At 43.4% G+C, this 67,861-nt stretch overlaps 3 protein-coding genes across 3 annotated transcripts; all 3 read right to left on the bottom strand.

Annotated features, from left to right (window-relative positions):
• Positions 1-18,440: 18,440 nt before the first annotated feature.
• On the bottom strand, positions 18,441-38,120 carry LOC310931139 (extracellular calcium-sensing receptor-like; the record flags this gene model as incomplete). The annotated part of the gene is given in 12 exon segments (XM_083894249.1): positions 18,441-19,209; positions 19,211-19,349; positions 19,431-19,554; positions 19,637-19,864; positions 20,337-20,612; positions 20,933-21,139; positions 21,571-21,840; positions 21,981-22,067; positions 35,132-35,426; positions 35,702-35,838; positions 37,840-37,966; positions 38,080-38,120. Coding segments are annotated over 12 exon segments (2,700 nt in total).
• Positions 38,121-38,609: 489 nt separating this feature from the next.
• On the bottom strand, positions 38,610-46,278 carry LOC310931138 (extracellular calcium-sensing receptor-like; the record flags this gene model as incomplete). The annotated part of the gene is made up of 12 exons (XM_083894248.1): positions 38,610-39,520; positions 40,067-40,190; positions 40,273-40,500; positions 41,383-41,658; positions 41,744-41,950; positions 42,645-42,914; positions 43,116-43,202; positions 43,423-43,717; positions 43,993-44,234; positions 45,554-45,661; positions 45,806-46,139; positions 46,226-46,278. 12 exons carry the CDS (start codon positions 46,276-46,278, stop codon positions 38,610-38,612), a joined length of 3,135 nt encoding a protein of 1,044 aa, XP_083750374.1.
• Positions 46,279-47,236: 958 nt separating this feature from the next.
• On the bottom strand, positions 47,237-60,077 carry LOC310931136 (extracellular calcium-sensing receptor-like; the record flags this gene model as incomplete). Its single annotated transcript, XM_083894246.1, has 9 exons — positions 47,237-48,138; positions 48,240-48,363; positions 50,209-50,433; positions 54,162-54,695; positions 56,034-56,225; positions 56,795-56,881; positions 56,964-57,252; positions 57,406-57,606; positions 60,070-60,077. 9 exons carry the CDS (start codon positions 60,075-60,077, stop codon positions 47,237-47,239), a joined length of 2,562 nt encoding a protein of 853 aa, XP_083750372.1.
• Between the last annotated feature and the right edge of the window lie 7,784 nt (positions 60,078-67,861).

Genomic DNA, 67,861 nt, shown 5'->3' with positions numbered 1-67,861 from the left:
GGTCCTCTCTCAACATTACTCATGTGACCAGAAATTACACCCCTGCGCCTTCTTCAGCCGTCGACTGTCTCCTGCTGAGGCCAACTACGACGTGGGCAACCGCAAACTGCTGGCCGTCATCATGGCCTTACAGGAGTGGAGGCACTGGCTGGAGGGGGCTTCTCATCCGTTCATTGTCTGGACTGACCACAAAAACCTCTCTTATCTCCGTAACGCCAAGAGACTCAACTCTCGACAAGCACGCTGGGCCCTTTTCCTGGGCCGCTTCACCTTCACCCTCACCTTCCGTCCTGGTTCCCGGAACATCAAACACGACGCCTTATCACAACAATTCTCACCTGATCCGCCCACCACTTCATCCGACCCTATTGTGCCTCCCTCCTGCATCCTTGGAGCAGCATCTTGGCCTGTGGAGGAAGCGGTTCGACGAGCTCAACTGGAGGAACCTGACCCTGGGAATGGGCCCCCAAATCGGCTGTTTGTTCCCAACTTGGCGAGTTCGGAGGTCCTGCAGTGGGCACATAACAACAAACTCACCTGTCATCCCGGAACAACCCGCACCCTCCGGTTTCTCCGACAACGATTCTGGTGGCCATCCATGCTACAAGATACTTCCACCTTCATCTCCGCCTGTCCCACATGTGCCCGGGGGAAGACTACCAACAAGCCACCGGCGGGACTCCTCAACCCCCTTTCTATCCCTCGTCGCCCCTGGTCACATATCGCCATGGACTTCGTTACCGGCCTGCCACCCTCCTGCCTCAACACTACGGTCCTAACAGTGGTGGACCGTTTCTCCAAGGCGGTGCATTACATCCCCCTCCCGAAACTGCCTACCTCCACCAAGACCGGAGACCTGCTGGTAAACCATGTTTTTCGCCTCCACGGTTTCCCCATTGACATTGTTTCTGACCGTGGTCCCCAATTCACATCCCAGGTGTGGAAAGCATTCTGCTCTGCTCTGGGCGCATCCGTCAGCCTCTCCTCCGGTTACCACCCTCAATCAAACGGCCAGACGGAACGTGCTAACCAGAGCATGGAGAGCGCTCTTCGCTGCGTTGCTGCTCGCCATCCAGCCTCCTGGAGCTCCATGCTGCCCTGGGTTGAATACGCCCACAACTCCCTCACTTCTGCATAAACAGGCATCTCCCCCTTCATGGCGTCACTCGGATACCAACCCCCCCTCTTCGAGTTCCAGGAGGAAGAGATCGCCGTCCCCTCCGTCCAGGCCAACCTTCGTCGCTGCCAAGCTGTCTGGAGACAGGTTCGGGCGGCCCTTGAACGATCTTCCCTTCAGTCTCAGAAGCAAGCGAATCGCCACCGTACACCTGCTCCAGACTATCAACCTGGCCAGAAGGTCTGGCTCTCCTCCAAGGACCTGCCCCTCCAGGTCGAATCCCGGAAGTTGGCCCCCCGCTTCATCGGTCCCTTCCCCATCGACCGCATCATCAACCAGTCGTCTGTCCGCCTGAAGCTCCCCAGTTCCCTCAAGATACACCCGACCTTCCACGTCTAACTTCTCAAACCCATGGTGGAGTCCGAGCTGGTCCCTCCCTCCAACCCTCCTCCTCCACCCAGGTTCATCGACGGGGGAGAAGCCTACACAGCCAGACGTATCCTGGACTCTCGTCGGCGGGGCAGGGGCCACCAATACTTGGTCGACTGGGAGGGGTATGGTCCAGAGGAGAGGTCATGGGTCCCTCGTCACTTCATCCTGGACAAGGACCTACTGAGGGACTTCCACCGGGCCCATCCAGACAAGCCTGGCATAGCGCCAGGATGCGCTCCTTGAGGGGGCGGTACTGTCACGTTCTCACCCGCACATTCCATTATTTATTATTAGTATTATTGTTTTGTCTGCTGCTGCTGCTGCTGTTGCTTTGTGCTCTCCCTTCCTCTCTCTCTGCAGGGGGCGTGGTTGAACTACTTTCACTTAAGACACCGGTGATTGTCTACACCTGCGCGGCCCCACCTCACCTGCTCCTCGTCTGTAATCAGGAGGACTTATAAGCGGAGCCATTCGCCTTCACCGGTGTCAGATCGTTCTCTCAGTTTAGTTGGTAACGTCATGCTCTTGAATTGTCCCTTTAAACTTACCTCCTTGCTGGATACTTACCCGTCTCTCCTCACTCCAGGTCGCCACGTCTCCTGCGTCATTGGAAGCCTCTGGTCCTTGCTGTTTTCCCTATGCTCCTGGGAATCACTGCTGCTCACACCATTTCCTCCGTGAGTCCGTTCCTTGAAGGAACACTGCCAGAGCGCCGAGCCATACCTGTCGCTGCTGCATTCTCTCTCTCACTTGCACTATCCCCTAAATTCACTTCCGCTTTTGTGAAGTCGCTTTTTGTTATTTACCCATTTTTGTGATTGGTTTGAACAGGTAGATTTTGTCACCTGCTGGCTCTAGGCCTGCCGCACCTCCACCGGTGCCCATTATGCTAGCTGCGGGGTCATCAGCCGGGGACCACCATTCACAAATGTTTCGCCCCTTAACCCGGAACATCTCCTGGTGGTGGGGCAGTGAACAGGGACGTCTCCCAGTCACCCCCCGCAGCTAGCCTTTCTCAGGAGTTGCTCACTCCCCACGCCTTGTCCCGCCTCCTTAGCCAAAGCCAGAAACTTGCCTTCTCTGCCTCCTCAGCCAGCTCCTTGGTGGCTTTGTGTAGCTCCTTGCCCCTCAGCCCTAGCTCTTTAAGTAGGCGAGTTGTTGAGCTTCCCACAAATCCCCTGGTGCCCACTTCCACTGGGAAGAGTCGTGTGTTCCAACCATTCTCCCTGCATTCTGCTACTAGGTCGGTATACTTCGCCCTCTTCCTCTCATGGGCTCCCTCCATCCCCTCCTTCCATGGCACGGTCAGCTCTACCAGTAGCACAGACCTCTCCGCCTTGGTCCACAGCACCGTATCGTGCCTTAGTGTGGTGCTGCAGATCTCTCCTGGGAAGTGGAGCTGCCTGCCCAAGTCCACCTCCATTTTCCAAACCATGCCTGGCAACAGGAGGATGGATGCTGGTCTCCTACTTGCAATTTCCCCCACCTCCCTTTCCCTAAGAAACTGGGTCCACTGTTGTATGCCCGGCTGGCTCCCATTGCTCGCCTCTTGCCTTTTCCTCTCTACCACCTCTGCCACTTTCCTCAACACCTGATCGTGCCGCCATCTGTACCTGCCCTGAGAGAGCACTGATGGTCCCACAGAGGTCGCAGGCCTGCTCGGTGCCCAGCCACTGCTGGAGGTTTCGGGGGGAGGGCAGAGTATCATAGGTTGCCCTGAGGAGGAAACTGAGTCGGGCCTGTGGCAGTTTCCAAAAGTCTGCCCAGCTCACCTCCCGACCCACCCCCTCCCACGTTGTCCAGCGTCCCTGCTGCCCCTGCGCCACTGCCTTAACCTTGTACTCTTCCTCAGCCATCTTTGTCACCTCAGAGATCACAAGGTCCTTCCTCTGCTTCCTACTAGCCCTGGACCACATTATAGGCTGGTCTCCCCATCCAAGGCCAGCACGCCCCATCTGGACTCTGCCCCCACCACCTCTTGGTGCTGCAGCCTGCCCACTGCCTTCTGTACCTCCACTTCGGCCCTCCATTTCCTTCCGGTCACCACTCGGGCTTCCATGTCCCTCACCGTCTCATCTGCAGAGCCCCTCAGCTCCATTACCAGCCTCGCCTTCTCCTGTCTGTACCCTGTGGTGATCGACTTCAAGGGAAGCTGGAGTGTGTTGTTCCCATACAGGCTGGCCGATGATTGGCACCTTGGGAGCCCTAGCCACTTGCGAATGAATGAGTTGGCCTTTGCTTCCAGCTTGCTCACAGCCGATGAAGTCACTTCGGACAGCTTCAGCGGCCACATCACCCTTGGATACAGTGTGAAGTTGAAACACCAGACCTTGTACTTTCCGGGTAACTGCCTTGAATCAATTTTAGCCAGGCCTGCTGTAAGCTGCTGCAGTATGGTCTTTCCCATGTCCTTGTCTGAAAGGCTTGATGTATATTGCCTCCCCAGACTCCAAATGGGCTGATCTGCGATGAGTGGAATGTTTTCCCCGCCAATGGTAAAAGTGACCCTGTCGTTCCGCACCCCTTTCCGCAGGGACAGGCTCCTTGACTTCCTTGCTTTGAACTTCATCCTAGCCCAAGCGATCAACTCATCCAGCCTTCGCATGAGTCTGGATGTGCATGGGGCCGTTTGGAGCAAGCATGTGATGTCATCCATGTAACTCCTTATTGGGGGGAGTTTCCGTCCTGTGGGTAGGCGGGCTCCTCCCACCACCTGTCTTGCTCCAATCAGGATGACTTCAAAGGCTGTGATGAAGAGGATGGGGGAGATGGAACATCCCATCGCGATCCCCACTTCCAGCTGCTGCCAGCCAGTGGTGTAGTTTGGCACTGTGAAGCACATGTGCAAGTCCTGGAAGTAGCTCTTCACCATGGCCCTGATGCTTTCTGGGATATAAAAGAAGTCCAAGGCGAACGCAATGAGGCTGTGTGGCACTGACCCGTAGGCGTTTGCTAAATCCAGCCACACAAAGTGCAGGTCTTTCTTTTCCCTTTTGGCAGACTGAATCTGCTCCCAGATCATGGAGGCATGTTCCACACACCCAGGGAAACCTGGGATCCCGGCTTTCTGGCAGCTGGTATCGATGTAGCCATTCTCCATCAAGTAGGAAGTCATTCTTCTCGCCATTACTGAGAAGAAGATCTTCCCCTCAACATTCAGTAAGGCTATGCTTCTGAACTGCTCGATGGTCTTGGAGTTCTGCTCTTTCGGGATGAAAACTGCCACTGCTCTCTGCCACTGTGAGGGGACGGTCTGCTTGGTCCAAGCTGTTCTCATAAGGGTCCATAGAAGCTGCAGCACCCTTGGGCAGTTCTTATACAGCTTGTATGGTATCCCATTTGGCCCTGGAGCAGACGCTGATCTTGCCCGCCGCACTGCCCACTTGACCTCAGAGAGCTTGGGAGGTGAAGCATCGAAGAGCACTGAAGGTTCTTCTGGCTTTGGCACATAACCTGGTGGGCCCAGAGGCTCATCCCTCGCAGGATCACTATATTGAAAATGGATGTGGTCCTCCAGATCTTCCTTGGAGATTTCAAGCGATCCACTGGTCTTCTCCTCGAGGAGCCCCCGTGCAAATCGGAAGGGGTTCTTAAAGAAGTTTGCCCTCTCTTTTTCCTTCCTCTTCCTTCGCCGCCTGATGCGCTCTGCCCTCCTCAGGTTGGCCAGCCTCCTTCTGATGTCATCCCAAAGGACTTTCAGGCCCTCTCTTTCTGCTTCCTCTGCTTTCCTCCAGCGTCTACGAAGCTGCCTTCTGTCTGCTACCATTCTTCAATCTCCTTTTCCCTTCTTCCCTTCCTTCTTTTGCCTGCTTTCTTGGCTGTCACTTCGCCATACCTGCCGCTACACTCTTCATAAAGAATCTCTCCAACCAGGTTAAGCTTGGCCTCCACTGTGCCGCGCAACGCCTTCTGCAGCAGCTCACTGAGTGTGTCATCCAGCCTCCTCCATTCTGCTGTTTCGTTGGTCTTTGGCCACTTGATCCTACTCTTCCGCCTCGGCACGCTCAGGCCTTTGGCCTTTTGGCTTGATTCAGCTCTTGGGCTGCTCGAGGGTGCTTCAGGAGTCACCTCCTGGGGGTCATCCACATCCCTCATCTCCACCTCCTCTGCCTCTGCAACGTTGGGCCCGGTGGCACTGTGGTTTTTGACCCGGCCTTGGATCCCACTTGTCTGACCTGCCTTAGCAGAGCAAGGTTGCTTCTGGCTCCTGCCTCCACACTTCATCTTCCCCATGTGGATGTGCAGTCCCCTGAGAGTTGTTACCTTTTCCCATCCGCACCCGCACTTCCTAAGAATCTTCGTATCGTTGGTCGTCGTCCTTGCAGTCGTTACCGGGTTATCCGTCCTGGTGGGCCCTTCTTCCATCCCGCCTCTCGGAGGGCCCTCGGGCTGTTTTCTCTGTGAAGTCTTCGTAGTATTTTTTGGGTGTTTCCACTTGGGAAACTGGTGGGTAAAGTTACCAGCCTGCCACCCCCCGGTGCAGTCTGTCCTGCAGTCACCAGTCTTCCCTGGTTGCCCTCCAGTCTTCCCTGGACTCCAACTGCTCTATTCATAGTAGCCACTGTCTCCAGAAATGCGATTGGTTTGAACAGGTAGATGTTGTCACCTGCTGGCTCTAGGCCTGCCGCACCTCCACCGGTGCCCATTATGCTAGCTGCGGGGTCATCAGCCGGGGACCACCATTCACAAATGTTTTTGCCCCTTAACCCGGAACATCTCCTGGCGGGGCAGTGAACAGGGACGTCTCCCAGTCACCCCCCGCAGCTAGCCTTTCTCAGGAGTTGCTCACTCCCCACGCCTTGTCCCGCCTCCTTAGCCAAAGCCAGAAACTTGCCTTCTCTGCCTCCTCAGCCAGCTCCTTGATGGCTTTGTGTAGCTCCTTGCCCCTCAGCCCTAGCTCTTTAAGTAGGCGAGTTGTTGAGCTTCCCACAAATCCCCTGGTGCCCACTTCCACTGGGAAGAGTCGTGTGTTCCAACCATTCTCCCTGCATTCTGCTACTAGGTCGGTATACTTCGCCCTCTTCCTGTAAATAAATATTATTGTTTATAATTATACCTACGTCTCCGTCTGCTTTCAGGTCCTCCGCCTTCAATTCCTAACATATAATTTAATTTGATGTTTAATTTGTAGAAGTGATCTAAAATTTCTGAGGAAGTGGGATGCTGGAACATGGGAACAGAGAAGATGCATGAACATTAGAGCTGAAGGGGGAATTTGAGCCCAGATTCTTATGAATCTTTTGTGTATTTTCATTAAAAAAATATCACAAAGAGTTACAGACAGATTTTCGATGATATGAGAGATAAGCATATTTGAGGGACAGCTAAGGCTGAATGTTTTGATTGAGATGGTTTGGTCATGTGCAGAGAAGGGTTAGTGATTATATTGTAGAAGGGAGTTTGAGGATGGAGCTGCACATAGTAGGTCCATTGACTTTGTAAAAGAAGACATGAGGACAGTAGGTGTTACAGAAAAGGATACAAGCGAAGGGATAGGGCAAGATGGAGGTAGATGTTTGCTGTGGCAACCCCTAAAGGGAGAAGCCGAAAGAGGACGAAGAAGTAGGTGACGCTGTGACAATGAATGTTAGTTGGCCCTCTAGATGTCTTCAATAACATACTCTTCAATGTACATGTTCACTATTCCTGACAAATTTGTCAAGGTTTGTAATGTTTTAAGAATGTTTCAGCCCTCAAATAAGAGACATATGCGTCAGTCCACATTTCATTTCAGTATCAGCAATTTCACCCCCCTGTATTTTGTATGTCGTTGCATTCTTTGAGTGAGGGTTGGAGTGAGTTGTGGATACTGACAAACCTCACATAACCGTATGGATACTGTAATGAAAAGTGCTTTTCCACGTGGAACATGCACTATGTGCAAAATGTAGGGTTGAACGCATACATTCACCGACAATATGGGTGGGTGAAAATATTCACATCAGATACACTATAGTGAATCTTTGCAAATTCACAGAGGAAAAGTACAGATCTTGGCTAATATGTGGGTAAAAAAGATGGGGATACAAGAAACTAATAAGTAACCTGTTTGGATTCAAAGTTCCAGAAGATTTTGTCTTCATCCAGTGTGAGTTCTTCGCCTTTGAAGGCTGACCTCTTAACGTCACCCACTGTCTGAACTTTAGTTCTTCCATCAGGGAGCCACACCCAGTTCATGATGTCATATACAGGTAAGGCATCACCATTTTCATCAAATGACACTCGGTCGCCAAATGTTGTGGTGAAGTTGACTTTTTCCAAGTAATGAACAAGCTGTGGATATTAGAATTACACACAGAAAGAAGACCAGAAAGAAAACTACAATTAGCATTTGTGCCAAATTCAACAGTATACCCCAAAGTGATCATGTTTACAAGAATGGGAAAGACAGATGCACTTCCAGACTGACTGATAACTTATATAACAATGCCTCCATCCACAGCTGTTAATGGTGGTGAGCCATGAAAATAAAGACATTTAAGTGATATGACACACTTAATATAATGGTATTTGTGAACACAGCAGTACCAACAACTTAGAAAATAGATTTTTTTATCTTCATAATTTCCCTTGAAACATTGTCTTTGAAGTCACATCCCCATTATAAAATGACTCTGTACTTACTCTCTCCACAAACACCTCGCGATATAGGGACATTTAGTACCATGATTTGAATGTATTCATCTCTTAACTCTTGATATTTCCTTGAATCTAAAACTAATTCAAAGGATTAAGATTAAGAGAATTCTAGAGTTGAGTGTAAACTGATATCTCACCTGCCATGGCTCCAGTCTTTGTAAATAAGCACAGGTGTTGTTGCTGAAAGGTCCTCTCCCTGGCTCACACTGCAGCATGTCATCAAGAGCATATGCCAGAGCGTACACAGCCTTATACACATTATACTCTGGTCTGAGGTCTGAAACATCCACCAATTCATTCTCCACATTCTCTATAACTTCCTGTCCAGTGCATAATTCTCCTCCAGCTTCCACCCAACCTGCTGGAGGTGGTGCAAATCTACACTGAAATGTGTGTTCCCAAAACTCATTCACCTGAAATGTCAACTTTAAATTAATGCCAGTATGTTGCCAGTATATTATTGTAGTACAGTATATTATATAACTCTCACCATGCTGTTTCCATCTGTGTTGTTGTGATGTAGTTCAGGGCGTATTTGTAACAGGAAGTCTCTGAGTCCTGGTATTTCTCCTCGACGGATGGCGATGCCCAGTGTTCCACTCACGTACGGCATGAAGTGAGGAGTCTGGAACACATCGATTGATTGCCAGACTTCACTGCCAAGCCACTGCATGCCTGTCACATTCTGCCTCACCACCTGTACATTGTATTTTAACAAGTAAAATGTAGTTTCCACAGTTGATGTCTTTCACAAACCTGTGTTGTATTACAGTCAAATTTGAATTTTTCCAGGTAAAAAAAATCTTAATCTAAAACCATCCGAACAGCTTTAACTATTTAGAGGTGAAACATTCACGACATCTGTTGTTACAACACATATCTTTAATGACTAACCTCTTTCATGAAGTTAATTGTGCGACTCTGATGTGCAAACACAATCACCACTCGAGCTGTTGATTTCCTCATCACATCCACTATTCTCCTCACTTCAGCAGGGTCATCACCCCAGGGCAAAATCTCTGTGTAAGCCAGACAACCTCCACCAGCTGGACCCAGATCAGAGTGAAAGGATCGGGCAGCGTGGACTCCATAAGCATCATCACTGATGATCAGACCTGCCCAAGTCCAACCAAAGTGTTTTAGAATCTGAATCATAGCATTCACCTATGTGGACACAGAGCAGAGGGATTAGTGCACAGGCTGGAATCATCTTTACTAGAAACCCTGCTAAACAGGTTCATCAAAGACTCATAATCACTGTTTTTGTTGTATATCTGTCACCACACAACATGACAGATGACAAATTTTTTTCTTTTCTTTTTCACCTGAAAAGCATCACTTGGGATCGTCCTAAAGAAAGATGGAAACTTTTGTCGATCACTCAAGCAGGAACATGTGGCATAATAACTCACCTGCAAAGAGAACAGACCACATATTCTAAAAAAAAAAGTGTTTCCTTTTTTTCTTGAAACATTGCAGGTAAATTGATCAAGTCTTAATTTCATGCATTTAATATAATGAATGCAATTATATTTAAATTTATTTTGCAATGACAATAATCATTCAGGAGAAGGACTTTAATACTTACCAGAGGCATTCGGTACAAACCTAAGACTGCAGAAATGGCTATAGAATTTGAAGAGGAAGAATCTCCCACAATCCCTAGGACTGGAGGAGTTCCTACACAGTTCTCCTCTAATGTAACTTGCTCTTCTTGACCACTGACCAAGGTCAGTGCTGCACGAAATCCAATTCCTAGTTGGGCGCAGTTATCATACAGACTGTATCCCAGAGTCACATTAGGCAGCAGGTGTGAGTTTCTGTTGATCTCATCAATAGCAAAGGACATGGTCTGAGCCTGTCTGAATCCTATAACATAAAAACTAACAGAAAAATAAGAGTTATTTTTTGAAAAACCTTACAAAGTGCAACGCTACATATTTAATATCTGTAGATACTGAAAACAATATCTTCAACACCCCCAATCAGACTGCATTGCTAAAACATGTCAGACATTATGTAATCAGTTCACATTACTAAAAAGATGAGATAAATACATCTGATTTCACTGTTTCCCTGTCAGACTCACCCATAGCAGGGAGGCAGCTGTGGCTCTGAGGTAAAAGTCAGGTCAGGATCAACAGAAAATAAGTTCCAATTAAAAATCCCACCTAGAATCACATCTCCAGGTTTGTGCATTCCATTTAGATTAAATTGTCCCTGTAACTGACAAGAGGAGGAATAAAGAGAGGAGGACACAGCAGAGAATAAGCAGCAGTACAGCATTAGTAAGAGAAACTTGTTATCTAAAAATGCCCTCATGACTTTGCTCTGGTTCATCTCTTTACTGAGTTCAGTCCTGTTACTACATCATCTTTTATTAACTTATGATAATGTTTATGCTTGCACATTAACAATCAGGGCAGAATAACAAGCTGTAGGGGCAGGTCCTCAGCAACGTCATGTGTCATACTTCTGTTGTCTCAAAATACTGTTCTGCGAAGGGAGGACTGACCGCAAACACCCAGGATCGTCGCCGCTGGGATTTCCATGAACATAATTCAGCGAAATTCATCTGGTGAGCACTGTTGCTCAAATGTTGACATTTAATTTTTTTTCTTTAAAATGTGGGTTCAAAATTGGCTAAACATTCCTGTTTCTCACATATCCACAACCGATCTGCTTTGTGTTGCTTGTAGCCCTAAACAAAGCAATCTGGGTTATTAAATCAGTTCACCTTCCACTGGCCTATGTGAGGATGACATGTTACAGTATTGCAAAAAACTTACCTTCTACCCTCTCTCAAATCTCTCAGCAAGTGAAATCAGCCCTTCCACTAACAGCTTCCACATCATTTCATGATTTCAAGCCTGGTGGCTGGGTGGTGATAAAGGACCTCAAAAGGAAGCACTGGCACTCCAAACAGTGGCGAGGTCCATTCCAGGTGCTCCTGACAACTCATACTGCTGTGAATATCGCGGAGAGAGCAACGTGGATTTATGCTAGCCATTGCAGGAAGGTCTCTGAACCAACAGAGGGATTCAGCTGCCAGCCTGAACGACGTCAGGACAGACGATGCGAAGACGGACAACGAAAAGACAAGCGCAAGGATAGGACGACACAAGGAATAACTCCATAAATTCAACAACCACTGACAAGACAACAACACAAACAACAAAAACCCCTTTCCCAAAAGACTACACCATGCAACACCTGATTTTGATCCTATCATGTTGAATGATGCTAACAGAGGCCTACACATACAAAACTGCCAAGACCGTCACTCTGACCATATCATAGCCACTACTGATAAAACTTTTGCGAGCAGAGATCCCTGCTTCATAATAACATTCCAATTCCAAAATCCAACGGAGCCAAGATCACCATCTCTGATGTCAAATCCACTGATGCAGGCACATATTGGTGTGGAATTGAATATCCAACCTCTGATATGAACAGACAACTCAGTGTCATGGCGAGTGGGCCACCAGACCCACATGACGCCCCACTTAACATGCTGTCAGATGTTAAGACTGTCTCACCAACCCCTGAGATAGACTATCACCTCGACTTGAATATCGCTGATCACAAAGATGACACGGTGCAACGAGCGCTCAAGCAATGCAGTGACAACAGCGCATGTGCCCTAGCTCTTTTACACAAAAAGAGTTGAAGATTCCTGGCAACGTTTGGGTTTGTCATGCCTTAGCAGCCAGATGGCAAGCGAAACCCCTGATAGCAAATATTGTGTTACAGGGCCACATGAAATCATCTTGGGGCAGAGAAGATCATGGAAAGTGCACTGTTCCTTTGGGAATGATGATGTTACTAATAGCTGGACAACAAATCAGAAACCATATCTCACTGGTTCTACATCCCAATATGACCTGTATTGATTCCCATTCAACCCTAAGTAACTTGGCATTTGAAGTTCCTCTACAACATGCAGAGACTTGTGTTTGTTCAACATCATCATCAGGTACTTACCTAGGCCGGTCAAGCTGTCAAACTATATTATTTGTGAATGCTACAAAAACAACCAACTGTTCTCACAGATGGCCTGACACAATTTTCCTGAATATTTAAACAGCTTTCATCCCAACCAGGAATCATGTGGTCTTGTGGCAGAAAGGCCTATCATCGTGGTCCGGTTGTTGTCACCCATCAATTGTTGTAATTGATACGAAAGTCTTCCATAAGAAAGCTCCTACCAATATTCAATCTACCACACATTTTCGAGACATTACTGGTGTTCCCTCCAAATATGATGGTTATGTGTTAACTGACCCCTGGACCTCTCCAGTGGTGGAATAGCTGCCGCCCTGAACAAAATTAATGGACTAGTTTGGTTTGTTCTTTCATTAGCAAACCAAACTGAAATGGCTCTTACCTTAATTAATACAGCAAATAGAACATCAGTTATACAGCACAGACTTGCTCTAGATATTATTTTAGCTGAAAAAGGGGGCATTTGCAAAATACCCAATGTATCTTGTTGTTTTTATGTCCCTGATGAATACGAGAACATCACCAACATCATCAAACACATGCAAGATGCCATTCAACCCCCACCAGTAGCAGATGACTCATGGTTCTCTTGGCTAACGTCTTGGGGCCAAGGATGGTCATCCTGGTTTTTAACAATGATAATCCCAGTCGTAGTTATTTTCTTTTTCTTCCCTGATTCTGTGTGTGTTAAAATTGCTATCTAATGTACTCACCAAAAGAATAATCCAAGCCTCTGCATATGTTCATGCAAACGTTAAAAATGACAATCAAAATCCGGCCTCATTTCACGTTTCTGATCCCCATCATTACCCCAGCTCAGACCATGACTCTCATGATGACATTGTGTAAATAATGATAATTTTCTTTTTGTTTTGTTTGTCTCTTGTACTTCCTTTTGTTCCTTCCTCTTTGAATCCATGTGAATTAATATACGGGATAGTTAAGTTATGACTATATACTGTCTTCTATTTTATCTTGTTTTATTCGTATTGTTTCTGGTAGTGATTAAACAATAATCAAAAGGGAGAATTGTAATGGCAAATTCATTTTCTTTGCTTCAGAGCTAGAGCTGCTCAACACCCCTTTCCAAACACAAGATACCAGGTCCTTTTGTGTATTCAAATTAGGTGCTGATACCTGCAATAGACAAAAGGGTGTGAAAGCACTCCCTGGAGGGGCCGACACCGGAAACAGACAGGGTGGGATGTGAAAGGGGTGTTTCTCAGGTATAAATGTTTAGGTCTCGCCATGCTCTGGTCTTTCTTCAGCTTCAATCATGATTGACCTTTTCTTTGCAAAGAAAATAAAACCTTGTCGGCCGGCAGAAGTCTCTATTTCATTCTTCACCAGCAGCAGAGAGAATTTGCACAACAGTGCCCAACTAGTCGATCTAATTGTCAGTCAATCAAGAGATTTAGCCTTGACAATGGTAAATTCAACTCTATAATTATTAATAAACTTTTTGGTCAGATTATTGACTTGACTGTGGTGCAGGTTGGGTCACACAGGCACTGAGGCGCCACTCACAGACTGTGTGATTTTACATATACTCGCTTATGTGCAACTACATTTTTGAGTTGTCAGGAGATAAAACAATCCTACAGGCAAACATGCATACATCGAGGTAGAGCTTGACTTCTGTTTAAACACAGAACTGTGTTTTGATGCAAACAATGGAGAGAAGGCAGCGTCGATTGCATTTAAATCTATTTTTTATTTTTTGCTTTGCCTAAATATGTTAAATGGGCAAAATAACCAATTAAAATATTTTTGTAAAAAAAAACAATCAAACAATGGTTGTTTGTTTTAAGAGATGCATTTTATTTTGACTCTGTGAATTTAAAACTACTCCTAGTAGAAGTAGTTATGACATTAACTCATAACATTGGAAAAAACACTGTTTAATTTAAGTTTTTTTTAATCAACAATTGTGTTACCTATGTTGTCATCTCATAATCACTACTCAATTCCGAAATATAGAGGACAGACAGAGAGGCATTAGTGTTCACAGTTTTAGTTTGTGGCACCTTGGCCCATCACAGCATTCTTTGTGTTTCTTTCTGGTCTCAACATGATTATATAATATTTGGGTCAAAACAGCGACACCAAGAGGCCAAAATGAGGCCTGGATGGCAACAACATCTAATGCATCTGCATATTTGCCTGGTGAGAAACCCTGCTTACATCAACTAAACCTAACCCTAACCCTGGGCCCTGCCACCCTGGTCGACACCTTCCTCTATGGCATGCCAGAATCAAAAATGAGCCTGCATCATTGACAAAGAGTTGGCTCACTAGTTAGGGAAGGTTCCTCTGCCTCATCCACTTCACCACAGGCCTTCGATGGCCATTTTCTGGGCAGTCACACACCAGACCAGCCAGGATCCTATGCTCCTGTCTGGCAACAACCACAAGCACATAACCTCCTGTAAAAATACCTCAAACATGCCTCCTCACTGCTCCCCTTATTCACATCTCTGGTGTGCCCCCTGATTCCCACAACTTCTGCCACATTTTTAGAAAAGCCAAGCTTCAGGGGTATTCATCATTCAACACTTCTCATAATTCCCTTTGGCCTCACCAACACCTCTGCTGTCACACTCAGAGACATGGTCAACTCCTTTGTCTTTGTTTATTTGGATGTATGGAGTATGTTCACCATGTCTGTGCTCTAGCACCTTCTAGCAAACTCCTTATTCATGAAAACAGAAAAGTTTGAGTTCCATGCTGAGTCAGTTCCATTCCTGGGGGACTAATTTGGTAGAAGGCAGACTCCAGCTGGACCTGGCTACGGTTTCTGCAGTTCCTGACACCCATAAATAACTGCAACGCTTCCTGGGGTTTGCCAACTTTTATCAATGTTTAACCCTTAACTACATGACAGTGACTGATCTTCTCACACCCCTCACCAGGTCCAAAGTAACCCTCAAGTGGTCCACTGCTCCTGGCAAGGCATTCCAGACCCTGAAGTCCAGGTTTACTTATTATGGAAGCACAGGATAGGTTTTTATTCATTTACACTGTAAGAACAAAAAGCAACAAATGTTGTTTAATTTTGCATACAAACATTTGTAATTATTCACTTGGCCTGGTTTGTCTTGGACAAAAGTAAGGGGGTTTCAAAGAAAACAGTTTGGGGAGTGGACGCAACCTGTCTTGTATAGTCCTGCGGGCTGTGCCATTTAAATAAGCAGGCAATACTCATGACTGGGCATGGGCCACCTACTGATGATGTGTCCAAAATGTACATCCTTCCCATGGCTGAGATACAGTTCCCACGCTACTCTCAAACCTCATCAGGCAAACCTCATATCACTACCATCTATTGGCACAACGGACAGTTTACCATCAAGTCCTGTTTCATGAATCTGGGAAAAACCCTGAATACATCTGCACCACCAAGAGATTGAACTCTCACCAGGTCCACTGGTTCTTCTTCACCTGGTTATGCTTCACCTTTTTCTACCATCTGGGGTCCCACAATGCCAATCCTGATGACCTGTCCTGGAGGATTCTGCTGAGGAGCCAGCTACCATCCCTGTGTAATTGCCACCCTGACCATGATAGCATAACGTGCGTCAGTCTTTGGAGCTGCTGCGATATCAATTGAGAACATGGTGCATAAAAAATCAGCAAGCTCTGTTGTAGGTTGTAATAACCAACACCAGACACTCCACATTCTTCCTGTCGATGAGGACAGAAAAGCGGATTGGATATCTTTTATTTTTGATGGGAATGCCCCTGCTACATTCCCCCCAAAAACGCCATGTGTGTGCCAACCACTTCACAGAGAAGTGTTATTCACTTCAAACATGCTGGACTCAGCACAAGACTTCATCTAAACAAGGGGTCTGAAACTCAAGTTGCCTGGGGGCCACATGAGTTAGAGTCTGGGTGAGGCTGGGCCGCATCAAGTAAGTACTCAAAACTTTCTTTTTTCTCTGCACCGCCCCTGCTGACTCTGCTTTTCTCCCTCCTGGATTGTACACAGCTCCAAGCGGGCTCTGCGTATCCAACGCAGAATGTACAATTTCTCTATGCACAGTTATATCTCCACATCCATATATGACATAAATAATGATCTTTATGAGGAGGATCAAGCACAGTCGCGATGAAATACAGGGGATCCGAATAGATCTTAGTAAAACGTGTTGACAGATTCTCAAGAGCGCACTTTTCATTGTTTTTTACTCTGTGGTCTCAATCTTTGTGTTGAAATGCTTTAGCGCTGTAATTAAGGGAATAACAGATGCATCAGATGAGCTGATCTCTTTAGTTAAGTGCTCAAAGAGAGAGAGAGGAGAGTTCTGTTGCGGGAAGTTCATAATCTGCGCTGTTTGCAGCCAAGTTTCGCTTTTACGCAGAGACTTGCCAGCATTTAATAGATGCTGTTCCAACGTGTACTCACATTTTGTTGGAATCGTTTTATTGGTGTTCCAAACTGATCTTGGACAGACTCTAAACGGGTACAGACAGGCGCGTGCTGGCTGCAGTTTTTACATGCGTCATCACAACATCGTTTCGGTGGTTACCGGGGGAAATGGGAGCAAAAAATAGGGCGTCTTTAGGGCGTCCTGCCTAAAATTTGGCCGTCTAATTTCTTATTATTTTCAGTACAGTACAGACGCCCTGCTGGCTAAAAGCATGCGCTTGGCTCCTGTCTTTGTCACATTACAGCAATTCCAGTGTCAATCTTACCCTCGAACTTCCCACTAACGGGCCATTGACTCTGTTGAACACCGTGGTTATATCCTGGTTGCAGTGAGTGTTGAGTTGACTGACATCTGTGCTGTTTTGAATCTGCAGCTGCTACGGTCTGCAGCTGTTTTTTCTCTCGCTCTTGCGCCGCTCTTCCTTATCGCCACTGTGGGCCGCACTTACATTAAACTTTGATATCAAGTGGGGGGTCACAAAATATTGTCCCTCGGGTCGTGTGTCTGAGACTACTGATCTAAACGAAGGAGCAGTGTCAACAATACCTGGTGGATTGCCTGCAGCTCAAGTTGTAAGTATTTCCAACAATGAAACTGTCTTTGTGTATATGTTTTGTTGTGTAGCATAAGCGATAGGCGGCTAACGGCTAAGCTACATGTGTTTGCCCGTGTTTCATTTGAGTGCATGTGTGTCTCTCATGCTGGTAACGTTCTTCAACAACGAGCTGATTGCAGGCCGTGCAGGAAATGTGTGTTTATTATCCTTCATATGTTGAAACACTTGAGATATGCAGCTAAAGCTAAAGACTTGTATTATGTTCGAGTAGAGAACAACTTATTGTAAATACCGCGAAGATTCAAGTAAGGTAATGTAGGACTAAGCCAGTCTTTTTTGTATGATCCAGAATATTATTTTAACCTTTACTATTTTCCATTCCAGGGTAATTTTAACCACACAGGCACTCAAACTGACGCTAAAACTGTGCTACTCAGCTGCCAATTGGGACCTTGAAAGAACACGTTATCAGCAAAAGTAAGTAGAATTGTAATTTTATAGGATCCAAATACTAAAGAGCATAAAATGTTCACACATTGTATCTACTCCATAGGGACCCAGACACCAAAATGGCAGCCATGGAGGCAAGACTGGCATCGCTGGAGGAAGAAGCTGTGTAATCCAGAGCAACAAACTGTGGCTGTTTCGATATGAAGAGGAAAAGAGGTGTGCACAATCCCAGAATTGCAGTAAATAAGCTCAGAGGGAAAACTAAAATAACTAAGAGAAAAGACAGGCGTTATGACCCCATACAAGGGTAAGATTTTAAGGAAAACATTTTTGTGTAGGATGCGTATATAAGTATGACAGTATACGTAGGAGTATAAGTAAATGTGTCTGACCTGACAGTATTTTTTATTTGCTGACAGACTGAACTCGAGTCACCCCACAATTCCGCTGTGAATTTTAATTTGGTGGAAACTCTCTCTGCAAGCCCGGATATGTGTGGAGTAGACTCTGGAGTCTTTATATGTAAGTAACTTTCATCTAAAAAAAATATTAATGCCTGTTGTCTCTCTTTTTGTCAGCGGCATGTAAGACATACTACGAGACACTCCAGAAGAACTTCAGATACAGTCAGCCAGACCTTGCGGCCCAAGCAGAAGCAGTGAGACCCCCGCCCCCCGTTCGTTTTCAACAATTATCGGCACAGGCGAACTTCACGGTAAACAGCTGATAACTGCCGGGAATTGTGGGCGTTTGCGGCAATTATCAGGCGTTCACGGCGCAACAGGGTGTTTTTTACTACACCATTTTACTTCGTGGTCCCATGACCCATGATGGCTTTCTTTGTGTTTCTTTCTGGTCTCACAAGGATTATATAACATTTAGGTCCAAACAGCGCTACCAAGAGGCCAAAACTGGAGGCCAGGATGGCAAAAACCTCCACTGCATCTGCATATTTGCCTGGTGAGCTGATGTAAGCAGGGACAAAGGCCACCCACACTGCACAGAAGATCAACATGCTGAAAGTGATGAGTTTGGCCTCATTGAAACTGTCTGGAAGATTCCTTGCTAGAAAAGCTAACACACAACTTAGGACAGCCAGTAAACCAATATAACCAAGTAAAACTGCAAAACCAACTGTAGACCCAACTGCACACTCATAGACTATCTTGTCACTGTGATACTGGGTGTTTTTATGAGGCACTGGTGAAGCAGAGACAAGCCAGACAGTGCAGATTGCTGCTTGAACTGAAGTCAGAACCAGAACTGTCCCTCTCTGCTGCACAGCACCAAACCATTTCAGACTGGACTCACCTCCTGGTTTGGAGGCCCTGAACACAGCCAAGACCACCATGGTTTTCACCAGGATACATGAGATACAAAGCACAAAGCTGATGCCAAATGCTGCATGTCTTAGTTGACACGTCCATAATCTGGGTCGTCCAATGAAGAGCAACGAGCAGAGGAAACAGAACTTAAGCGACACCAAGAGAAGAAAACTGAGTTCTGAATTGTTGGCACGAACTATAGGTGTGCTGTGATGATGGATGAAGATGCCCAGAACAACACCACAGACACGTGCCCAACAGTGAGGTTGTTGTCAAGCAGATACCCAGAGGCTCATGGTAGGAGAGGAACTCTGTTTTCTTAGGAACACAGTGGTCACGCTGGGGGCTGGACCAGAAATCTTCTGGACATCTGGTGCACTCCATGGAGTCTGAGAAAGGAGGGTGATGAGATACATGTTTATATAACATCTCTGAAATGTGGTGTTTAATAACTGTGAGTTTACATTCACCAGTTGTATTGCTGATCTTTCCCTCAGAACAAAGGACACAGTCAAAACAACACTCAGGTTGCCCCTTCTTTCTGACCATGCGGGTACCTGGAGGACAACTCTCACTGCACACTGACCGAGGAGGCTGTGTGGAGAAACATCAGTGTGTTAGACTCATCCATAATGAAGAGACAAATCCTTGGTTGTGTAAAAAAGTAAGAATTAACCTGTTTGGATTCAAAGTTCCAGAAGATTTTGTCTTCATCCAGTGTGAGTTCTTCACCTTTGAAGGCTGACCTCTTAACATCACCCACAGTCTGAACTTTAGTTCTTCCATCAGGGAGCCACACCCAGTTCATGATGTCATATACAGGTAAGGCATCACCATTTTCATCAAATGACACTCGATCACCAAATGTTGTGGTGAAGTTGACTTTTTCCAAGTAATGCATAAGCTTTGGATAATAGAATATGATGTATAGAATGATCAGAATTAGAAATTGACAATAAACCATCAAAAGGCCATGGAGGATGGTAAAGCCCACCATACAGCAGCCCCAGACTCTAACCCCTCACCAGTCCAACCAAAATCCCAAAGTGTAAAGGTGGTGTAACAGGCTGAGCGGGGCATCTATAAGGAGCAAGCAGGAGTGACCACCTATTTTGGGTGTCAGCTTCCTGACTGGCAGTGACTCCCATATTCCAGTAGACGATCAGCACAGCACCGAGACTCCAAAATCCCAATCCCACCCATACCCTAGACGAAGCTCAGGCTCATAGCCCCTGCACCCCAACAACCAAAACCTTTGAGTGTTCATCAATATTAGAAAAGTGTGATATATTTACATACCATTTACCATTCATTGAAAAAAAGTATGCAAGGGATTAAGTGAAATGAAGAGTAGTCAGTGTAAACTGATATCTCACCTGCCATGGCTCCAGTCTTTGTAAATGAGCACAGGTGTTGTTGCTGAAAGGTCCTCTCCCTGGCTCACACTGCAGCATGTCATCAAGAGCATACGCCAGAGCGTACACAGCCTTATACACATTATACTCTGGCCTGAGGTTTGAAACATCCAAGAACTCACTCTCCACATTCTCTAGAACTTCCTGTCCAGTGCATAATTCTCCTCCAGCTTCCACCCAACCTGCTGGAGGTGGTGCAAATCTACACTGAAATGTGTGTTCCCAAAACTGATTCACCTGGAGAAAAAAGAAAAGAAAAAGGTTTTCTTGAAATAATTTAATGAATAATGTAATGTTTGGTAGTTCCATGTCAGATTGAAACATTCACTGGTACCTACTGTGACTGCACAGCTGTACAGCTCTTTTACTTTTACTTAAAAATCTGTGTTCTTATATTTATATAGTTATATTTTTAAATTTTAAGTGCTAATAGTTTATATTCAGAGATTGTTGTTTGTCATGCACCAATGACACCAGAACAAATTCCTTGTATGCGTTAAATCGTACTTGGCAATAAAAGCTTTTCTGAATCTGATTCTGAAACATTTATTTCTCACCATGGTGTTTCCACGGGTGTTGTTGTGATGTAGATCAGGGCGTATTTGTAACAGGAAGTCTCTGAGTCCTGGTATTTCTCCTCGACGGATGGAGATGCCCAGTGTTCCACTCAGGTACGGCATGAAGTGAGGAATCTGGAGCACATCAGCTGATGACCAGGCCTCACTGGCAATCCACTGCAGGCCTGTCACATTCTGCCTCACCACCTGTACATTGAATAAGTCAACAAATATATTGACAATTCTTTCTTTTTGTTTAAGATAAAGTATAATTTAGTTTCCACAATCGATGTCATTGTCATGTCATCACCACACCCCATGGACTGCTCCCCACTGCCCCTCCCTATATCTTTTACCAGTCTTGATGAGTGTTTTACACTTGTTGAGTGTTCTCAACCCCAGGGCCAGGACGGGTTCACCAAAACTACCCATTATCCTATGAACAATCCAGAGAAATGTACCAAACACAGTACACAGTAACGCGAGCAGAGTGATGCATAAACATTCTAACTCTAAAATACTCAGAGGTCAGAGGTGTTACGTCACCATTTAAATCTATTTGACAAACACTAAGTAAATGTAAAAATAACAGTCAGATTTACAGAGAAAAGAGTTGTATTTATTGAATCAACACCTACCTCTTTCATGAGGTTGAGCATGCGATTCTCACTTGCAAACGCAATCACCACTCGAGCTGTAGATTTCCTCATCACATCCACTATTCTCTTCACTTCAGCAGGGTCATAAACGCGGGGCACAATCTCTGTGTAAGCCAGACAACCTCCACCAGCTGGACCCAGATCAGAGTGAAAGGATCGGGCAGCGTGGACTCCATAATCATCATCACTGATGAGCAGACCTGCCCAAGTCCAACCAAAGTGTTTTAGAATCTGAATCATAGCATTCACCTACGTGGACACAGAGCAGAGGGATTAGTGCACAGGCTGGAATCATCTTTACTAGAAATTTATATCTGACACCACACAACACATGAGACATATAACATGACTGGTGACACACACTTTTCTATTTGTAGATAGATTTTCACCTGAAAAGCATCACTCGGGATCGTCCTAAAGAAAGATGGAAACTTCTGTCGGTCACTCAGGCAGGAACATGTGGCAAAATAACTTACCTGTAAAACAACAGAGCATGTTTCCTCAAAGCAGTCTAAAGGCTAAAGTTGAGTATTTCATGTTTACACCACAATTCAAAATTCATCAACATTGAATGGAATTTAATTTAGACAAAGGTTGACTTGTGAGACTGATGAACTTACCATAGGCACTGCATACAAACTCACGACCTTGGATATGGCAATAGTGCTTGTGGAGGAAGAATCTCCCACAATCCCTAGGACTGGAGGAGTTCCTGCACAGTTCTCCTCTAATGTAACTTGCTCTTCTTGACCACTGACTAAGGACAGTGCTGCACCAATTCCTACTTGAAGGCAGTTATCATACAGACTGTATCCCAGAGTCACATTAGGCAGCAGGCTGGACTTTCTGTTGATCTCATCAATAGCAAAGGACATGGTCTGAGCCTGTCTGAATCCTATAACTTCAAAACTAACAGAAAAAACACATTTGTGCTATTTGAAACAAAGCTATATATTTTATAAATGTTGTCAGCATCAACTCCCACAACAGACATTAAATGCTTCCAAAATGATGCAGCTGCATTTATTCTTTTCACATGAAATGCAACAATAAGCTAAATGTCATGCTGATCAAATGGAATTATCACATTATCTGTTTCTCTGTCAGACTCACCCATAGCAAGTAGGCAGATGTGGCTCTGAGGTAAAAGTCAGGTCAGGATCAGCAGAAAAGAAGTGGATTGCAAACAGTCCACCGAGAATCACATCTCCAGGTTTGTGCATCTCATACAGATTAAACTGTCCCTGTAACTGACAAGAGGAGGAATGACGAGAGGAGGACACAGAAGAGGAAAAGCAGAAATGCAACATTAGGAAGACGAGACTGCTGTCTAAAAATACATTCATGACTTTGCTCTGTTTCATCCCTTTCCCAAATCAGTTCCATAACTCGATCACCCCTTTTTATTGACTTGCTGTATTGTTTTTTTCTGGTACAATACCCATCAGAAGATATAGGGGCAAGGCCTGAAATGCTATTCATAAATATGTGTGTGTGTGTGTGTGTGTATGTGCGCGTGCACCTTTGATAATACATTGTCTGAATGCTGACAAACTCAATCATCCAAAACAACAATATTGTTTGTTTAAGTTCCACGAACAGGTCAGTCCTTGAAAAGTTCTATTCTCGGCTCCACAGTGCAGCACAGAGTTCTACACAAACTTCCAGCCTCAGAGGATTTATGTGTCCAGTGGATACATGTTATATATGATGGCAATGTGCCTGCTAGAGCCTGCAAATGATCACTTTTCCAAATGCTAACTGCTGTTAGCTCCCCGTAGCCTCTGTGGCTGATGTCATTTCCTGTCCCTTAACTTTCGTTTAATTTTTTTTTTTTTTTAAAGAGATACTACTAAACAGAGCCTTCTGAACAGGGCTGTTTTGGCAGGGTGATTGAACTGCTGTGGTGCTTCATCCTCATGGTATTTTGATCAAAGCATGTCACAGACATGTTCATTAGGACATCAGGGAACTAGGTTGACTTGGAGAGATAGGGTATAATATGGGACCTTTAAGTAATCACTCACACCTGCCCTTGATTCCCTCTTCCCCATATAGTATCCCCAGTTCCTCTGTCATGTGCCAGTGCGTCGTTTATGCTTCCAGAGAAAACCTCGTATCCAAACAGCTTTTTACACTTTTTTTCCCCTGTTCTTCTGGGTGAAGGACACAGACATCAGCTCTTCAACTGACAATCCTTCAGTACAGAGCTAAACAAGCTCCAAGCAGCAAGATAATCCTCTTTGCTGATCTCCAAGCAGAGGCATCTCAAGCCAAGTTAGCTCCAGCTAGCTAACTTTGTAAGCAGAAACCTGAACAAGAGACACCCGAATGACAGTCAATGACAGTCATAGATGGTTTAACGATATAAAATGTTGTATTGACTCGCTTATACACAGTGTTGTTATGTCTAGATTTAGGTTAATATGATGCTAGTGATGACCATACCGCTTAGCTTTCAGCTCTTGATGTGAATTCTAGGAACCTATCATGTAACCTGGCACGTCATCCAACAAAAGAGGCCTTAAAGAAACACAGCAACCATCAAGAAGCCATCTTTGATTCCGCCCTATTGTTGTAGTTTCTTTATCAACTGCCATCTTGTTTTGTAGTCTACCTCTACCTGACATACATATGTATGTGCGTTACCTTGGTTTTGACATCACCTACCATTAAAATTAGGGCTGTCAAAATTAATGCGTTAACGCAGGATGATTAATTTGTGGAATTAACGCGTTAATTTTTTTAACGCATTAACGCACTTTCTCACTTTCATCGCGCTACTGGTAGACGTGCAGTTTATGAACAGGCAAGGCGGCGGGCAACTGCTTGGGGCCCCGAGCCGATAGGGGGGCTCCCGACAGTCGGAGCCTAAATGCATCAGTGACCAGCTGTCCCTGTCTCCATTAAACAACAATGACATCTCAGTAGGAAACCTCCCTAAAGGGGCCCCACGTCTCCTCACGTTAACCTGTGTGAAGCTGAAGGAAAATGAAGAGGAGTCATCAATCAGGAAGTTAGAAGAGGATGAAGAAAAAAGAAAGACAGACACACAGTTGTAAGTGGCGCTACTGGCGCAGATAATGATATAATCATAACATTAACAGTCACTGTCTAACTAACGGGGACACAGACAGCAGCTAACATTAGCGTCAGAATGCTAGCTGACGCTAACGCTAACTAGTAGAAGCAGTGCTTCAAAGGTGCTGATGAGGAATTTCCTGCTGTGGGTTTAGTAAGAAAACTGCAGCAGGGAAAACAACAGAAATCAGTGGAATGTTTATGAACAAGTGGATCATGACAAATCTAAGGCTAAGGATTATTTAGGATTAGATACTTTATTTAATAAAAAACACAGTTCTGTTGTTCAAGTGTCTCGTGTAGTCAAATGCTCTATCAGATGTAATACATTTCATGAGCCCTGGAAAAAGGCACTTAGAACTCCCATTCACAAGTCTGGTTCACTTGACCTTGTCTCTAATTATAGGCCAATTTCCATTTTACCCATGCTTTCAAAGGTTAGGGTTGATTACCTTGAAAATAAACATCTACTGCATCCGAAACAATGTAGGTTGGCAAACTGTTACCTCACAGAAACTATAAAACATTTGCTAGAAAAGGGGAATGGAATGGTGGCAGTGTTCTTGGACTTGAAACAAGCATTTGATACTGTCAACCATGAAATTCTCCTTAATAAGCTCAACATATTTCATTTCTCAGATGAGACCATTGCTTGGTTCCATTCTTATCTTAAACATAGAGAGCAGTGGGTTAGATCCAATCCTACCCTGTCAACTTTCCAGGTTTGTCCAATGGGAATTCCACAAGGTTCAATATTAGGCCCTTTTCTTATTAGTTTATATATCAATGATTTACCTAACAGTTGTAAAAGAGCCAGATGCCAAATGTATGCGGACGACACAGTGGTATTTGTGTCTGCAAAAACTCAGAATAACTGCGTCCATTCTGTCAACTCCAAAAAAGAAGAAAAATAACCCATTTACGTCATCCGTACTCGACCATTACCGTTGACTCACATAGACGCGGCGTGTGTCAACACAAACAAAACAGTGACAATTCCGTCTGCAGCCAGAAATTCTCTTGTCCAGCCGACCACTGTAACATTTACATTAGTTCAATGCGGACGTAATAATGTTATTGATTTGTATTTATTGTGTGTTGATCTGTGTGCAGATGCATTGTGTCAAACACTATCCTGTTTGTTTGGTATGTTTGCGATGGAAAGGCAGATGTATTTGTGGTTGGGGGTTGGGGAAAAATATGTCACTACCATCTTTTGGTACAACAGACGGGTTACCATCACCTGCTGTTTCATGAATCTGGGAACCGCTGCCGTAGAGAAATTGGGACATTGGTTTGAGGGCAGCAAGGAACCATTCTTGGTTTGGATTGCCCACAATACATTTACATACATTTGCACCACCAAGAGATTGAACTCTCACCAGGTCCACTGGTCCTTCGTCACCTGGTTATGCTTCACCATAATTACCATCTGGGGTCCTACAATGCCAAGCCTGATGACCTGTCCTGGAGGATTCTGCTGAGGAGCCAGCTACCATCCCTGTGCCACCCTCACCTTGATAGCGTACCGGGCAATGTCTGACTAAATATAACAAGTAAGAGACTGTTTATTGTGTTTAGTGTTTGCATTTAGCCAAAGCAGTTGTTGGGTGTGGAGGTGGCCGTGGTTTGGGGCCCTGCTGTTGAAGAGAAAGAGACATGGCATGCAGAGTTGGTTCAACAGGAGCACCACAAGGGAGTTGTGATAAATGTTGCCCTTGCTGCTAAACAAAAGTAGTCATGTAAAATTACCTTAACTCCCAACACTGGAATAATCAGTGGTTAGAAAAAATAAACTGCATAATTTTAAATATTTCTTATCAAAATAACTTTATTGTCTGTATTGTGAAGTAATTTCAACACAATTCTAAAATACAGAGCATCAGAGAACGTAACAGGGGTGTTAACCATTTTACTTCGTGGTCCCATGACCCATGATGGCTTTTTTTGTGTTTCTCTCTGGTCTCAACAGGATTATATAACATTTAGGTCCAAACAGCGCCAGCAAGAGGCCAAAACTGGAGGCCAGAATGGCAAAAACCTCCACTGCATCTGCATATTTGCCTGGTGAGCTGATGTAAGCAGGGACAAAGGCCACCCACACTGCACAGAAGATCAACATGCTGAAAGTGATGAGTTTGGCCTCATTGAAACTGTCTGGAAGATTCCTTCCTAGAAAAGCTAACACACAACTGAGGACAGCCAGTAAACCAATATAACCAAGTAAAACTGCAAAACCAACTGTAGACCCAACTGCACACTCATAGACTATCTTGTCACTGTGATACTGGGTGTTTTTATGAGGCACTGGTGAAGCAGAGACAAGCCAGACAGTGCAGATTGCTGCTTGAACTGAAGTCAGAACCAGAACTGTCCCTCTCTGCTGCACAGCACCAAACCACTTCAGACTGGACTCACCTCCTGGTTTGGAGGCCTTGAACACAGCCAGAACCACCATGGTTTTCACCAGGATACATGAGATACAAAGCACAAAGCTGATGCCAAATGCTGCATGTCTTAGTTGACACGTCCATAATCTGGGTCGTCCAATGAAGAGCAACGAGCAGAGGAAACAGAACTTAAGCGACACCAAGAGAAGAAAACTGAGTTCTGAATTGTTGGCACGAACTATAGGTGTGCTGTGATGATGGATGAAGATGCCCAGAACAACAACACAGATGCATGTGCCCAACAGTGAGGTGGTTGTCAAGCAGATACCCAGAGGCTCATGGTAGGAGAGGTACTCTGTTTTCTTAGGAACACAGTGGTCACGCTGGGGGCTGGACCAGAAATCTTCTGGACAACTGGTGCACTCCATGCAGTCTGAGAAAAGAGGGTGATGATATACATGTTTATACAACATCTCTGAACTGTGGTGTTTAAAAGTTTAAGACCAATTTATACTCCTGCGTAAAGTGCTCTGCGTAGGTTACGCAGAGCCCTCTGCGTCGACGGAGAGCCTGTCGCAGAGCCTCTGCGTCATCTCCGACAGCACGAAATATTTTTTAAGTGTCCGTCACTTCGTCAAGGTGCAATGGAGACGGCAAGAGCTGCGATTGGTCCTCAGGACAGGCCGAGGGAAGCTGCTCTGTGCAGGCTCACAGTGTGCACCGAGCGTCCACAGAGGTGGAGCTGATCACCGCCAACAACGTCGTGGCCAAACTATAAATACGGCATATCTTAATACACAAACCACATGTTTAGACTCTAAATGGCCAATTTCTCGCCTCAAATTATCTTAAAACTGCGTTCCGTGACACAGAAAAGTGAGAAACGGCCACTGTTTCAACAACAGTCTTTCTCTTTCTTTCTCTCTCAGACGCCATTGCTCACTGTAGTCAAAATGTACGGTACGGATAACGCATTACGCAGTTGGAGAAGTCTAATGTGGCCTTTACACTCACCAGTTGTATTGCTGATCTTTCCCTCAGAACAAAGGACACAGTCAAAACAACACTCAGGTTGCCCCTTCTTTCTGACCATGCGGGTACCTGGAGGACAACTCTCACTGCACACTGACCGAGGAGGCTGTGTGGAGAAATATCAGTGTCTGTTAGACTCATCTATAATGATTTCAGGGAAAGAGATGGTCATCAAAAGTAAGAAATAACCTGTTTGGGTTCAAAGTTCCAGAAGATCTTGTCTTCATCCAGTGTGAGTTCTTCACCTTTGAAGGATGACCTCTTAAACTCACCCACTCTTTGAACTATAGTTCTTCCATCAGGGAGCCACACCCAGTTCATGATGTCATATACAGGTAAGGCATCACCATTTTCATCAAATGATACCTCATCACCAAATGTTGTCGTGAAGTTTACGAAGTCCAAGTAATACACAAGCTTTGATTAAGTAAGACAAAAACAAGAAAAACGATGGCTCAATTGTTCTTTCTTTTCTCAACATGCACAGCAGTTGAGAGAGCTACTATATGATGAACTCAAGAGAGTGAGCATGAAAACAGTAAACATTTTAATCATTTCAAATCACAGAAACAAACAAATGAAGGTTGCCATGTACAGTGCCTAACAAAGGTATTAGACCACCTGTCATAAAAACGAGAAAACTAATACTTAAAAAAATCTTTCAAAACCTTTTTTGAAACTAAACATTTTATTGTTATTAATTTGGCAAATAACAAGTTGGATCTCTCTCTCTCTCTCTTTTCATCTTGCAGGCTGCAGGATCCAGATCCAGTTTCGAGGCTATTATTATTATCAGCAGCAGTAGTAATATTATTGTGTTATAATTAAAGCTGATATTGGTATAATTCTTTTTAATCAATAATCTCTGCTGCTGCCTGTCTAAATTACATTATAGTAATATTTTAGCATTAAAAATATCCATCCATCCATCCATTTTCTTCCGCTTATCCGGGGCTGGGTCGCGGGGGCAGCAGTCTAAGAAGGGACGCCCAGACCTCCCTATTGCAGGACACTTCCTCCAGCTCCTCCGGGGGGACCCCAAGGCGTTCCCAGGCCAGCCGAGCGACGTAGTCACTCCAGTGTGTCCTGGGTCTTCCTCTGGGTCTCCTCCCGGTGGGACACACCTCCCGAGGGAGGCGTTCAAGGGGAATCCGATACAGATGCCCGAGCCACCTCAGCTGGCTCCTCTCGATGTGGAGGAGCAGCGGCTCTACTCCGAGCTCCTCCCGGGTGACAGAGCTCCTCACCCTATCTCTAAGGGAGCACTCCGCCACCCTGCGGAGAAAACTAATTTCAGCTGCTTGTATCTGGGATCTTGTTCTTTCGGTCATAACCCAAAGTTCATGACCATAGGTGAGTGTAGGAACGTAGATTGACCGGTAAATCGAGAGCTTTGCCTTTCGGCTCAGCTCCTTCTTCACCACAACAGACCGATACAACGACTGCATTACTGCGGCCACTGCACCAATCCGCCTGTCAATCTCACGCTCCATCCTTCCCTCACTCATGAACAAGACCCCAAGATACTTAAACACCTCCACCTGAGGCAGGATCTCTCCACTGACCCGGAGGGAGCAAGCCACCTTTATCCAGTCGAGAACCATGGCCTCGGACTTAGAGGTGCTGATTATCATCCCAGCTGCTTCGCACTCGGCTGCAAACCGCCCCAGCGCATTCTGGAGTTCCTGGTTCATAGGAGCCATCAAGACCACATCATCTGCAAAGAGAAGAGATGAAATCCAGTTGCTCCCGAACCGGACCCCCTCCGGACCCTGGCTGCGCCTAGAAATTCTGTCCATAAAAATAATGAACAGAACCAGTGACAAAGGGCAGCCCTGCCGGAGTCCAACATGCACTGGAAACAAATCTGACTTACTGCCGGCAATGCGAACCAAGCTCCTGCTCCGGTCGTACAGGGACCGCACGGCCCTTAAGAAAGGGCCCCCGACCCCATACTCCCGGAGCACCCCCCACAGAATGGCACGAGGGACACGGTCGAAAGCCTTCTCCAAGTCCACAAAACACATGGTTGGTTTGTGGACTGGTGGACTGGTTGAGCAAACTCCCATGAACCCTCGGGCACCCTGCGAAGGGTATAAAGCTGGTCTAGTGTTCCACGGCCGGGAAAAAAAACGCATTGTTCCTCTTGAATCCAAGGTTCGACTATCGGGCGAACTCTCCTCTCCAGTACCCTGGAATATACTTTCCCCGGGAGGCTGAGGAGTGTGATCCCCCGATAGTTGGAACACACCCTCCGGTCCCCCTTTTTAAAAAGAGGGACCACCACCCCGGTCTGCCAGTCCAGAGGCACGGTCCCCAACTGCCACGCAATACTGCAGAGACGTGTCAACCAGGACAGCCCTACAGCATCCAGAGACTTAAGGTACTCAGGCCGGATCTCATCCACTCCCGGTGCCCTGCCACTGGGCAGCTTCCTAGCTACCTCAGTGACTTCGGCTTGGGTAATGAATGAGTCGACCTCTGAGTCTCTGAGAAGTATTCCTTCCACCCCCCGACAATATCCCCAGTCGAGGTCAACAGCTCCCCACCTCCACTGTAAACAGTGTTGGTGGAGTACTGCTTCCCCCTCCTGAGGCGCCGGACGGTTTGCCAGAATTTCTTAGAGGCCGACCGGTAGTCCTCCTCCATGGCCTCCCTGAACTTTTCCCAGACCCGAGTTTTTGCTTCCGCGACTGCTCCAGCCGCCGTCTACTTGGCCTGTCGGTACCTATCGGTACCTGTCAGCTGCCTCAGGAGTCCCTCGAACCAACCAGGCTCGATAGGACTCCTTCTTCAGCTTGACAGCATCCCTTACTTCCGGCGTCCACCACCGGTTTGGGGATTGCCGCTGCGGCAGGCATCGGAGACCTTACGGCCGCAGCTTCGAACCGCCGCGTCCACAATGGAAGTGGATAACATGGTCCACTCTGACTCAATATCTCCAGCTTCCCTCGGGATCTGGTCAAAGCTCTCCCGGAGGTGGGAGTTGAAGACCTCCCTGACAGGTGATTCCGCCAGGCGTTCCCAGGAGACCCTCACAATGCGCTTGGGTCTGCCAAGTCTGTCCAACTTCCTCCCCCGCCAGCGGATCCAACTCACCACCAGGTGGTGATCGGTTGACAGCTCAGCCCCTCTCTTCACCCGAGTGTCCAAGACATACGGTCGGAGGCCAGATGACACGACCACAAAGTCGATCATTATCCAGGTCACACTGTTTTGCCCACGTGGGCGTTGAAGTCTCCCAACAAAACTATGGAGTCCCCGGTTGGTGCACTTTCCAGTACTCCTTGCAGAGACTCCAAAAAGGCCGGGTACTCGGCACTGCTGTTTGGCCCGTAAGCCGAAACAACGGTGAGAAACCTACCCCCCACCTGAAGGCGGAGGGAACTCCAACACATGGCGGGTGAGCCAGGGAGCTATAAGCAAGCCCACACCAGCTCGCTGCCTCTCACCTTGGGCAACTCCAGAGTAATAGAGAGTCCAGCCTCTCTCAAGGAGTTTGGTTCCGGAGCCCAGACTGTGCGTGGAGGTGAGCCCGACTATTTCTAGTCGGTACCGCTCCACCTCCCGCACCAGTTCAGGCTCTTTCCCCCCCAGCGAGGTGACATTCCATGTCCCCATGGCTAGGGTTGTTGTCCCGCGATCGGGCCGTCGGGGCCCCCGACCACGACTGCCACCCAAATCACATCGCACCGGCCCTTTATGGCCCTTCATGTGGGTGGTGGGCCCACTTGAAGGGGCGCCCACGTTGCTCCTTCGGGCTGAGCCCGGCCGGAACCCATGAGCAAAGACCCGGCCACCAGGCGCTCGCCTGCGAGCCCCACTCCCGGGCCTGGCTGAAGGGTGGGGCCCCGGTTACGCCAACCCGGGCGACGTACGCGTCTTCTTATTCTTCTTTTTCTTCATAAGGGGTATGTGCATTAAAAATATAATTTTAGTTAAAGAGCGTCTACATACTGGTGTATTAACCATTCCAGAAATATAACAAATGATAACAATGCTGTTAATTTAGGGCAGCTGTGGCATAAACCTTACATTGGGTGATCTAATACATTTGTTAACCAGTGCAAATTCAGACCTCCACTCGACAAGTCTATTTAAATCAACAAACTGGTGTCGATTTATTCTCCAAGTGGATGAATTTGAAATGATTCTAAAATGTATTGAGTGATGCCCTATAGCCTAAAATAATATTCATATTATTCAACCCCAGATGGAAATTACGTCTCTTAACTGTATTATTGAACTTATGTTTAGTAAGTATTATGGATCACTGTATATTTGTGAACACAGCAGTACCTACAATTAAAAACTCATACTGATAATTGCAGGAATAAAAACATCATGTCTTTACACCTTGTAAGTCACATGGTATTACCATTATTAACTTACTCTTTGACCTAAAATTGCAATCCATGGTCACTAAAATGTATCAGGACATCAAATAATTAAGTGAGTGTCAATTGATATCTCACCTGCCATGGCTCCAGTCTTTGTAAATTAGCACAGGTGTTGTTGCTGAATGGTCCTCTCCCTGGCTCACACTGCAGCATGTCATCAAGAGCATACGCCAGAGCGTACACAGCCATATACACAGTATACTCAGCCCTGAGTTTTGAAACATCCACCAATTCATTCTCCACATTCTCTAGAACTTCCTGTCCAGTGCATAATTCCCCTCCAGCTTCCACCCAACCTGCTGGAGGTGGTGCAAATCTACACTGAAATGTTTGTTCCCAAAACTCATTCACCTGGAAGATAAATCATTTTCTAATTAATTCTTACATAGTATTCACATGAACAACAAATCAGAGGGATGTCACACAAAATTCTCACCATACTATTCCCATAACTGTTGTTGTGATGAAGGTCAGGACGTATTTGGAACAGGAAGTCTCTGAATCCTGGTATTTCTCCCCGACGGATGGCAATGCCCAGTGTTCCACTCAGGTACGGCATGAAGTGAGGAGTATGGAGCACATCAGCTGTTGTCCAGGCTTCACTGGCAATCCACTGCAGGCCTGTCACATTCTGCCTCACCACCTGTGTGTGATGAGCTCACAAGACTGACTGACTTTTGGACCATTGGAAGGACACAAAGGATGTAACCACGCCTTGGTTTGCAATAATGGACATACATGCCATTTGGGCTCTGTAATGCCCCAGCAACATTTCAGCACCGAATGGAAGTTGTCCTTGGTGACCTACCCTTCAAGGTGATATTGGTTTATGAAAATATAAGGACAATGACGTCCCTGTATTTTCAAGGGACTTTGAAAGTCATGTAGAAAACTTAGATCTAGTTTTTGGATGCTTGCATGTACACGGTTTGAATCTTAAGCAGAAAAAGTGCTTCCTACTCAAGACCAAAGTCAAACTTATAGGGCAAGATGCGTCAGCTGAAGGGGTACGAGTAAATACAGAGGTGTCCTGCCCTACGCGCTGTAGAAGAAGTCAGGCAGGTAGTGGGCTTCATGTCCTATTACAAGCAGTTTGTCCCTCATTTCGCACAACTAGCAAGTCCTTTACATGCACTGACGGGCAAAGCGAAAAAGGGGGCTGATAAGGCCCCATCACTATTTGTATATATGGAAGAGTGCCAGGCAGCATTTTATATCTTGAAAAAGTGTCTGCTGGCATTTCGTGACCTCAGTCCACCCTTCATTGTAACAACTGATTCAAGTTGTCTGGGTCTTTTCTGGTGTGGTACTGAGTCTGCAAACCGGCAGGGGTCTGAAAGAAATGACAGAAACTACAGTGCTTTTAAACTTGAGCTACTTGCCCTTAAATGGGCAGTCACTGAAAAATGTCTCGACTTGTTTCTGCATTCTAAGTTTACTGTTATTACGGATCACAACACTCTGAGGTACTTGGAGACTGCAAATCAATCAGGAAGAGCTTGGAAGCTCACTGCAGCAACAGGCGTAGGGTCTATGTTGTTACGTAAATAACAAACGGTAGAGCTGCAAACGAAATCCAGTGATTAATATTTTTGACGGCTGCATTCTAACTCGTTAAATATGCATCAACAAATACATTTATATAAATCTATATAAATATATATATATATATTGATATAATATATCAAACTTTCAAACCAGGGAAATGTAAGCTTACGATGACATTTTGTCAGTCTTACTCAAAGCAAATAACAAATGACAGGCATAACAGGATGCAGAAAGCTTTTAGATTTTACAAAAAAAAAGAAAACACCTGAGTTGCAACATACATACATTAACATAAATGTATTGACACTGACCTCACCCAATAGTTGGATCAGCTGACCCTTATGTGCAAACACAATCACCACCCGAGCTGTAGATTTCCTCATCACATCCACTATTCTCCTCACTTCAGCAGGGTCATCACCCCAGGGCACAATCTCTGTGTAAGCCAGACAACCTCCACCAGCTGGACCCAGATCAGAGTGAAAGGATCGGGCAGCGTGGACTCCATAATCATCATCACTGATGATCAGACCTGCCCAAGTCCAACCAAAGTGTTTTAGAATCTGAATCATAGCTTTCACCTACGTGGACACAGAGCAGAGGGATTAGTGCACAGGCTGGAATCATCTTTACTAGAAACCCTGCTAAACAGGTTCATCAAAGACTCATAATCACTGTCTTTAAGTGCTGTATATCTGACACCACACTCTGAACTCTGTGGTCAATGAGACATATAACATGACTGGTAACACAGTCTTTTCTTTTTGTAGATAGATTTTCACCTGAAAAGCATCACTCGGGATCGTCCTAAAGAAAGATGGAAACTTTTGTCGGTCACTGAGGCAGGAACATGTGGCAACATAACTCACCTGCAAAACAACACACTATGTATCTTTGCAAAAAACTCAGACAACAACATGAACAACAACAGCCACGTTTTAAGGTTAATTACTGGTCACACCTTTGTTTAACTAATTTCATTTGGATTTAAATGAATACAGTAAATGACATATTAATATAAATGCTATTTGCATCCTGGCATTCAATTAAATCACCATAATGATTGAGGTGAAAGACATAAAAACTTACCAGAGGCACTCTGTACAAACCTATGACTGTGGATATGGCCATCGTACGAGTAGAAGAAGAATCTCCCACAATCCCTAGGACTGGAGGAGTTCCTACACAGTTCTCCTCTAATGTAACTTGCTCTTCTTGACCACTGACTAAGGTCAGTGCTGCACGAAATGCAATTCCTACTTGGACACAGTTATCATACAGACTGTATCCCAGAGTCACATTAGGCAGCAGGTTTGACTTTCTGTTGATCTCATCAATAGCAAAGGCCATGGACTGAGCCAGTCTGAATCCTTCAATATCAAATCTAACAAAAACAAGCATTTACTATATATACTGTATATAAAAAAAAACTTTACATGTTTACTGTGAAATCACACACAACATATTCTTCAAAAACAGTCAGGTACGTATCTATAATGTGAATCATATTAAGATGAAAACCCTAATAAATAAATCAACATGAATAAAAAAGGCATAAACCTACAATATAGTAATTTAACATTAACTATACAACATCAAAAAAAGTATTAATAATCTTAATTCCTATCAGTTTTTTTTCTGTTTCACTGTCAGACTCACTTATAGCAGGTAGGCCGTTGTGGTTCTGAGGTAAAAGACAGGTCAGGATAATCAGGAAACAAGTGAAGTCTGAAAATTCCTCCTAGAATCACATCTCCAGGTTTGTTCATCCCATTTAGATCAAACTGTGTCTGTAACTGACAAGAGGAAGAATAAAGAGAGGAGAAGCAGGAGAACAACATTAACAAGAGGAGACTGGTGTCTAAAAATGTCCTCATGACTTTGCTCTGGTTCGTCCCTGTCTAAGTGCAGGCTCATCACAATATCACCACATTATATGTATTTGCAGTGTTGTTTATTTTAAAACACACCACCCATCAGTGCAGAGAAAGAAGCTGTAGGGGCAGGGCCTCAATCACGGTTCTGACTGGGTTACAGTTATTAATCTATCAATTTAATCCTTATTTAAACCACAAAAATAAAATAAAATCTGATGCTGAGAAATAGCAAATAATGACACGTTTAATTAATTAATCGATTACACATTTAATTAATTAATTAATTAATTAATTAATTAATTAATTATACATTAATTAATAAATAAATAAATTACACATTTAATTAATTAATAACACATTTATTTGTTCATTTAATTATTTGGTCGTTGAGTAAATGCATTTGTTACCTTGTTCTACTGCAGTTTCTTATTAGTAGAACTTCCTAAAACAAGGCAATCAGAGATGGCAGACTGCACTCCATTAACACAAGCCTCTGCTGATCATATTGGCAAGTGCAAGTGTGGAAGTACAAACAAACAGTCAGACAAACAGACAGTACATGTTTAAACTAATACAATGTCTGTTTCAGCTTTGACATGATGAATATCCCTCACTGGGACAGACTGGCAAAAAAACAGATGAATGAGAAAAATTTATTTTATTTATAGATTGATACAAATCTAAATGTGAAGTTACAGATATATAAAATGTTTTCTTTTTTTTGTTCTTAAGCTACCCCCATAGCCCAGCACCACAAGCAGGGGATGTGTGTATACTTTTACAATCAATCCATCCATCCATCCATCCAATATCTAACTTAACAGCAATTGTCACTGTGCATTATCTGTTATCAAGCCACAAATTACTTACTGCCAGAGCTTTTTAGGAGCCTGCTTGCTCTTTAAAAAAGCTTGCCTTTTGTTCGCCCTGAAATGAATCAGGGCCCGCATTGTCTCTGTAGTCCCTGAAATGAAACACGGATAACATTAATGATAGTTTATTATTGTTTATATTTGCACTGCTAACGCTGTAAGCCAACGCAGCTGTCATTGACGGGTTCATCAGATCCGTTTGTCAGTCAAGTTATTATGTTGCAAAAAAAATAATACCGTAATAACCTATCAGTTAGTTATAAGATGATACTCATACAAATACCACAACCACGGACATATTCAGCTGACAGTTACCACACACCACGGCTTATTGAAAAGTAAACGATAGCAAACGATGGCCCCTCAACTTAATTTTTCTAAGAATCGGGACAGCACTTGCACTAGCGGGAGCGCGCATTTTTGAGATTGAGGGTTAGGATTGAGGGTTAAGATGGATGGTTAAGCAAGGAATTGGAATTCACCCCAAGTAAAGGCCTAACCAGGGACAGGGGTTGCAAATTAGTCTTGGCTAGAAACAATGTACAATGCTCAATAAACTTCGAAATGTTCCCATGCTCCAGTCAGGCAACAACCACAAGCACAGAACCTCCGATCAAAATGCCCCTGGCAAGGCATTCCAGACTGTGAAGTCCAGGTTTACCTTTTATTCATATACACTGTGAGAACAAAAAGCTACAACTGTTGTTTACTTTTGCATATAAACATTTGTAATTATTCACTTTATTCTTTTGTTGTGTGTGTGTGGACAGGGGTTCAGGTAGGAAGGCCTGGTTTGTCTTGGACAAAAGTTAGGGGGGGCTTCAAAGAAAAAAGTTTGGGAGAGGACGCCCCCGTCTTGCATAGTCCTGTGGGCTGTGCCATTTAAATAACCAGGGAACATTTATGACTTGGCATAACTAGGCATGGGACACAAGCTCAGGCTTGAACACCCTGTAGCTGGCCACCTTAGATGAGGGTGTCTAGTGACGAAAGGCCCAAAACCCCCATAATTCAAAGGTACTCTACTGATGATGTGTCCAAAATTTACATCCTTTTCATGGCTGAGATACAGCTCCCACACCACTCTCAACATCAAGGCAAACCTCATGTCACTACCATCTATTGGCACAACAGACAGGTTACCATCACGTGCTGTTTCATGAATCTGGGAACCACTGCCGTAGAGAAATTGGGACATTGGTTTGAGGGCACCAAGGAACTGTTCTTGGTTTGGACTGCCCACAATACATTTACATACATTTGCACCACCAAGAGATTGAACTCTCACCAGGTCCACTGGTCCTTCTTCACCTGCTTATGCTTCACCATGCTTACCATCTGTGGTCCGACAATGCCAAGCCTGATGACCTGTCCTGGAGGATTCTGCTGAGGAGCCAGCTACCATCCCTGTGCCACCCTCACCTTGATAGCGTACCGGGCAATGTCTGACTAAATATAACAAGTAAGAGACTGTTTATTGTGTTTAGTGTTAGCATTTAGCCAAAGCAGTTGTTGGGTGTGGAGGTGGCCGTGGTTTGGGGCCCTGCTGTTGAAGAGAAAGAGACATGGCATGCAGAGTTGGTTCAACAGGAGCACCACAAGGGAGTTGTGATAAATGTTGCCCTTGCTGCTAAACAAAAGTAGTCATGTAAAATTACCTTAACTCCCAACACTGGAATAATCAGTGGTTAGAAAAAATAAACTGCATAATTTTAAATATTTCTTATCAAAATAACTTTATTGTCTGTATTGTGAAGTAATTTCAACACAATTCTAAAATACAGAGCATCAGAGAGCGCGACAGGGGTGTTAACCATTTCACTTCGTGGTCCCATGACCCATGATTGCTTTTTTTGTGTTTCTCTCTGGTCTCAACAGGATTATATAACATTTAGGTCCAAACAACGCCAGCAAGAGGCCAAAACTGGAGGCCAGGATGGCAAAAACCTCCACTGCATCGGCATATTTGCCTGGTGAGCTGATGTAAGCAGGGACAAAGGCCACCCACACTGCACAGAAGATCAACATGCTGAAAGTGATGAGTTTGGCCTCATTGAAACTGTCTGGAAGATTCCTTGCTAGAAAAGCTAACGCACAACTGAGGACAGCCAGTAAACCAATATAACCCAGTAAAACTGCAAAACCGACTGTGGACCCAACTGCACACTCATAGACTATCTTGTCACTGTGATACTGGGTGTTTTTATGAGGCACTGGTGAAGCAGAGACAAGCCAAACAGTGCAGACTGCTGCTTGAACAGAAGTCAGAACCAGAACTGTCCCTCTCTGCTGCACAGCACCAAACCACTTCAGACTGGACTCACCTCCTGGTTTGGAGGCCCTGAACACAGCCAGGACCACCATGGTTTTCACCAGGATACATGAGATACAAAGCACAAAGCTGATGCCAAATGCTGCATGTCTTAGTTGACACGTCCATAATCTGGGTCGTCCAATGAAGAGCAACGAGCAGAGGAAACAGAACTTAAGCGACACCAAGAGAAGAAAACTGAGTTCTGAATTGTTGGCACGAACTATAGGTGTGCTGTGATGATGGATGAAGATGCCCAGAACAACACCACAGACACATGTGCCCAACAGTGAGGTGGTTGTCAAGCAGATACCCAGAGGCTCATGGTAGGAGAGGAACTCTGTTTTCTTATGAACACAGTGGTCACGCTGGGGGCTGGACCAGAAATCTTCTGGACAACTGGTGCACTCCATGGAGTCTGAGAAAAGAGGGTGATGATATACATGTTTATACAACATCTCTGAACTGCGGTGTTTAAAAGTTTAAGCCCAATTTTTACTCCTGCGTAAAGTGCTCTGCATAGGAAACGCAGAGCCCTCTGCGTCGACGGAGAGCCTGTCGTAGAGCCTCTGCGTCATCTCCGACAGCAAGAAATATTTTTTAAGTGTCCGTCACTCCGTCAAGGGACAATGGAGACGGCAAGAGCTGCGATTGGTCCTCAGGACAGGCCGAGCGAAGCTGCTCTGTGCTAGCTCACAGTGCGCACCGAGCATCCACAAAGGCGGAGCTGATCACCGCCAACAACGTTGTGGCCAAACTGTAAATACGTCATATCTTAACACACACAGCACATGTTTAGACTCTAAATGGTCAATTTCTCGCCTCACATTATCTTAAAACTGCGTTCGTGACACAGAAAAGTGGGAAACGGCCACTGTTTCAACAACAACAGTCTTTCTCTCTCGGACTCAAACGGATAACGCATTACGCAGTTGGAGAAGTATATTGTGGCCTTTACACTCACCAGTTGTATTGCTGATCTTTCCCTCAGAACAAAGGACACAGTCAAAACAACACTCAGGTTCCCCCTTCTTTCTGACCATGCGGGTACCTGGAGGACAACTCTCACTGCACACTGACCGAGGAGGCTGTGTGGAGAAATATCAGTCTTTGTTAGACTCATCTATAATGATTAAGAGAAAGAGATGGTCATCAAAAGTAAGAAATAACCTGTTTGGATTCAAAGTTCCAGAAGATCTTATCTTCATCCAGTGTGAGTTCTTCACCTTTGAAGGCTGACCTCTTAACTTCACCCACTCTTTGAACTTTAGTTCTTCCATCAGGGAGCCACACCCAGTTCATGATGTCATATACAGGTAAGGCATCACCATTTTCATCAAATGATACCTCATGACCAAATGTTGTCGTGAAGTTTACCAAGTCCAAGTAATACACAAGCTTTGATTATTGGAGTAAGACATATAAGGAAAACAAGAAAAACAATTTTCTCAACATGCACAGCAGTTGAGAGAGCTACTATATGATGAACTCAGAGAGTGAGCATGAAAACAGTTAACACTTTTAATCATTTCAAATCACAGAAACAAGCAAATGAAGGTTGCCATGTACAGTGCCTAACAAAGGTATTAGACCACCTGTCATAAAAGCGAGAAAACTAATATTTAAAAAAATCTTTCAAAACCTTTTTTGAAACTAAAAATGTTATTGTTATTAATTTGGCAAATAACAAGTTGGATCTCTCTCTCTCTCTCTTTTCTCATCTTTCAGGCTGCAGGATCCAGATCCAGTTTCGAGGCTATTATTATTATCAGCAGCAGTAGTAATATTATTGTGTTATAATTAAAGCTGATATAGGTATAATTCTTTTTAATCAATAATCTCTGCTGCTGCCTGTCTAAATTACATTATAGTAGTATTTTAGCAATAAAAATATAATTTTAGTTAAAGAGTGTCTACATACTGGTGTATTAACCATTACAAAAACATAAATGATAACAATGCTGTTAATTTAGGGCAGCTGTGGCATAAACCTTACATTGGGTGATCTAATACATTTGTTAACCAGTGCAAATTCAGACCTCCACTCGACAAGACTATTTAAATCAACAAACTGGTGTCGATTTATTCTTCAAGTGGATGAATTTGAAATGATTCTAAAATGTGTTGAGGAATTAAAACATCATGTCTTTCCACCTTGTAAGTCACATGGTATTACCATTATTAACTTACTCTTTGACCTAAAATTGCAATCCATGGTCACTAAAATGTATCAGGACATCACAAACCAAATAATTAAGTGAGTGTCAATTGATATCTCACCTGCCATGGCTCCAGTCTTTGTAAATTAGCACAGGTGTTGTTGCTGAATGGTCCTCTCCCTGGCTCACACTGCAGCATGTCATCAAGAGCATACGCCAGAGCGTACACAGCCATATACACAGTATACTCTGGTCTGAGTTTTGAAACATCCACCAATTCATTCTCCACATTCTCTAGAACTTCCTGTCCAGTGCATAATTCTCCTCCAGCTTCCACCCAACCTGCTGGAGGTGGTGCAATTCTACACTGAAATATTTGTTCCCAAAACTCATTCACCTGGAAGATAAATCCTTTTCTAAGTAATTCTTACATAGTATTCACATGAACAACAAATCAGAGGGATGTCACACAAAACTCTCACCATACTATTCCCATAACTGTTGTTGTGATGTAGGTCAGGACGTATTTGTAACAGGAAGTCTCTGAGTCCTGGTATTTCTCCCCGACGGATGGCAATGCCCAGGGTTCCACTCAGGTACGGCATGAAGTGAGGAGTATGGAGCACATCAGCTGATGTCCAGGCTTCACTGGCAATCCACTGCAGGCCTGTCACATTCTGCCTCACCACCTGTGTGTGATGAGCTCACAAGACTGACTGACTTTTGGACCATTGGAAGGACACAAAAGATGTAACCACGCCTCGAGTTGCACTAATGGACATACATGCCGTTTGGGCTCTGTAATGCCCCAGCAACATTTCAGCACAGAATGGAAGTTGTCCTTGGTGACCTACCCTTCAAGGTGATATTGGTTTATGAAAATATAAGGACAATGACGTCCCTGTATTTTCAAGGGACTTTGAAAGTCATGTAGAAAACTTAGATCTAGTTTTTGGATGCTTGCATGTACACGGTTTGAATCTTAAGCAGAAAAAGTGCTTCCTACTCAAGACCAAAGTCAAACTTATAGGGCAAGGTGCGTCAGCTGAAGGGGTACGAGTAAATACAGAGGTGTCCTGCCCTACGCGCTGTAGAAGAAGTCAGGCAGGTAGTGGCCATTCTAACTCGTTAAATCAACAAATACATTTATATAAATTCAAACTTTCAAACCAGGAAAATGTAAGCTTACTATGACAATTTGTCATAGTAAGCAGTCTTACTCAAAACAAATAACAAATACAGGTATAACAGAATGCAGAAAGCTTTTAGATTCTACAAAAAAAAAAAAAAATTAATAATTTATTTTCACGACTTTCATATGTAAACACCATCACCACCCGAGTTGCAACATACATACATTAACATAAATGTATTGGCACTGACCTCACCCATTAGTTGGATCAGCTGACCCTTATGTGCAAACACAATCACCACCCGAGCTGTAGATTTCCTCATCACATCCACTATTCTCCTCACTTCAGCAGGGTCATCACCCCAGGGCACAATCTCTGTGTAAGCCAGACAACCTCCACCAGCTGGACCCAGATCAGAGTGAAAGGATCGGGCAGCGTGGACTCCATAATCATCATCACTGATGATCAGACCTGCCCAAGTCCAACCAAAATGTTTTAGAATCTGAATCATAGCATTCACCTATGTGGACACAGAGCAGCGGGATTAGTGCACAGGCTGGAATCATCTTTACTAGAAACCCTGCTAAACAGGTTCATCAAAGACTCATAATCACTGTCTTTAAGTGCTGTATATCTGACACCACACTCTGAACTCTGTGGTCAATGAGACATATAACATGACTGGTGACACACTCTTTTCTTTTTGTAGATAGATTTTCACCTGAAAAGCATCACTCGGGATCGTCCTAAAGAAAGATGGAAACTTTTGTCGGTCACTGAGGCAGGAACATGTGGCAAAATAACTGACCTGCAAAACAACACACTATGTATCTTTGCAAAAAACTCAGACAACAACATGAACAACAACAGCCACGTTTTAAGGTTAATTACTGGTCACACCTTTATTTAACTAATTTCATTTGGATTTAAATGAATACAGTAAATGACATATTAATATAAATGCTATTTGCATCCTGGCATTCAATTAAATCACCATAATGATTGAGGTGAAAGACATAAAAACTTACCAGAGGCACTCTGTACAAACCTATGACTGTGGATATGGCCATCGTACGAGTAGAAGAAGAATCTCCCACAATCCCTAGGACTGGAGGAGTTCCTACACAGTTCTCCTCTAATGTAACTTGCTCTTCTTGACCACTGACTAAGGTCAGTGCTGCACGAAATGCAATTCCTACTTGGACACAGTTATCATACAGACTGTATCCCAGAGTCACATTAGGCAGCAGGTTTGACTTTCTGTTGATCTCATCAATAGCAAAGGCCATGGACTGAGCCAGTCTGAATCCTTCAATATCAAATCTAACAAAAACAAGCATTTACTATATATACTGTATATAAAAAAAAACTTTACATGTTTACTGTGAAATCACACACAACATATTCTTCAAAAACAGTCAGGTACGTATCTATAATGTGAATCATATTAAGATGAAAACCCTAATAAATAAATCAACATGAATAAAAAAGGCATAAACCTACAATATAGTAATTTAACATTAACTATACAACATCAAAAAAAGTATTAATAATCTTAATTCCTATCAGTTTTTTTTCTGTTTCACTGTCAGACTCACTTATAGCAGGTAGGCCGTTGTGGTTCTGAGGTAAAAGACAGGTCAGGATAATCAGGAAACAAGTGAAGTCTGAAAATTCCTCCTAGAATCACATCTCCAGGTTTGTTCATCCCATTTAGATCAAACTGTGTCTGTAACTGACAAGAGGAAGAATAAAGAGAGAAGAAGCAGGAGAACAACATTAACAAGAGGAGACTGGTGTCTAAAAATGTCCTCATGACTTTGCTCTGGTTCGTCCCTGTCTAAGTGCAGGCTCATCACAATATCACCACATTATATGTATTTGCAGTGTTGTTTATTTTAAAACACACCACCCATCAGTGCAGAGGAAGAAGCTGTAGGGGCAGGGCCTGAATTATGGTTTCGACTAGGGCTGTAATCAACCAAAGAAACTCTTGGTCGACTAAAGCCCTGAAATTTCGACCAAAAATCGACTAATCGACGGGGGGTACTTTGCGGGTGCGGCTCTTTTATTTTGAAAAGACCCGCACCCGCAAAGTACCTGTGCGGCTGCGGCTCTTAATTTGAAAAGACCCGCAGCCGCGGCTGGAGTTCAACAGAGTCTGACGGCTCTGACAGCGCTTTGAATTACGTTCATCGGTGCAATACCATAGCCCGTGATATCCGAAAATAACTAGTAATATCAGCACAATAAGTGTTGAGGAATACAGAGCGAGACTGAACAGCGCAGCACAGCTTTGCGGCTGAGACACAAATAGACCGCGGGACGCTGCCGCTGTTACGAGCGGATGGGCCTGCAGTTATAAAACCAATCAACGATTATTAGACTAAAACATTGACATATGCTAATATTTCTGATATGTTCATACTCAAAACGGACGGGGCAACCTTAGCTTAGCGATTTTAAATGATATGTCATGTTTGGCAACACTAAGACAGGCTGTTACATGTGAAGCACGGGTGCTGTAAAACACCCCTATTAGCATGTGGTACTTTCCTCCTAATGAAAAAAAAATAAAAAAATAATTAATAATTCAAAGTTTCTCTCCATGGATTTAAAATAAATACCCACACCATCCGCACTATTTTCCACGATAGATATAACAGATAGACCTTTCGTCCACATGTTGGATACCTCGGCTATATCTTTACCAGTCTTTAGCCTCAGTTTTTGACAGCACACTACGTCAAATCCGTTTTTAATAAATATGCTATTTTTTGGGCTCTAAATTAAGTTGATTGGATGCCGCAGGAATTTCAAGATGCAATTTTTAGAAAAGTCATACAACCTTAGGGGAAGGCTACGGTGTGGGACTATGTTCTGGATGTTTTTTATTCAACTTACATTTTATGTGAGCTTTTCTTTTGTTTTTATGAACCTCTTCAAGAGGTGTTTCATGATCATCTTCAGACTCGGGAGGATTGTTACTGTAGGGGAGGCTCTCGGCATCAGTCTGCGGGCGCAGCGGGGAGCTGCTGGCTCGCTGGCCAGCTGTCAGCCCGGCGGGACTGATGTCATCGTTGGATCTCTCACTCGCACTTTCATAACTCTCACTGTCGGTGTATTCACTCTCAATTCCGCTATAACTTGTAAAACTACCTTCACCTGAAAAGCTGGATCCTCCAGAGGGATTTCTTCAGGCTGACGGGAGATGGAGATGTGAGCCTGCTGAGGGTCTCCAGATGGATCATGCTGCTGTTGTTCTTCCTGTTGTGATGGGACACCAGAAGACTGCTGCTTCTGCTGGTCTCGCTGCTGCTGCTGGTCTCGCTGCTGCTGCTGGTCTCGCTGCTGCTGCTGCTGCCTCTGCTGCCTCTGCTGCCTCTGCTGCTGCAGCTGCTGGATGTTTGCCAGATTTTCCTGCTGCTGACGTTGCTGTTGTTTTGGATGCTGCCTTCGCTGGCCCTCAGGCTGAGGATCGCCTGACAGGATAGGGACCTCCATATGGATCTCAGCGAGTGGTCCAGTTGAGGAGGAGGAGCTGTGAAACTGTTGAAGAGTCTCAGGTTGAGGACCAGGGTCCGATGGGTCCTGTTTGGAAGAAGGGTGGATTCGAGGCTGCTGGTCTTTCCGTTGAGGCGGGATACCAGATGACTGTTTCTTCTGCTGAATTTGCCGCTGTTCTCGCTGCTTCAGGCTAGGGTTCACCCTGCTGAGAAGGTTGAGGAGCCACAGGGTTTCCCCTCTGGGTGGTGATCTTAATTTTATTTATGTAGGATACAGGGCAGGTGACAAAAATGTGGCCTTTTTCTCCACATAAGCTACAATTACCTTCTGCTGAAGAGTCCTTGGCTTTGTGGCCGAGGCAGCCGCATCTCCAGCATTTGGTAGTGGAACACTGTTTCACCTGATGGTTAAGCAAACCACAGAGGAAGCAGGAGGTTGTCTGTCCTGGGTAGATTATGTGCCCATTGTACGGACCGAGGGAGATTGAGTTTGGAATCTGGAGTAGGTTGCCTTCCGCGTCTCTCTTCAAACACTTTACATTTTCGCACACCATACCAGATCCCAAACTTTGGCTTCATTGCCATCCATTGGCTTGAAGATCGAGCAATTATTTCCCCATATTGTCGGATATAGAGTTCTAAGTTTTAAGTATTTAACCTTAAATACAGAGAGAGGCTCCACCTCCCGAACTGTCATTGGGAGCTGGTTCCACAGCAGAGGAGCCTGGTAACTGAAGGCTCTGCCTCCCATTCTGCTCTTACAGAGTCTGGGAACCACAAGTTAGCCTGAACTTTGGAACCTAAGTGATCTGTTAGGGTGATAGGGTAAAACTAGGTCTTTCAGGCACATGAGGAAACTGAAGGACTGTCGAGTCCATGTTTGTGTGGCCTGCCCATATATTTCTGGCCCTAACCCCACCATTAGTCTTTCTGGGACATCTAACCCTAGCCCGTGGGTGTCTCGATAGTGCTTGTACTATGGCCTGCCCATGTATTTCTGGCCCTACCATTAGACTTTCTGTAACATCTAATCCCACCCCTGGGTGTTTGGACTTGTGTACTACTACTCTGCTGTTTATTATGGCTATTGGTGTTCATTTCCCCCTTTTCTTCACCCCGTCGTCTGTTACGACCAACTCTTTATTTCAGACAAATTATTTATATTTATTTTTCTTTCTTCAAGATGATACAATACAGTGATGAGATCAATGTAATCATTACATTTTTTAGACACTGCATGTGCAATGGTGCAATTTATTTTTTTTCACACCTGTGACTACAGGCTAAAATAACATTTAACAATAAAAATGCTATTTCGTGGGTGATTTGTGTTTTGTCATTTCTTTTCTTTGCCCATCAGGTGCTGTTTTGTATTCTTTTCAGGCTTCAGTAAAATAATGTAATTCTTTGGAGCAAACAGGCAGAACAATAAGCCAAAGCTGGAGGCCAAGATGGCAAATGACTCAACTGCATCTGCATAATTTCCAGGGGAGCTGATATAAGCAGGGATGAATGCTAGCCACACAGCACAGAAGATCAGCATGCTGAATGTGATGAACTTGGCCTCGTTGAAGTTTCCCGGCAACTTTCGAGCCAGAAAAGCCAATACAAAGCACAGACAGGCCTGTAGACCAATATATCCAAGAACGCACCAGAATGCCAGGCTAGAGCCCACACTACACTCCAGTATGATCTTTGAATGCTCATATTGTGTATTTTTGGATGGAAACGGGGGAGCATCAATGAGCCAAGCAGCACAGATAACAACCTGGACCAGAGTGCAGCTGGAGATAATGGTCCTCTGCTGCTTAGGCCCCAGCCACTTCATGATGTTGTGCCCTGGCCTGGTGGCAGTGAATGCAGCTAGTACCACCAGGGTCTTCCCCAGGATGCAGGAAATACACAGTGAAAACGTGATGCTAAAGGCAGTGTGGCGCAGCATGCAGGACCAATGTGTTGGCTTTCCAATGAAAAGCAGAGAACACAGGAAACACAGAGTCAGTGCAAACAGTATGAAGAAGCTGAGCTCAGAGTTATTTACACGGACGATGGCTGTGTGTCTGTGACAGAAGAAGACTCCACAGACAGCCAGAGTGAAGCAGGCGCCAACCACAGACATCACTGTCAGAGCTATTCCCAATGAGTGGAAGGTCAGGTACTCCACTTTCTTGGAGATGCAGGCTGTTCTTTCGTTGTTTGACCAGAAGTCCTCAGGACAAATTGTACAATCTACTGAATCTAAAGGGAAGAAAGTATGAACAATTTTCACTATTGCATTACTGTACTACAATTGTAAGAAGGGATTTGCTTTGACTGTTTATTGTTCATCTCAAACTCACTTGTCTGATTGCTAATTTTGCCACTGTCACATGGTACACAGTCAAAGCAGCAGATAGGCTCCCCACGACGGACAGCCTTCCGGGAGCCTGGAAGACAACTGGCACTGCACACAGACACTGGCACCTACAGTGGAAAAACCATGTGCTGATATTGGTCAATTTTATTGGTTAATCTATTGACAGGTGGAAAATTCCTCAAAACCATTTGTCAATTAATGATTTGTTACTTCGAGTTTCTCAAGTGTGTTTAACACAGTGTTTTGAGTTTTATGTTGGTTAGATATATTTAGTCTGCAGTTGTCCATCTACACTACAAGTATGCTGGTAGTCATCAAACTTTTTGATGGTCACATGGTTACAAGCTGTGCACTGAGGACTGGGTTCCTGCCCATAAGCTATTAAAGAGCCCATATACCCTATTACCCCAAGTTAAACTAGTTCCTGATGCCCTAATGAACATGTCTGTGTCATGCTTTAGTCAAAATATCATAAGGATGAAGCACAATAGCAGTTCAATAACCCTGCCAAAACAGCCCTTCAGAATGCTCGGTTTTGTGCCTGGTCATTTACATGTCAATGAGACCCAAGTAAACATACACCCACTGCTTGCAGGGGAGTGTCGATCTAACTTACTATCCACAGCCATACTGTCGCCACTTATCACCTATTGTCATGCACCGTCGTCCCAACCCCCGCTCCATATACCCCATAGTAATGTCCGTTTACCCGTTGTTACCGCGTTTCACCGTAATGCATAGAGTGACCACGATTTTAGCTTCTGGCGATCATAAAAACATTAGAATCGAAGAAAAACGATTAATGCGCCGCGCGGCGTGTATGTAAATTCCTATGCTAGAAAAACACCTTGAATGCACCAGTGTTACTGCAGCTGCAAGTGACGTGTGTGGATCAATAATGAGGAGAGAACGTGGAAACACGACAGAAAGGCAGCCTTTGGTTGAGAAGAAATGTAGGACAACATCTACATCTTTCTTCAGTGCTTTCAAACGCGTGCTCTTCATATTATTGATCCACACGTCACTCGCTAAAGGCCACATTACTGCAGCGGCACTTAACTGGTGCGTTCAAGGTGTTTTTCTAGCATAGGAATTTACATACACGATCAACAACAAAGGGCTTGTGAAGCTTGTGAACATTTTTTTCATAAATAAAATATATCCACTGGACACAAGTTCTCTGAGGCTGGAAGTTTGTGTAAAACACTGTGCTCCGCTGTGCAGCCACTCTTCCTCCCTCGCCTGCACTCTCTATTCACAGGGACAAGGAGGAGCTACGGTGGAGCTCTGAAGTACTCTACCTGGCGGGGTGCCAACATTCACGGTGAAATGCTTGCTATGTCGTCATTCCGAGGGAGGTTTAAACATTGCGTGTTTTATCGCCTATACTTACACTAAGTGGAACCACTAAAACATGACTGAGTCTTGTTTTTTCACATTTTAGGGACTGGTATGGTCCCCTGAGTCCCAAATATCAGTACTAAAATGATTAAAAAGTCGATTTTGCACAATATGGGCCCTTTAAATAACCTATGGTTCTGTTAAATATATTTAACTGTAGATCTACGAGAGCTCTTTCAGGAGCATTTAAAGTCATGGAGAATGATTAATTCATTGTCTACCGCTATATTCTGCACATGAGGGTCGCGGGGAGACAACGAGATAAGAGACAGAAGGCGGGATCAGACCAAGATGGGTCACCAGACCAGTACACAGAGACAAACTTACTCTTACATTCCACAAAGAAAGTTCCATGAGGAAAACAACAGTGGATAGTAGGTCACCAAACACATTATAGTCCAGCTGGGCTTTGAATATCCGTTGTGTATGAAAACAAATGACCCTTTATCAGATCCAGTCTGTTCTGTCCACCTGACTTACCTCCATCTCAACCTACAGAACTTCAACAGTTGGCATCTGATGAAGGTGAAAACACAGTGTGAGCAGCTTGCCTCACTCTGATGTCCTGCCCACATTAGCCCGTCCTCCTGGATCAACAGCTCCTCTCCAACAGCCTTGGTTCCATCAAACAAACCCATGTTGACAAATTCAATGTTTCCTTCTGTGCCTCTCTGCCAGTTGATGATATCATAATAGGGTACGGAGTCGCCCTTGGCATCAAAGTCCACCTCCTCACCACCAATCTGAAAGTTCACTTCCTGGAGGTAGTGTTGCAGCTTGGAAAATAAGGAAATGCACAAAATGAAACACTGAATTGCCTTAAACAAGGTTTTCAGTAAAATGTTGTCTTGCAGAGATTTCCAGTCTTCAGAGTTTTGAGGTTTAAATTTTTACGGCATTACAAATGTAACATAACATTAAAGTGAACACATTGCATGGAAATTAAAACATGTTGACCCACATACCTAGTAAATAAATATTGATCAGAAATTATTTTTATTATCTTTTTGGCCATAAGTGAGAAGTCCAGTTCCGTCTTTACAATGGAACAATTTAAACATATTCCCAAACATTTTTCATTAACTATATTATTTTAAATATATTCTGATATTTTTAGAACACAGAAAATATGTCATATATGGACAGCATGTTACATGATTTTGGTAAATGTGAACCGCCAAGAGTAAACCAGCACAAATCGAGTAAACAAATACTTTTTTTTTTTTTAAATTTGAGATTTTTTTTTTTTTTAATTATGCAAGTTGAAATTTCAAAGAATCCACTCAATGTTCCAAATCACAGTACTGTGGGTCTTAAAACCATAAATCTTCTATTTGAATTAGCGTTGTTTGATCGCTGTGAATCGATTAGGTTGTGGTGATATCATATTCATTCATCTCACTTCCTGGAGTGATGATGATGACCATGATTATCATCAGCCTAGCTGCAGAGAGGTTTGGGCTAGAGGAAAAGTGAGCAGTGAACCTCCCCTACACCATGAACAACAGAGCTAGCAAGATCCATCAGCTCAGACAAGAACTGAAGAGCTTGAGGCCAAGGTCAAGGTTGCGAGTGAAGAGGAGAGGGGACCTCTTGTGGAGTTACGCAGCATAATCTGAAAGAAGTTGATTACCTTGAGGAGAGCTGAGTGGCTTAGGAGGAGGAGGAGGAAGAAGAGGTCTCAGAGGCGAGCTGCCTTCCTAGCGAATCCATTTGGGTTCACAAAACAGCTGCTAGGACAGAAGCATAGCCTTCAACTTTCCTGCTCCAAAGCTGAGGTCGACCACCACCTCAAGAAGACCTACAGCAATGAATGCAAAGAGCAAAACCTAGGCCCCTGCAGGTCTCTGATTAATCCACCTGCACCAGCCCTGGAGTTCGAAGGGAAGGAGCCCGGTTGGAAGGAGATCCAGGAAGTGGTCAAAAAGGCAAGAGCAAGGTCTGCTCCACGGCCCAGTGGGGTTTATAAGAACTGCCCAAGGCTACTACACAGGCTCTGGAAGATCATGAAGGTGATCTGGATGAGCGACAAGGTAGCAGACCAGTGGAGACAGACGGAGGGTGTGTGGATCCCAAAGGAGAAAACGTCTAAAAACGTCAATAAGTTCCGAAACCATCTCGCTGTTGAGTGTTGAAGGGAAAATCTTCTTCAGCCTTGTTCCCAGGCAACTGACAGACTACCTCCTGGTGTAGAAAGGAGGGATCCCAAAGGTATCCGGGTGTCTGGTGCATGGTCACACAGCTTATCAGGGAAGCCAGGGGGAACAAACCGATTATCAAAATAGTTGGCGATTAATAATTGATTCATCATGAATCGTTTCAGCTCTACTGGAGTCCGACAGTCACCCATCGGAGCCACCATGGACGACCTGACACTGATATCTATCCCAGGCTGCAGTTGAATCCTGAACGGCCTTGAGGAGATGATTTCCTGAGCTCATAATGAGCTTTAAGCTGGCTAAGTTGAGGTTCCTCATGCTAAAGAAGGGGAAGTTTAATAGCAAGTTCTGTTTCTCACTTGGCACCACCAAAATACCATCACTCACTGAGGAACCTGTGAAGAGCTTGGGTAACGTGTTCAGCTGCAGCCTGAGAGACGAAGCCTCTATACAAGCAACCAACCAAGACCTGGAGACCTGGCTGGCCGTAGTGGACAAGTCTGGCCTCCCTGGCAAGTTCAAGGCCTGGATTTACCAGCATGGTATTCTCCCTCGGATCCTCTGGCCTCTCCTGGTCTATGAAGTCACCATTTCATCGGTGGAAGGCTTTGAGAGGAGGATCAGCAGGTTTCTGCGTAGGTGAAGTCAGGACCGGGCAGAAGTGGAGAGCTGCCAAGAGGCAAGGCTACGGCAAAGGGTGTTGGTGGGCACAGTGGCAAAGGGTAGAGCTGGCCTAGGCAGTGCCCAGAGCACCACACTACGACAAAGTGCAGGGAACAGAGAGGAGGTTGCTGATCCTTGAGGAGGTGCGAGCAGGTATTGAGGAGAAGCGAACCAGCCAGATGGTGGGAATGTGGCAGCAGGGAGCCTGGATGAGATGGGAGCAAGCTGCAAAGCACAAGGTCACATGGACCGAGCTGTGGAAAGCTGAACCCCACCGGATAAAATTCTTGATCCAAGCAGTCTACGCCTCAAAGTAGCCTCAAAGCAGGTGATTCTCTTGGAGCTCACAGTGCCTTGGGAGGACCGTATGGAGGAGGCCAACGAAAGAAAGAGGGCAAAGAATGCTGACCTAGTGCAGGAGTGTGGGAGCAATGGTTGGAGGGCAAGATGCCAACCCATCGAAGTGGGATGCCAGGGATTTGTGGACCAATCCCTCTGCAGGGCCTACAAAATGCTGGGCATTACAGGGGCCAGCCAGCGAAGGGCCATCAAGTTGGCCACTGACGCAGCAGAAGTGGCGTCGAGGTGGCTGTGGATCAGGAGTGGAGAGGCATGGCATGTAGGGTAGCAGTACCTGGACACAAGCTGGGGCTTGATCTCCCCCAGCTGGGTCGACCTGGGTGTGTGCGTCTGATTGTTGAAAGACCCAAAAACCCCTGTGATCCCAGGTTACATCATTGATGATGTGTCCATGGGCATCAAACAGTGTATCTAAAACTGTGTTCATACAGGGATTAAAAACAGTTTTTTTCATGCTAGACACTATCTTTTAAAAATCCACTGTGTGTTTCAGAATGTTATGTGACTACATGGTTATTAGCTACCTCCATATTGTCGTTTTAAAATGCAAATGTTACGTACATTGAAACTTGTGTTCTGTCAGATGATCGTATAATCTAATGTGTGAATGACACAGCTTTGTGTATGAAGTATTGACTGCGATGCTAATGATTTAGCAACTATGAGAGTTGGCTAATCATCAGCTCTTTCAGGGACAGACTGATCATCCACACTACACCACTGAGCCACTTCAATTTATTTTTATTGGATATGAGAAATATGTTTCAATCTTTGATCCTTCTAACTCTTGAGTATATTACCTTTCTTGTATTTCATTTTAATGAAAAGTATATTCATATTTTATTTTATTTTTCTCTGGGAACCCACTGGGACCTCTTCATAGAACCCTTGGGGTCCCTAGACCTGTTATTTATAACCATTGTTCAAACTACTACATAGTTTCTGTCCTGTGGGCTAACAGATATCATATGTCACCGACAGCTTAGACCAGGAGGGGGTTGTTCTATGTAATGTGATGATTCTGTCTCTTGGCTCCCAGAAAGTTTCAATCTTTGAGGCTAAAATTCTCCCGAGAGCAGTTTGAGGAGTGCTTACATTCAAATGGCCACATATTCTTCATATACTTTCAGATGTCCACGTGTTAGACATTGATGGAAAGCTTAGGAACCACACTTTCATAATATATAAATAACTCAAAATGCCCCTCAGCCTACTTGTTCCTGGTTTTTCCATGGCTGGACACAAATGGGATATTGTTATCGTGATCTACAATACAATAACCACAGTTTGTAATGGTAAAGAAATAGTGGACTATACAGTACCTGCCAAGGTTTTATGTTGTTGCTCTGGGCACATGAGTTGTTCTGGAAAGGCCCCCTCCCTGGCAGACACAGGAGGAGGTTTTGCAGGGAATGAGCAATGGCATAAACAGCCTTATAGACATTAAAGGAGACACTAGGGCTGGATGTATTCATGTAGCCTGAGTGCTGTTCCAGCAGAGACTCCTGCCCTGAGCAGGGCGGCATCTCGGTGTTAAAGGATGGAAAAGGACTGCAACCATACAGAGATTCCCACAGCTCATGCACCAGCACATTGTCAGGATATCGCTGAGGGTTTACTGTCTGCAGGAAGTCACCCAGTCTGGAGATATGACCTTTTCTGATGCCAAACCCAATGGTTCCTCCCAAGTAAGGGTAATACTCTCTCCCTGAAAAGACTGATGATGTGATCAAGGCTTCACTCGCCACCCACTGGATTCCAGTAATGTTCAGAATCATGTAGTCTCTCAAGAAAGGTTTCATCTCCCCCTGGCCTACAAATGTCACCACCACTTTTGCATTAGAGCTATGCATCACCTTTACAGAGGATCAGATAATGTAGATGACAGGGTTTTACAAGGAGACAACAAACAAAACTGAGTGACAATAAAAAAAAAAAACATGTTCACAGTGAAAAACTACTAGGATTTCTATAGACCTGTGTATAGTTTGATATTCCAGGTGTTCATTTTGAAGAAAATACTTGTTTGCCAAAGTCAGGTCATGTTTTTGTTTACATGATTCATCATTTCCAGTTCCAGTATTTTGGTACTAACATTGTCTCTTGACTTCACAGATTGGGATTTTCTGCTCTGCCCCAACAGTGTCACCTGTGACATTATTCATCTTCCTCGTGTTCTGGACATTGTCTCGTGTTTTGCAATTCTGATCCTTTTGTTGGTTTTTGATTGAAAGCACATGTACTCACGTATTGTGGACTTAGTTAAGTGATGTTCTTAGGAAAAGTTTTTTTGATAAATGGTTACAGAGTTACAATTCATGACCCGCTTCTCCTCTCTGTATCTAATATTGGTCTGGTGAGATAAATGGATGAAAGTGAGACAAATATACAGTTTTCTCCTGGAGTGTCTAAATTTAATGACCACAGTAGGTCCACAAATAGGCGCTTTTATGTCTCTATGTGTTAATATGTGTTAGCAGCACAAAAAGTGTCTTTAACAGAAACTCATTAACACTATAAACTATAAAAATCAAATCACCACTCTACCCAGGCCCTAGAGTTCCAGAGTCTGTTATTATTTTATCTATTTACATGAAAGGCTGTGGGGTTTATTACCGGCTCCATAAGTCTACATGCCGATGTTTCTTTGGGCAAGACACTTAATCTCACATTACTGCACTAGTATGTGAATGGGTATGAAAGATGTGTGATAAAAAATGTGCTCCACATAGATGCAATGTATAGGTGTATGTGAATGGGTGAATGACAAAAACTGTAGTGTAAAGCATCTTTGAGTGGTCATCAACACTAGAAAAGCTCTATATAAATACTAGGGATGTAACGGTATTCCGTATTTTACCGAACCGTTCGATACACTTTGTTCGGTTCAACACACATACAACAGTATTTCGGTACGTTTCAGTTCGTCAAAAGGTGTAACAATACACAATGCTGCGTGATTAGATTTAAATAAAGTTTATGGTGTGATTATATCTGCGCTTTTAATTATTTTTACAAGTTAATATTGCCTTTGCTAGTATGAGTAGTTTTATATTAAGATATCGAAACCGTACCGATACCGTGGCCCAAAAACAGTGATACATACTTGAACAGTGGGGAAACTGTACCGTTGCATCCCTAATAAATACAGACCACTTAACATTTAAAGGTAGAAGTCCAAAGTGTTTTCATACCTTCATGATCCTTAGTGCCGCCTGGCGAGTGTAGGGCAGAGGAATAATTTCTTGGTATGCTACACATACTTTGGTGTCCTGTAATTCTCTCAGTAAACCTTTTGCAGCAAAGCGACCATATTCATGGTCTCCTCGCAGCAGCCCCACCCAAGTCCAGTTAAAGTGCACCAGCAGCTTTGCAATGGCTTTCACCTGGGATCAACAGAAAAAGACAATCAACTCACTCAGTTTCATATCACAGACATTAAAACACTTACATAAATGACAGACAATATCTTCATAAATGATTTAGTTTTGTGCCCTATTATAACATGTCTGTATTCTGTAAACAATAAAGCATGGACGTTTGGCAGAACAAAGAAATATTGATAGGTACAATACAAAAGCATTGTTCCAATCTTAATAAAATATAAGCAGTGCTGTATGTATAAGACTCTTAAACAAGCAGAAAGACTTACAATGAAAAAGACAAACATCAATAATAAGGATTATAACAATAAAAAATTATAAACTGTGATTATTATGATGACCAAACCTGAAGAGAACACATACTAAAAGAACATAATATAAGAAAGAGGAAAACTTATATATTTAAATCCATTTCTTAGTGTTTGAAGATTTGCCTATTTTTATTCATAGTTTTACAATTTTACAATTTAAAGCTTTATAAGGTAGTTGTAATACTTATTTCTGAGGACAGAGCAGTAAATGTGTTGAGCTTTGACTGAAAACAACAACTGACCACATGTTCTACATTTTACCTGGTAGTCATCACTAGGAATGACTCTGAAGAAGGTTGGATATTTTTGTCTGTCTGACAAACATGCACATGTAGAAGCATAGCTGATCTGTGTGAAAACAGAGTACAGTGTTACTGAGAAAAGAAGAACATTTTTGCAATGATTGACATAAATAATGTCACCATGTTACCATGGGGATCCCGAATGGCTGCAGGATTCTTGACACAATCATAGACTGAGCAGATCCAGAAGCCCCAATCACAGCGAGGAGTGACGAGGCATTTGTGCACATCGAAGAATTTTCCTCACTCACCCCATTCAGCATCGCTAAAACAGCTCTCTCGCTAGTCACTGAAAATCCACATGAATCAAATATTTTGTAGCCCAGAGTGTGGTTCGGCAACAGCACTGGATTCTGGTTTATCTCCTCCACTGCCAGTCTCATAGTCTGAGCCCACCGGAAAGCCCTGGGATTAAATCTATGGCTGATACAGATAAATGTAGTATGTTCATTTAAAAACTCTAATGATTATAAACACATACTACTCCATTTGACATTAAGGGTTCAATATTATACATACTTCACAGTAAAACGTAAGTCAAATCCTCCCACTATCATCTATGAAACTCACCCATTGCAGTTTATTGGTGGTGGTCTGTAGGTGCTGTTAAGGTCTGGCATTTTCAGATTAAAATGCAGGGGGAAAATCCCACCAATGACATAGTCACCCTGGACCACAAAGCCTGGCTGGAAGCTGTTTAGAAGAGTGCACTTTGAGGCTGCTGGTGGAGCTGGAGTGGTGATGCTGGAAAGTGAGCTATCAGTGAGGACACTGACAGAGTAAAGCAAAGACAATAAAACAAGTGAAGTCATAATGTTTCACTGGGCTGAGGAGAGAATGAGAGGGACAGAGCAAAAGATAAGGCACTTTATAAAGTCTACAGTATCACACCTTCTCAGTCTTGCATCTTATTGATGACAGAGTGGCTTTGGATTGGACAGTAGTCCACAATCAGGTGGGTCAATGCAAACTATGGGGAAAAAGCTAAGACCCTAAATATAGAAAAAAAAAAACAAAGACACACACAAACAAATACAGTAATTTTTGTCTCTCATGGTTTTTGGTTTATTCAAAGTTTTTCCAATTCTTATTAATGGGTTTGGGTCTCTGTTCAGTATTTCTGACATATTTTAGTATATTCTCAGTAAGTACTTCATATTTGTCAGTCATTTTGTGCTAATATGATTCCATGGTGTTCCACACAAACTGAAGTGTCACCACAATGGCAAATGACACAAGGTTTCATTTACAGTATATCCATGAAACTTGGCAGGGTGATCAGACCAAGAACTAGACAAAGTGAACTACTGAGTTGACTTGTACAAGATCTGTGTGATCTTGAAACATGAAAAGTTACTAAAAGTTCCAAGCGACCTTACAGGGTGTAGCTATGGCACAGCAGTGAATTGGCATGATCACTATGAAACACAAAACTTGGATTATCTATGTATACAATATGTGCATATGTGCACAATTGATATCGTATTAAGGTCTACAAAAAACCCTCTGGGTGTCATTTGATTTGATTTGATTTGATTTGATTTGATTTTATTAAGATCCCCATTAGCTGCTACACCTGGTAGCAGCTGCTCTTCCTGGGGTCCATTAAAAGCCACATAAAATAATCAAACACACATATAATGAAACTAAACTTTCAAATAATATGAAAAGTTGCATGGTACAACAATAATTATAAAGATGATAGTAATAATAATAAAAATAAAATAATGATAACAATAATAATAATAATAATAATAAAACACTTTCAAAGAAAACAATAACAAATCAATAAAACAAATACCAACAACAACAAAAAACAAGTTTAACAATGACAAAATCAGTTATGACAAGATATAAACTCTAAAATAACCTTAGACAGACTGGAAATCAAGCAAATAAAATCTATGCCATCTGCCTGTCAAGGCATTGTCTTTTAAGATTTTTTTTTTTTTTTAAAACAGTAACTGTATCCATACCTCGAGCATTATCAGGTAGTTTGTTCCAACAAGATATTATGAGAGGCACTTACTATTATAGTCTCTCACAAACAGTTCTATAGTCACATACATTTACTATCATACTCTCTCACAAACACTACTATAGTCATGTAGATTTACTATCATACTATCTCACAAACACTACTATAGTCATGTACATTTACTATTATACTCTCTCACAAACAGTACTATAGTCACATACATTTACTATCATACTCTCTCACAAACACTACTATAGTCATGTAGATTTACTATCATACTATCTCACAAACACTACTATAGTCATGTACATTTACTATCATACTCTTTCACAAACAGTACTATAGTCATGTACATTTACTATCATACTCTCTCACAAACACTACTATAGTCATGTACATTTACTATTATACTCTCTCACAAACAGTACTATAGTCACATACATTTACTATCATACTCTCTCACAAACACTACTATAATCATGTACATTTACTATTATACTATCTCACAAACACTACTATAGACATGTATATTTACTATCATACTCTCTCACAAACAGTACTATAGTCATGTACATTTAGTATCATACTCTCTTTTCACTCATAAGATATGGCTCTATATAAGACTGTTTTTTGCATTGAGCGTGATTTCACAAAACATACAACAAATAAGCCTTTTGCAACCTGTCGTGTGATGGTTATGAACTTGTTGAGTGTGATGGATTCTAAAAAAATAAACACATGGGCTTATTAAAAATAACAACTTTGTGGAAGAAAGAAAGAAGATTGCAGGACATCCTATTGTTCACCAGACGTGCGGCTCGGTTTTGCACGAGTTGAAGTGAGTGAATGTCTTTATTTGAAGCACAAGACCATACAATTGAACAATAGTCAAGGTGAGTAAGTACCAGTGCCTGAGTTACAAGCTTCATAGTGTTATTATTCAGCTACAAAGAACAAACTTTAATTACTGAACAGCTCTACCCATTTTGAGAACTATATTATCAATATGTGTAGTCCAAGATAGTTACTCATCAATTGTGAGTCCTAAGAGTTTGATTTTATGGACTTGCTCAAGAGCTGTGTCCTTGATGTGTAAGGAGAGATGATAATTCCTCCTAAGCATGAAGATAGAGTTGAAAGTAATGCATTTCATTTTTGTTATATTTAGAGCAAGTCTATTGCTTTCGACCCATTCAGAGACAGAGTCAAGTTCCTTCTGAAGAAAACTGTTAAGTTAAGTGGAATCATCCGCTTACATAGTCATGGTTGCTTTATTCAAAACCAATGGCAAATCATTCATCAAATAGAAAATAATTGTCACGATCCACACTCCACATTCCACATACTTCCTTTATTGATGTTATTTTTCGCTGCTCCGTGTTTCTCTCTCTTTCTCTCACCCTGCAGGGGGCGTGGTTGACCCACTTTCCAGGATGACGCCAGAGATTGATTCCACCTGCGCAGCTCCTGCCCAGTTGTTCCTGATCAGCGATCACGCGGGCTTATAAGGCGGAGCTATGCGTTTCTCTGGCGTCAGTTCCATGTTTTCGCTCAGCCGGTATAGTCGCTACTTACTTCATACTAGAAACATTGACTAAGATTGTTACTTACCTGGACTTCCATCTTCAGGTCACCACGTCTCCTGCACCCGAGAAAGACACAGAGTCTCCAGCGGATCCCAACACCTCCTTCGTCTCCTTCACGTCAACGCAGCAGCCGCCTTCCTCCTCGACTCTCATGGGCACTCACGCTTCCATCGTCAACACCTAGAGTGAGTCCGTTCCTTGGAAGGCCAACATGAACTCTGTTGCCACTGAGGAGTCGCTGTAGGATCTGGCCCAGCTGCTGTCCGTTCTCGTTTAGCTCTGTGTTTCCATCATTTATGCCTAGCCTGTACTTGGTAGGAAATAAAATCATATTTTATATACTTACCGTTGTCCTGTCTGCATCCGGGTCTTCCTCTTAAGATCAATAATAAAAGGACCGAGGCAACTCCCCTGTGGAATTCCACAATCTAGATGTCTCAGGGGGTAAAAGTTACCGTTAAAATATACACATTGCATCCTAGCATGTAGGTAGCTCTTCACCCGTTGACATTAAATCCATAAGCACATAGTTTTGCTAGGAGAAGCTTATGACCAATGAGATCAAATGCTGCACTGAAATCAATCAATACAGCACCAACAATGTTCCTGTTATCCATATGACTGAGCCATTCCTCAGTCATTTGTGAGAGTGCCGTTGCTGTTGAGTGGCCTGTTTTATAGGCATGTTGATACATTGAGTCTAATCTGTTAGAGGTAAAATGTCAATATTTGATCAAATACAATTCTCTCCAATATCTTACTGAGCACAGGAAGGATGCTGATTGGTCGACAATTGGCTCCATTAGGCTCTTGTTGTTCTTAATATGGGATAACTTTGGCTACTCGCCATGCCCGAGGAAAAATTCCACTCCTGAGACTACAATTAAAAATGTGACACACAGGAATTGAGATATGTTCAGCCATTATGTTTATCAATCTACAGTCAATGTTATCAAGACCAAACTGTATTCTTTTTTACTGACATGATGAAGCTATTACCTCTTACCTCTTCAGCTAGCACAGGCTTCAATGTAGAAGTGCTTCTTTTATCATTCATAATATTATCTGTGATTAAATAAGTAGAATTTCTCATATCATCTGTCGTACAGCTCATCTTACTCCTTAGATTAGACACCTTATCAATGATGAAAGTATTGCAGTTTCAGAGGGTTTGGTCAGATGAACACCATCAGCCTCTACAAATGAGGGGGAATTATTTTTACACCTGCCTAGTATGGTATTACAGGTGGCCCAAAGTTTGCACATATCCTTTGCCAGCTCAGCTCTTGTATGTCTTTAACAAAAGCCTCCTCATTAAAAGATGTATATATTCTCTGAAATATAATTTTGGGTCCAGCTTTTGGCACTTTAGTTTTCCTCACAGTGGCCACCATGCTATGGTCATTTAGCCCTACTGGGATAGAATAGACCTTGGAGCAGAGTTCTCTAGTGTTGGTATATATATATATGGTCTATGCAAGTAGAAGACGTAGTCTCAGAGATAATACTGGGAACTCTTGTAGGCAGATTGACAATCTGAAACAGATTGCACACATTCACCATAACAACTAACCTATTTTTTAGAGTGCAGGTCCTAGACTGCCAATCAATCAATTTAGAGCACCGAGAAAATATGTCTCTTTATGTTCATCCACAACTCTTTGAAGCATTTCACAAATATTATCAACATATTGAACATCAGAACCTGGAGGCCTATAGCAACAACCGACAAGCAATGGTTTAACATTAGGTAAGTGCACTTGTAACCATATGGATTATAAAGATGTACATATGAGATCATGTCTTGGTTTGACACGTATGTGACTTTGTATATTAAAGGCTACTCCACCTTAGGGTGACCACCTCCAGACAGACAAAATGTGGGACAAGTAGAATGGTAAAGTGGGACAATGTGGGACAGACGTAATAACTTTAAACTTACGATATATTGTAGAGCTGGATGATTACGGCAAACATAATAATCACGATATTGAAATCATGGTTAATAAACTCAAATATAATAATATATAATATATATATATAATATAACTTAAAAGAACAGCCAGAAACAAATTAGTAACAAGTAAACAAGTAAAATAATAATAGTAAGTAAGTAAATTAAAATAATGATAGCAATAACAACAATAAATAAAAAAAAATAACCTACCTAATCTACTTGCACTGGTGCAAACCTTGAAACAATTTACAACATGCAAAAAACACTAATGACACAAAATCAAAACAAAATTCAAAACAGTACTATACACCCTCAGCACAACATTTATCATACAGGACTGCAACTCTGCTGAAATGCTTACGCTCAGTCAGAATTAAACAGCATTCAGAACCAAAGATTAGCTGTGTTACTGTGTTCATCTTAGTTCATACACTTCAATGTTTTTGTGCTGGTGAGGGTTAGGGTTATATAAAGTTCTATTCTATTATTGATGTTTTTAATGTACTACATGAATTGAGTTTGATGGATTGACATTGATCCTCACTGTATCCACTGTAGTATTATCCCATCCATTTTAACCTCAGTGATTTCAATGGGACTTCGTTTAGTGACTTCCAACCCTTTCTAACCCTTTTTCTGTAAAACCAAGAACTGTGATTCACTAACCAAAATCTTATCGGTCTTTGTCTGTGGTGAAGAATAACAGACAAAACACTAACATATCCTAATTAACATTATCATTCTGTTGTGCTCATCTTCACGCATAGAAGTGTTGACACTGAAAAACATCATGTTCATGGGCAGAGAAGCAAAGGAAGTGCACTCTTCTGTGATCTCGTCCCTTATTCCAAGAAATCTAAAGTTACAGAACATAGCTCGTGATTAAACAGTACAGTGTAATATCACATCGTCATTACACCTAATGAATATTATGCTGCATTATTATCTGCTCACTAACAACATTCACATCTTTGGCCATTAAAATATGACACTGTCATTTTGTCCATAATTAGAGTTAAATAAAGTTCCTCTGGAGAGTTTGTAGTTGTCTTGTTCAGGGCCTTTAGGAGCCCGTGATTGATGCCGTCTCCTCACTGAGGAATTAAGTTACAAGCTAATTGCTGGTGAATCGTTGGGAAACCACACTAGAGTAAAAACCGTGGGAGAAAGAAAGACAAGCAGTAAAGTCATTAAGCAATAATTGACTCACCTCTCACATGTCTCTGTCAGTTGTAATGTGTTGTTATATGAAGCTTGTTTGCTAACATTGTTGATGTTTGTATCGCTCAGGGTTTGACTGCAGGTTAAACTTCACGCAAATCAGACAATCGCACTGCTTTGTGTAAGAGAGTATTGCAAGATGCGTTCAGCAACACATCTAAATAATGATTTTGACTGATAATTTGACTGTTGAGATACTGCACCACCTGTATTTGACACATTTTACAGCAATTACATGTCAGACACCTTTTTGAAAGTGTTCCCTGTCATTCTTTGCTGTTGGTTCCTCACCTGCCAAGGCTGAATGTGTTTTATATCTGCACACATCCCAGATGCAAAGGGCCCTTTACCATAATTCACATTTAATCAGGTTGTCAAGAGCATTAGCCACTGCGTCGACTGACTTGTACACGTTAGTAAATCTCAGCTCGGACACATCAGTGAATTTTGATTCTACATTTTATAAGCTCTCAGAGCCGCTGAATGGTACAGCTACTGCTCCAATCCAAGTCCAACTGAAGAATTTGACCAGCTTTGCCAGTGCTCTGCTCTGATAGTAGTCACCAGGAATTGTTCTAAAGAAGGTGGGTTACTCTTTCCTGTTGCTCAGACAGGAGCATGCTGCAAAATGACTGACTTATCTGCAGTGACGTGCTGTGAGCTCTCGGGTAGGATAGGCAGACAGTCACAGACCAAGAAGTACACACACTAAATTAGTATTTCATACGTTGCAGTCAGTGCACCATGCAATCTGAGAATATCAAGATTGTAGTATTGTACTCAAACAGAAACTTCAAGTGTGTGTGTGAATGCGTTTAAAGAAAGAGAGGGAGGGAGGTAGCGAGAGTGCGCTAGTTCAGACTTGCTTAGTTCATTTGAAGATGAAGTCCATGCGCCGTTCCTTCTTCACAAAGTTGTCGATGACAGCGTGATAAAAGTCTCCTGACTCGGCCTTCAGTTGACAGAGTCTACAGAGTTTACAGTTGCTCTGTCCTTTTTCTTATACCAATCCTTTTGAAAAGTATGTATCATTTTCTGTCCCTTCCTTTGGAGAAGGTCTGGTAGCTCAGGCGTGGGTCTCCCTTCTAATAAAAGCTGCCGTTTTTCATCAAATGCCAGCCTTAAGAAATGTTTAAGCCTCTCTTGTAGAGCCATCGTTACACCTCCCGCTAAATTGCTGGACGTAAAACAGCGAGAAGGCGTGACGGTGTATTGACAATTCACAAAAGCAATGTGAACGTAAATGCAGCACAAACATAGTACAGTAACGTCAATAGGCAGCGTATCGATCTGCTTTTTGACGTACATTTCATCTATACGGGAAACTGACTGCGCATGCGCAAACAGTCCCATACACGCCAATGGGACAGAAAGGCAGAGGAGGTCTGTGCCTTTGCTCTGTAATAGAACGCAATGGCGGATGGCTTGTGCAGCCAAATTTTCCCTGACAGCCTACCCTACCCTGCCTACCCTGACTGCACGTCACTGCTTATCTGCAATGACATAATATATATGTATATATTATGTCATTGCACAATGTTACCCATACTTACTTTTCTATATTTGTCATACTTACCACAGGAATATGTAACCTTCCAACAACTCTTTCAAATGCAATAGTTGGCACTGATCTTGAATGTCCCAGGGTAGCTAGCACTGTGTCAGCATCAGTGCAGCCATCATCACTGATATCTCTCTTTATTCCACTCACCAGTGCCAGTGCAGCTCTCAGGATGTCCATGCTTCCACAGTTATCATAGATCCTGTAGCTAAGTTGAACATTAGGCATCATTTCAGGATTGTTGCTGATCTCGTTGATAGCAAAGATCATTGCTTGAGCTAATTTGAATTCTCTCAAATTGAAGCTGACATGGTGAAAAAAGTGAAGATCATACCTCAGTGTGTTACAAAACATGTTAATCATTTACAACATTTACAGATACAACACCTACTTTTTACACTTTCGTACTCCTGGAACAATCTGAAATGTGTTGGATACATAATCCTGACCTGTGTGAAATAAAAAATATACCATCCTGAGACAGTTTAGGTGGTTGTGCTGAGCCCTGGAGTCGACACACACACACACACACACTCTCCCTCTACAATGAGCAGAAGCACTCTTCTTTCCCATATCACTAATAGATGTCACCTAAATATACTGTTCATATTTCCATATACATTTTAGAGCAGTACAACACAAGTTTAGTTACATTCAGAATGAGTTTAGTGTCACCTTCCCCATCCTATTCTTCTTTGGATTCTTCTCTGGCTTAACCTCTTCTTCATGGTTGCCGTGTCACAAGCAGCAACAAACGTGTCATAAGAGAGAGGAGAATCTACAGATTCCAGTGGTACCATTTGCATCACTCTACGACCAAGATTCACGGATCCAGCCCCAAAATAAGAGCAAAACAACTGACTTTCAAGAAAAACAAGCATAAATGTTGTCTTACCTTTGCTGTTTATCAAAACAAGTTATTTCCACCAGAACAAAACCACTTCTAATGAAGAACCACACTTTCCAGCATGATTTAGGAACAAATCCCGGTCTGATTGATCATTACAGACATTAGATCGTTCTGATGAGAGAAGGGCGAATGTCCGCACAAATGCGTCATATGAATTTATGTCCTTTTGACTCGCTAATGAAGTGATACACACACATTTGGAGACCGGGGTCTGATTCTAACGGTTTAGAGGTTTAAAACGAGCTGTCAATCACCCTAATTGACCAAGGTAAGAGAACGGCAAGACATCTCTTTACTAAAACCTCTGTAACTTTACTCTGCTTCACGTCAACAGCATCAGACTTTGCACAGCATGTCCACATGTTACATGACCTGATGATGAAAGAAATCCATAATTTATGCTCTGTTCCATGTGCATTTACTCTGACACAGTGGCATCTACAGTGAAACCTACACCTCAGGTGGAATCTCACAAGTGTTATCTTTATTTTTGATACCAAGATAATTCACATAGAGCTGTAACTGCAGAGATTTACTCTATTTAGTTTGGGCATGTCATTTTCGAGCAGGGACTCCAAAAAGAGAAGAGGTTAAATAAGATAATAACAATTACAAAACAACTAATATTTCTACAGCAACATTGAATTTCTCAGGAGAGCTGACATAGGCTGGGATAAAAGTGATCCAAACTGCACAGAATATCAACATACTGAAGGTTTACCATGATCATCATCACTTCAAATCGCTCACACCCAAGTCCAAGCAAAGAGCTTGACTAAAAGAGCCTGAAAGAGCCTAAAAGAACCAGGGCTCTACTCTGCTCTGCTCATGGTCACTGCTACACTGGGTATCGTTCTGAGGAAGGACTTGGTTTTGTCAGTGAGACAAGCACAGGTGGCAAAGAAGAAAACATGAATTACCTCCAAAGATAAGAATACAAAAAAGTAAAATAGTAACACCACCCAATCTCCTCTGAACAGCAAGTAGAATGATTGTGTTGTTTTTTAATTTTGTTTTTATGGATCTAATTTAGTCATTTAAATGAAATGGCCCGATGACAGCAGCTATGGCCACACAAGGAGAAGAGGATGTTTCTGCCATAATGGCCAGCACCTGTGCAGGTCTGACATATGGTGTGTTCTTCTTCGTCTGTAGACTTATTAACCTGCGAGCCTGGGCAAACTGGGACCCCTTGAAATTCAAACTTAATGCTGTAAGTGTCCACGATTGTTCTGGACACCTCTGTATGGACAACATTGTGTCACAGATAATTAAACCACAACAAGGCATCACCTTAACCTCAGTGTAAATCTGTCATATACATACATACATACATACATACATACATACATACATACATGTATATACCTACTGAAGGCATCAACACTATGAATGAAAAAGTGTAAAATAACTCTAAATATGTTTCATATTTTAGTAGCCATCCTATGCGTTGATCACTGCTTTGCTCTTGGCATTCTCTCGATGAGCTTCATCAGTTCATCAGCTGAGAGGTTTTCCAACAGTCTTGAAGGAGTTCCCACACTGAAGCTGGTCAGCAGCAATTCAGGCCTCCACACCTTTAATGTTGTGCAGACTCAGCTGCTCCAGAAGGTTATTCAGGAAACCCACAATGACTTGTGCTGTGCTTTTACCAATCACTTCCACCACTTTCATCAGTTTTTCTGCCTCTGCTCTTTGAAATTTCTTGTGTACTTTCTGTCACTGTTGACTGGAAGGACATTTTTCTTTCAATATTCTCCTTTTTATTATTTATTTGAAATAACTTGACCAATCCTCAGCATCTTTTTTTAAT

The sequence above is a fragment of the Microchirus variegatus genome (assembly GCF_963457635.1).
Source record: "Microchirus variegatus genome assembly, chromosome: 8".
NCBI classification, from domain to species: Eukaryota; Metazoa; Chordata; class Actinopteri; order Pleuronectiformes; family Soleidae; genus Microchirus; species Microchirus variegatus.
This window is presented reverse-complemented; position numbering and strand designations above follow the sequence as displayed.